At 43.2% G+C, this 71,882-nt stretch overlaps 4 protein-coding genes across 5 annotated transcripts in view; all 4 read left to right on the forward strand.

The window, feature by feature from the left end:
* The first annotated feature begins 7,880 nt into the window (after positions 1-7,880).
* Positions 7,881-14,028, forward strand: LOC128459840 (uncharacterized). Its single transcript, XM_053444767.1, has 10 exons — positions 7,881-8,020; positions 10,811-10,889; positions 10,989-11,046; positions 11,154-11,187; positions 11,302-11,343; positions 11,497-11,526; positions 11,613-11,784; positions 12,068-12,186; positions 12,994-13,171; positions 13,743-14,028. Exons 3-10 carry the CDS (start codon positions 11,035-11,037, stop codon positions 13,837-13,839), a joined length of 684 nt encoding a protein of 227 aa, XP_053300742.1. The 5' UTR covers positions 7,881-8,020; positions 10,811-10,889; positions 10,989-11,034; the 3' UTR covers positions 13,840-14,028.
* An 8,105-nt stretch (positions 14,029-22,133) lies between these two features.
* Positions 22,134-40,290, forward strand: LOC128460574 (mucin-5AC). 2 transcript variants are annotated; one of them, XM_053445815.1, is made up of 10 exons: positions 22,134-22,252; positions 29,823-29,905; positions 30,004-30,064; positions 30,167-30,200; positions 30,316-30,417; positions 30,571-30,600; positions 30,687-30,858; positions 39,026-39,135; positions 39,224-39,398; positions 39,956-40,290. In XM_053445815.1, the coding sequence occupies exons 3-10, from the start codon at positions 30,053-30,055 to the stop codon at positions 40,050-40,052; spliced, it is 732 nt and encodes a 243-aa protein (XP_053301790.1). In that variant the 5' UTR covers positions 22,134-22,252; positions 29,823-29,905; positions 30,004-30,052; the 3' UTR covers positions 40,053-40,290. The 2 variants fall into 2 exon arrangements, with proteins under 2 accessions (XP_053301790.1, XP_053301789.1); XM_053445814.1 differs by having other exon boundaries at positions 30,007-30,064.
* A 3,531-nt stretch (positions 40,291-43,821) lies between these two features.
* Positions 43,822-47,282, forward strand: LOC128460575 (cartilage intermediate layer protein 2). The gene is made up of 10 exons (XM_053445816.1): positions 43,822-43,977; positions 44,549-44,617; positions 44,720-44,777; positions 44,880-44,913; positions 45,029-45,115; positions 45,269-45,298; positions 45,408-45,579; positions 45,937-46,046; positions 46,135-46,309; positions 46,882-47,282. Exons 3-10 carry the CDS (start codon positions 44,766-44,768, stop codon positions 46,976-46,978), a joined length of 717 nt encoding a protein of 238 aa, XP_053301791.1. The 5' UTR covers positions 43,822-43,977; positions 44,549-44,617; positions 44,720-44,765; the 3' UTR covers positions 46,979-47,282.
* A 10,566-nt stretch (positions 47,283-57,848) lies between these two features.
* Positions 57,849-71,882, forward strand: part of LOC128460090 (glutamate receptor ionotropic, kainate 2-like) — a 63,431-nt gene continuing 49,397 nt past the window's right edge. Inside the window, exon 1 of the mRNA XM_053445126.1 lies at positions 57,849-58,157. Within this exon, the coding sequence (XP_053301101.1) occupies positions 58,031-58,157 (127 nt within the window). The 5' untranslated portion in view covers positions 57,849-58,030. The remainder of the gene's footprint in view (positions 58,158-71,882) is intronic.

The raw sequence follows: 71,882 nt of genomic DNA on the forward strand, positions 1-71,882 counted from the left end.
TTTTCTATATACATAATAGAGGCTAGTTAGACTAAAGTAAGGATGTTCCTTGTGACAGGGGAAACTGAATCAACACAGAAAGCGACAAGTCTGTTATTGGCAGCCCGATGCAAACTTCATCATTTGAAGCATGACTAACATCTTCCACGACAGCTTCCATTGACCTTTTAAAGTGGTTGTCGTGAGTTGTTGCTCTTTAAAGAACTGACTATTCCATCCTTTTCTTCTCCAGAATGGTAATAATTGTGTTCGGCGGTGAGACGCTCTAATCTCTCCACCGCGGAGACCGCGTCTCCCGGCAGACCTTCGGATCAAAGCCTGCCGGGGACTCCTCGACATGCTGTCCCTTGATCGCCTTTTCCACCACACAAACAAAATGCCCCCAAAGAGTGTGTGAACTGCCCACTCTGGGAAAGAACTGGTAGAAGAGACTTTAATGCCTTGAACGAGATAAGTAGAGTTCCTTGACACTCTCGGTCATTGATACACAGCCGCGCTCTGTGTGAGGCAGTGGTCTTCAAGGATGGGTGGTCCGTCTGGGGCTGGAATCGGACGTGTGTGTAGGGGTGTGTGAGCTCCCTTTGTGTCAGGGGAGAGGTGCCTTTGTTCTCTTAACCAGGGAGGTGGGACCGACAGATTAAGCCTTTAGAAGTGCAACCGACCACCATGAGGGCACGCCACAAGGGAGAATGTGTTTGTATGTTGCTGTGTGTGTGCGTGTGTTTGTGTGTCTGTGTGTGTGTATGTGTGTGTTTACGTGGCACTGCATGGGTGTGTACTCACAAATGCAGAGTGTGTTTTGTGGAATAGGAGCGAAAGCGGTTAAAAAAGAGAGAAGCAGGGGAACGGAGTCGACACAGGGAAGGGGACAAAAAAGTCAGAGCGGGTATTTGTACCCATTTGCATGCGAATTAGCATGAGTTAGTGAGAATCTGATGCAGGTCAGCGGGTCAATAGTTCTCATCCATCTGTCCTTCTGATGGCATGCCTCCCAGGTCAGCTTGATTCCTCTGTGAGGGAGCTAATCTCACCCCAGTGCTCAGTGAGCCTCTACAGCGTCCTCTGATCTGCTCCTTCAAACTCCCCTGCTCCCCACACACACAACAAAATGGGCCTGAGCCGAGGAGAGACGAGGGGGGGCAGACACACACTCCCACACACTCACCCTCACACTCACAGACACACACACACGAAACACGAAAAAAGAAACACACTGAGAGAAACAGATTGATAGTTGCCTTAAAATACTAGTTTTCATCCAAATCATTTGCATCCAAATCAAAAGAATAAAGTACAAAACCCGAATTTGCTGCAGACAATTCTTCAGTTTTATAACAAATACCAACAGTGAGTATCAATCGCGCGATTGCCCCCAAACAAGGACCCTAAAAAATATCGCAACAGGGAAGCGTCCCGAACTTTTTCTCTTTCCTGTTGATATCGATGTTCTTTGTGTTGCATTTCGTCTTTTGCTCACATCGAGCTTATTTTAGCATATGCTGAGAATTATTCTTAAATACTGTTTGACCCATGTCTGTGGAGACCAAAGCTTTTGGGAATAGGACAAGCGCACCATCTGTGATGTAGTCCTCCATCGCTCCTCTGTCTCAGCTCGACCTCCTCCTCCTCCTCTTCCTCCTCCTCCGCCTATTTCTCTCCAAATCTCGCTCTCTGCCTCTCTCCTTCATCAGTTTTCTTCTGTCTCAGGGTTCCTCCGTCTGTCATGGCTGTCGTCTGAACAAACAAACACGCGAGGGTCCACGGCGAGCCAGACGGCGTGATGTGGGAGTGTTTGCTTTGGTTGCTCCCGTGCGGGAGAAAGTTTTCTTAAGAGGCACACAGAGGGCCGGAGCTGAACACTGAGTCCCCAAACAAATATTTACCCTCCTGCACCCGGGCCCTATTTCTTTCTCTCTCACTCCTCGGGTGAGGGAACAAGGAGATGGACCCACCTTTGGTTCTGGGGCAAAGGGAAAGAAGTGGTCCACAGAAACAGAGATTTGATGCTCAAATTATGGGCTGTGATTGGGTTTCTAGATTATTAACCAACACTATTAATGCATCTAATAACTGTGCAGCTCAGCCAGGCTCTCCACACGATTCCTTGAACATTGAAAACAAAACAGAGCTGTGTGACTTGGGTTGCAGCCTCCTCACCCGGCGGTTCCTCAGGCAACCCTCGCCAGTCCTGCCATGCTCTTATTCTCTTAGTCATAATCTCCACTCCCTCCACGTCTTCCTGCCACGATCAAACACAAATCAACAGATATCACTGTCCCTCCAATGCAACCATTAAGCTCGGCCTCCATCTGAATCTAAAGTGCCTCTCCTGTCGCTCCACTGTCTGCAAATATGCACATGTTTGACTGCGGGGTCATGGAGGAAGACAGGAACTGGGCAGAAATGCCCACTTCCTGGAGGAGACGGCGCCGCAGGGTGGAGTGGGGTGCTTCTACCAATCATGCGTCAGCACCGGGACACTCGGATGCACGCCGTCACACATCAGAGATGAACAATAAAGCGGGGAGGTGAGGGAGAGGACGCTCGCAGGAAGTGGATGATTTCACTTCCTCAGGTGTGAGGTCTGTGATGGACAGATATGCAGGTGTTAATATCCTGCAGAAAGGAAATAGTAACACGCTTTGGTGACCTCCGCCAAACACTGGGCCGTCCTCAGGGTGGCTGTGGAATTCCTAATGCTCGGTTCTTCTACATTGTGACCACACTAAAACAAAAACCCATGGTACTTTGGAAAATATAGAATTAATATCTCACACTTTGTATAATTTCAGAATCCCCATAATAATAAACCTGTTCAGATAACTCCTTTGTTTATGTTCAGCTTCATGGAGCGTCATGAGAAATAGCAAGATCCCCAGTGGAACTCCAGCGCCCTCTTGTGTTGTGTATGACTCATCTTCATTTCCATCATTTCAGGAATTCATATTTTTAACGTGAATTCTTTTTTCTGGTGTTATTTAAATTAAATGGGGATTTTTTTCACACATTTTCAGACATTTCTCTAAACTAAAAAAACCTATGAAAGTTTTTTGTGATCAAAGAACTGATGTGATAAGAATAAACCTGTTTGGCCCCCTGAGATATATTTACATAATAATTTGATCCCCGTCTCTACATTTCATATGCATCTTAAACCTGATGCAAAACCATCATCTATTAAAATTCCAGGCATCTGTAATACTTCTCAATGTGTCTGCATCATTGACAGATTATTGATTTCAGGTTATTGATTCCAGGTCATCCTTCCACCACGTCTTTGAGCCGTGGGAGCAAAGAGCACCACATCCATCAGGTAAACTTGCAAACTCCAAACACAAAAGACTTAGACTGTGGCCTAATGCTTTGAGGTACATGTGAGACTTGTGCTCAGGAAGGTAGAGAGGGCCGTCCACTAACCAGAGGGTCAGTGGTTTGATCCCCAGGTCCTCTAGTCTGAATTACTGGATCCCTTCAGCCACAGGGGTGGGGTGGGGGGGATGGGGGACGTCCTGTAATTAATCCTGACCTGTGAGCACCAGAAGGACCGAGAGGAGAACTTTCTGCCCGGGATCAAAACAGAACCTTGAGGTAAAAGAGAACAAATCCAGTGGAATACAGTAGCTGTTGACTGTTTCTACCACTAGGTGTCAGGTTGGTTTTACTGTAGAACTGCAGCAGCGCAGGCAGGAGGTGAGAAACTGCTGCTTCGGCGTATACAGGAAGAATAAGGAGGCTGGATATTAAGTGCAGTAATACACTGGTGTGACTCATTTTACTTTGAAAACCCTAAGAATTCAACAGCTCTTTCTCTTTATGTCTCGTTAACATGTGAAAATGACTGGTACTTTTGATTTTCCTATTGTTTGAGAGCATCTATTTTTGTTAGAATAAACAACAGTTATGCACAAAATATATTTCTCTGCAAGATGGACATAACTATCCGAGTAAACATGTTTGTATTTGTATATTTAGAAGTAGAGCAGGTCTCATTCAGTAGCAGATGAATTTCCCTTTCCTCTTATCAGTGATCATTTTCCTTTAACAGACAGGTAATCAGCGCAGACAACACTTATTAAGAACTGATTAACACTGTCTGTCACACGGCGGCTTCACGTTGTTCTCACACATGAATAATGGAGGAAATGGTGTCGTAAACATATTGCACTGTCATTATCACGGGCTGTGGAAAGAGCAAGTGAGGAGACAGAAATGAGGATAAACACGATGATGCTTATACCGAGGTTTTCGTCTGTGTCTAATTAATGAACAGGTGGCGTCGTTTTTAACAAGGCGTCATTATTTTTTAATCGGAGCTCTGTCATGTCGGTGGTGCCCAACTCATTCTGCACACCCACACCAGTTCAGTCAGTCTCTCAAACTTGTAAGAAGCCCCAGGTGTAGACAGGAACAAAGCAAATTTAGTTTCATCGGATAAAAAAACCCATTGACTATAATAATCTTCACCAAAAATTTGATTACAAGTACATGACCTTCATGTTAAAGTCTATAGTTTCAACTGTAAAATGAGAGAGAGATATTTCTTCTTTGACCCCATGACCCTTAAAGGATGAGCAACTTGTATGAAGCCTCACATATAAACAGGAACGAAGCAAATGTTGTTTCATTGGATAAAAAAACATTGACTATAATAATATTTATTGCAGATAAACCATAGGATGAGAACAAAGTTGTCTACCTTCACTCTGAATCATAGACTGTTCATTGCTCTGCACACAACGGCCAGCACATGAACAATGAATAAGTTTGTTGTACAACAGCTGGAGGAAGATTCAATAATAGTAATATTTCTGCTGCGGAGTTTTGGCAAGGCCGAGCAAACAGCCCATTCCAGACAAGCAGGTTTAGAACAGACACTGCACTAGTGTGTTCAAATCAAAATGCAGGTCTATCTTTCATTATTAAAGCAAACAAAAAGACGGCCTCATTGACTACACGCTTCCCTTTGTCGGGTACAAGACATCTGGGTGTTCTGTCACAGACTCCCCCCCGTCTCCCAGGCAGTCGGCGCCCGTCAGACCGTTTTTTCGTTTTCACTTCTAAGTTGTTTGTAAGGGTCTATAGAACAATTTTGGTCTGAGGGCCAGACATGCCGGTCAAAAAATTGCCCTCTAGGGGGCGTTGTTGGCTCCGAACCTACCACCAGCCTTAATAAAATATGGTAGCTGTTATAATTCTTGATCAGATTATCTGATCTGAACATAATAAGTATGTATTGATTCAGGATCAGGAGTAGCAACTGATATCTTTATCCAATGACCGATATAACCCATATGTATACGAGTGAGACAGGATTGGTCCACTGCTACCTGCTTCTGTATGTGAGTTTATGCGTAGACATTCTTGGTCCAGACCAGGCTTCTGTGTTGTAGGAAACTGAAAAAGTGAAATCCCAGTTCCATGGAAGGATGAGGTAGCAGTACGTGATGTGGTATCATGATCCAGGTTATCCAGGGCTGCAACTGTGAATATGCGCTGATGCAAATTTGTATGAAAAAATATTTTTTGTGATGTTGTTCGATCTCCAATAGCCTCTGCAAAGCTAGCTTTAATGCTGAGGACCTTCTTATATGACACGCTCAGATTATATTTGTGTAAGAGTTCGACCAACTTCTTGCTTCTTGTTTGCGAATGCAGTTCGAGGGCCAGGAACACTGCTAGTGGAGGCTCATAATACAAGTTTGAGGAAAGAGAAGTCATATTTAGCATGGTCATCTGACTCACAGAGAGTATCTCCCGAGAATTTTCCTGTTCGGGTGATGATTTGGGTCCTGAAAGGAGATAACGGAAGAAATACTTCATATGTTGTGGAACTGATGATTCTTTGCAGTCAATGAACCATCACAGGTACCTTGTTCCAATCGCTCCGGCATCATATTGGTCAGATCTTGTAATGCAAAGATGTTGCGACCTCCAGCAATTTCTTCCTGTATGAATTGGAGCAACTCATTTTCGGCTGTGACTTCAAAGTCTTCACTAGCTGTATCTCGTTTACAAATTGCATTGTAACGACGTTTGAACCCTGTGTAGCAATTGCGATGATACTTGGCCTCAATAATGACAAGATCTCCCTCTGAAAGGAGTGCCACAATTCGATCTTCCCCCAGTGCGACTGCCATGTCGTGTGTCTGATGGGATAGCTCTACCTTCTGGAAAGAATGGTCTGCTCTATTTGTTTCATCACCACAGAAGATACATATTTTACGATTTAAAGGTGCACCAGTTTGGCAGGATCTTCTTGTGGCAGGAGTCAATCCTTCAGAATATTTTTTTTTTGCATTGTCAAGTGTTGTTGGCTGGTAAAGCTTACAACACCATTCTGATGGATTCTTCATCTGGAAGTTCTAAATTTGGGTGGGGAGCAGCACCAATTGTTCGAAACTGACGTGCAAGGCTGATAAGATCTGTGTATGCTCCCTCTCTACGACTGACAATTGGATTAGCAACAGGGCAAACAAGTTTTTCCGTTATTTGGTTTTGGCAAAGAATGCATAGCATCTCATAATACCTGTTACATTTAGTCTTTCACCCTTTTAGGGTTGGTTCAGCAGTAGAAGTAATAGAAGGAATACTTACTTTCATTGTTCAGTGCAACTTATGCAGTTACTTCAAACAGTACAATGAGAACTTAAACCGTAAAGAGCCAAGTGGTTTAGTGAATTTTGATTACTGGGGGCATTACTGATTGAATTACTATATTCTTCAGGCATTTATTCACTCATCCTACATGGACTGAATGGACTTTCCGAATGAGGAAGAAAGACGAATGAACTTTAATCTATCCAAGCAGTAGAATAGAGAAAATAGTGAAATGAGGAATAGAAGATAAATAACTAAAGGGCATGAATTGAAAGATTGTAAAATATTCTTACTTCAAATTACTGTATATGAAATGGAATAAATAATAAACACCTTCCCTTATTCAAAATACTCAGGACATTCTCCAAAGTTACTATAGCTATTAAAATTATTTATAAAAAAAAAAGGTATGAATATTTGAGCAAAAGTTCATTCCCAACATAGTACTGACTTGCAATAGCAATAACAAATAATATATCATAGCAAATGTAAGAAAATTAAGACCTTTTAAAAAATATATATTTCCGATTTTGGCCATTTTAGAAAATGGGCCCAAAACCAATTTTTTTTAAATCTGGTTTCTTGGCCCTCAGACCAAAATTGTTCTATAGACCATTATGTTCAGTTTAGAAAACAAAACAAAACTTTTGCATTAATTTGAAATGACTGAGTGCCTAGGCACCCCACTCGGGGGCATGTCTGAGCCACTGGTCTTTTTCAAGGACACATCAACAGTAGAGACTTGAGCTGGATGAAGGACAACTTTTTGTCACCGAGGAGAATATGAGACGGGAAATTAATGACTTTGTGAAGTTCAAGTTTTAATGAAATTGCAGCCACACCAAAAATTAGGATACAAGTACATGACCTTCATGTAAAAGTACAAAACATGTCTATAATTTCAAATGTAAAAATGAGAGAGAGATATTTCTTCTCATGTTGAGTTCATACAGAAACTGATTGGAAACTTCAGTGATTGTTTTGATGACTTCAGCCTGGGAGAACAGGTCCTCCTTGGATCCACATAAGTCGCGAATCCGCATTCTCAACACTTAACATCATAAAGGCCAAATACCGTTCAAGAATGACTTTCTTTTAAATTTAAATTTCCTGTTTGAGAACGAAACTGGTTCATTCAGTTCAACCCGAACGGTCTCAGATTGTAATCGCAGTCTCCATCTGTAACTCTCAGTTAATCACACAGTGTATAGAGGCTGGAATGTTCCGTTACAGAAACCAGTTTGGTCACAAGGACCAGAACGAGAATGTGCTGACTGAGCAGAGGATAAAAGAAGCGAACAGGGACACTGTGAGACAGAGACCTGAGTCGTCCACACAAATGGAAGACAGAGCCAATCGGTCGGAAGCGTGCGGTGAAACGTCTCCTCCAACACAAAGCTGCTGCACTTCAGTTCCTACCACGGTAAGACAAACCTGGAAACTTCCCCTCCTGTCAGTTAATAGGAGTAATAATGACTTTTAAGAATACTTTTAATATGTACAATTTTTTTTTAAGATTTTTGGAATATAAATAAATAATCATTGTTAATAATAACCAGGATTGCTCAACCCTTGAAAGTACCAACTATAAAATACAATTTCTAAAATGTTTAGGACTGCAAAGCAGCACTGAGTGGCCAAGTGTTGCTTGCGTTTTGCCTTTTGCCCAAAAAATGTAAATAATGAGCTGTTCAGAAGTTTGGTGGTGATAGGACAATGCACAGTGGAGTTATGACAACATCGTCTCCTTTGGCGAAGGATGAATTTATTTAATGCATTTTAAACGTCAATGCTCATCATGGGATTAATCTCCAAATACTGTTTGGTATACTGTGTAGGTTGATTTACTTTGCTTTGTATATGTTTGTATTAGTGCTGTCAGTTAAACGCGTTATTAACGGCGTTAACGCAAACCCATTTTAACGCCGTAAATTTTTTGTCAGAGCTGCCAACTCTCACGCTTTCGCCGTGTGACACACGCTTTTGGTTGGTGGTTGACTAAGTCACAATCATTTTTTAAAACATCATCGTATCAGGCCGTCATGAAGTACCAGGAGCGGGCGAGTGTGTGTGTCTCTGTGTGTGTGTGTGTGTGTGTCCTCCCAGATTGTGTGTGTGTGTGTGTCCTCCCAGATAGCGCACCGGTCCGGCGGCTCCGCCCCCCGCCCCCGCTCACTCGCTCAGAGAGACACAGTGAGACCAGAGCTCGTTCACGTTAAGGAGCTGCTCAGTGACTGACTGCTTCTTAACTATGGAAACAGTGAAAACACAGAGTTCCTCTGGTCTCAGCTGCTCAGAGATCAGCGCAGCAGCGTCTTGATCAGAGCAGAAGCTGCAATTGGTTTTTACCTAGATTCAGTATCTGTGTTCGCCTCCAGTCTGACCTGCTCTCGCTTTTTGTTTTAATATTTCGGCAACTAAAATATATATGTTTAAGCTATTAGGCTGTAGCTATATGTTTTAATTTATTTCAAAATAGGGTACCTCTTATTTCATACATTTTCCACAAATATGGGGAGGACTCAAAGTTCTGTGTTTAATTTATTTCAAAGTAGGCCGACACTTGCCTGTGCATTTTGTTTGTTTGTTATTTTGTTGCTTGTCTGTTTGAGTAGCTGGCTGAAAGCAAAGAAGTAGTAGGCTTACCTTTTATTGGTAACCTAACTGTTACGGTTCATTGTTTCTGAAATAAGAGGCCTGACTGCTATGTTCACAGCAAACTTGAAAAAAAGAAAATATTAAGCCATGGTTTAACTGCACTATAGGCCGAGTCCTTGTTTACCTGAAATGTGCACTTTATAATTTTAGTTTGTAGCGCCCTGTTCGGCAATGTTGTTTTTCCATAAAATAAAACATTTGCATAAAGCAAGCCAATCCACTTTTCCATGTTGATAAGAGCATTAAAACGAAAAACAAATTTGGGAGAAAAAAATAAATGAAGGGACGTTTAGAATAGATAAAAATTGCGATTAATCGCGATTAATTTTGAGTTAACTATGACATAAATGCGATTAATCGCGATTAAATATTTTAATCGTTTGACAGCACTAATTTGTATATCAAAAACTAACAGTACAATAAGAATTCTAAATTGTACAGTACTTGAGTCAATTTACTTAATCCCTCTCCACCACTGCATTCTAACATGCTATGCCTCTCTGAATATACATTTTTCGAATGCGGCTTAAATCCTCAGCTGCATATCTTTTTCTTTCTGTATCATCATTTGACATTTAACATCAGGTCAGCAAATTAAACAAATTGCCCGTACGTGCTGTTTTTTCTCCTTGGCAGAAGCATCCGAAGCCTCTTTACGCTTTAACTCTTCTGGTGTAAAGCAAAGCCCTGGTGATGCATCTGTAATTGATGTTATGGGATTATTAGAGACTTCAGTCCCCTTGTGTCGAGCACCGAGTCTCCATGTTAAACTCCATGATTTTGATGCTTTGACTTTGGAGCCATCATGTCGTCCATCTATATATATACAGTCTACGGATCAACCTCTAAAATTTGACCCTGACAATATATCAAAAAAGATTAGTGCACTTTTAGATAACACCGAGCTCCCTGTGAAGGATCGTCCCCTCTTCTTCGTCAAGGAGCTGAAGGGACACTGCACGGAAAGGTCATCGTCAATGTCTGGGAAGATCTCTATAAAAACCTGTTTAGTTAAAATGCTCTGATGGGGCATCAGAGCATTTTGTTCTTACGAGATAAATCGTCACACAAACAGCTTCTCACAGGGTGTTGACTCGGAGTCCAGGTGCAGTGAACTGACTCCTTTCAGCCTCTCGCACTCGAAACATCCTTTATTTTTTTAATTGCACAGATATCATGACAGATCCCAAGAGGAAGCTAAATTTACATCTGGATTTTGGCATTTCATGCAGCTGTGCACGTTCAGCCGCCACCAGGCATTCTGCAAAGGTGAACGCTCGTCATGTGACATCTATTTATACGTCGATGTGTGATGTCAGAAGGGCAGCAGTTTTTTTTTTTTTTTTTTTAAGTAAATAAACATTAGATGACCACACCCCCACCTCTCCTCACGGCTCAGGTGGTTTTCTGGGTTAAATCTCGGTCGATGAACCGAATCCCTCATGAGTGTAAACGACTTACACATTCCCTGCGTCCTATTGAGCCTTTCAGCTCCTTTCAGAGAAAATGAATTGTCTTCATTGTCTTCCCTGTTGTGTTGGACACTGTATTTAAGGTGGGAGATATTTTCAGTCCAGACACGGTCCTTGTTCTTCTGAGAAGTTCTGTGGGTGAGAACAACAGAAACAACTACGGTAAGTGGCATTAATAAAAAAAAAAAGTAAAATAATTAATTTTGATAATGCACAAATTTGTCATTTTATTCTCTTCTTTATTTTTATAACTACCAACAGCTCCGCTAGGAATCGCCGGTCTCAAGCTCCACTATCGTCTGCAATCATGATCAAATTGGTAATGTATAACTCTGTATTATGTCTATTAAGTTTCCTATATGCACAGTTTGTGCATATAGAAAATATAAGTGCAACCTTTCTAAATCCATGGTTTCCCTCATATAGTTGTGTGTGGCGATTGTTGCAGGATTGGTTTTGGGTAAGTTTATCTCTTCACCTGCAAAGACCGCGATCATTTGTACAATATATTGATGGCATTACAATGTATGGGCAGAATCACAAATACACAACATTGTTCTGATATCTTGACCAGAGAGCAACCAGCGGAGCCTGGAGGCCAACCAACTGGAGCCCAGTAAGCACAGTCTTTGTCTCACGTCTGATCAGGTGTTGTTGAATGCAGTAAACCGAATTTATAAGCATATAAAGTACAAACTAAACGATTCTGTGGTTCACTTTGCACGGAACAGTCTGACACACACATTTCTTTGTTTTTACCTCAATCCAGAATTTCCCTGCGACTATGCAACCCACATCCGTGAGAACCTTCAGAATCTCTTTTTGGACATTTCAGAATAACTTGTACAAATGACTCAACTTCTAAAATGAAATACCTTGTTCCAGAATGCTGGACGGACTGGTTTGACAGAGATGACCCCTCTGGAACTGGAGACTGGGAAGTGTTCTCCTTACTTCGTATTGAGAACCCAGGAAAGATCTGCCTCAAACCAATCCAAATCGAGGCCAAAACTCTGACTGGTCTCAGTGCGGCTGCAGCCGGGGATGTGATTTTCAAGTAAGTATTATGCAATTAGCCTTTTAGATACGCTAGTTACCGTTTGTGTTTTGTCTTGATGAGCCTATTGAGCTGGAAACATGTATTGATAAGTTAATGACTTCTGATATTGACTCTGAGCTATGTGCCAATATTACAGATAGAGATATGGAACAATGTGGAACTTTTATTAAATTCATTTGTTGTATTACACTGCAACTTAAAAAAAAAAACGTTTTTAAAAAGTTGATTTCTATCCAGTTTATTGTCCTCAGTAATTATCTCTCTTTGTTTGTTTTGTCAGAAGCGACACAGCCTCAGGATTCGTCTGCAGGAACAAGGACCAGAAGATCACGAAGATGTGCAACGATTATCACATTCGCTTCAGCTGCCATTCCCCGTTCTGCACATCTGGCGCTCCAGGCAAGCTTCACTCCTGGCGTCTCTTTCCTCCAAACATCTTAATATACATTATCACTCATGAAGAAATATAAACATTTACAATATAGACCTATTGAACATTAGCTTATAACTGGTCTTTATAAGGCACAATAACAATACATGAATTACAGAGTCTGTGTGTGTCGGAGCTGAACTACACACTGTAAAGTAAACAATATACTATCGCGACGCCTGCAAGACGACGTGCAGGTAAAATAAACACCTATACAGGCGAACGTAGCCCTGCCATCCTAGTGCGCGAGTGTCTCCCCTCACTGCCCAGCGGAGTTTCTAAGTTTTACCAGTCTAAGTAGATAATCAAAACAACATCAATATGTCTCAATGACACCCGTGGTGATCAAGCGAAGCTTTAGGAGCTAACGTAGGTGACTCTCACCCACTACTAACCTGTAGAATACAGGATGAATGCAGCAGCAGTAAAGACACAGAGCATTCACTTCCTCATCCAGACTGCATCTGACAGTACAGGGTGCAACTGCTCCCGTGCCAAACGTTCCACCTCAGTGCTGCTGTCATTAACTGATTTCTCTACTGAAACTACTTAAATTACTGTTAAAGTAATTAAATACAATATTTTTGGCCATACCACATATAGAAGGGGCGCAGTTTTTGGTGCCCCCCTCTGAGTGGCGCCCTAGGCTACCGCCTATTTCGCCTGTAGGAAAGACCGGCCCTGGGCGGAGGTACTGTGTGAGCACGCTCCACACGTGCAGAGTTAAGTTGTTTCCCGCCGTGCAGTCGTAACCTCTCTTGTTTTGTCGCTTCCAGGCGTGTGCTGGACCAACTGGTACGACCGGGACCTTCCCTCTGGGACAGGGGACTGGGAGCGTTTGAGTGACCTGAAGACAGAAAACCCAGGAGAGATCTGTGACAGCCCGACGTACATCGAGGCTGTCACCACTGACACCCTGACCCCGGCCATCAGCACAGGGGAGAACTTCTACCAGTAAGTTTCTGTGATAAGAGAAGAGAGATAATAATCTCTATGTGGTAATTAATGACCATCAAACAAAGTTTCATAATCATCAGGATAAACCGCCACAGAGCTGCTGCTGAAACAGTGAAGGGAAACTTTGTAAACACATTTACATTAGATGACATTTTAATGAGCCCCAGGAGAAAACCACCTACTTCCACTTCCTGTGTGGTCTGAGGGGCAAGAAACATGGCCACACAGATTGAATGCTGTGTATTATTTATTTATTTTTGAGTTTTTTTATTTATTTTTTTACATTTAGGGTTAAATGATAATGAAATCAAAACTAGAAGGGCACTCTGAGTGTCTGTACCGTTATACATTATCACCTTATTGCATTTACATGTATTGGGATCAAATATAATAATAAAATCAGTTCAGTAGTTTTGACGTTGCCCAACCGACAGACTGACAAACCAATAAAATCATATCATTCTTGGCAGAGGTAACAAGTTTTGTTTTAAATCCTGTTAAAGCGAAAAAGAAAAAAATGATTTCTTGATATTTGACTGATTCATCATGACCTTGGTTTCTTTTTCAGCTACAACCCATCTGAGGGATTAGTTTGCCGAATGGTGGACCAGATAGATGGCGAATGCCTCAACTATAAAGTGCGGTTTGGATGCCCGTGCGGGTGATCCATGGCAGCACTGATGTGCCGCGGCGAGAGAGGACCCCTTTCCAATTTTGATCTGCTATGTCTTTTCTCGTTTGATTATATGATTTGCTTCTCCTGATTGAGAAGCACACAGAAATCTGCCTTTGTCACGGTAAACTTGTGGTAATTTTATCATTTAAATTGATTATTTTCCCGTTGTGGATCCAAATTTTTATCTTCAGTAGAAAATACCTATTAGGTGCTTTTTCTTTTTCTTTTCCTGATCTCGTGTGATGACGACTGTTGAAGACAAATCACTATCAATACAATAAAATGATCCCAAAAAAATATGAAATGTCTTTTCTCATTAAGTTCCACGCTGCTCAGCTTGTTTGCGGTGCGCTAATGGGCTCACAGGCTTACGTGGAGCTGTGGTTCGGTGTGAGCAGTGCAGCCATAGTATATGTCAACAGATGGCACGAGGCACAGACGGTGGGAGGTGCCGGGTCGCTGGGGGAATGAGGAAAAGTCAGTGAATCTAAATCTGAAAACCTCCATGTGGACACTGACAAGCACATGTACAGCAGTAGCAGTAATCATCTGTATTATCAGCGTATGTTCCATGTCCTCGTCTGGGGTGAGAGGTTGTCAACTAACTAGAAGGTCGGGGGTTCGATCCCCATTCCCATTCCTTAGGGGGATGGATGCTGAGATGCTGTAACGCGAACACACAGTGTGTGAGTGAGGCATGAGAAAGAAAGATGCTTAGATGAACTGTAGGAATGTGAAAAAACTTGCAAACTCCAAACACAAAAGACTTAGACTGTGGCCTAATGCTTTGAGCTACATGTGAGGCTTGTGCTCAGGAAGGTAGAGAGGGCCGTCCACTAACCAGAGGGTCAATGGTTTGATCCCCAGGTCCTCTAGTCTGAATTACTGGATCCCTTCAGCCACAGGGGTGGGGTGGGGGGGGGGGGGGGGGTGGGGGCTGTCCTGTAATTAATCCTGACCTGTGAGCACCAGGAGGACGGAGAGGAGAACTTCCTGCCCGGGATCAAAACAGAACCTTGATGTAAAAGAGAACAAATCCAGTGGAATACAGTAGCTGTTGACTGTTTCTACCACTAGGTGTCAGGTTGGTTTTACTGTAGAACTGCAGCAGCACAGGCAGGAGGTGAGAAACTGCTGCTTCGTCTTATACAGGAAGAATAAGGAGGCTGGATATTAAGTGCAGTAATACACTGGTGTGAGTCATTTTACTTTGAAAACCCTAAGAATTCAACAGCTCTTTCTCTTTATGTCTCGTTAACATGTGAAAATGACTGGTACTTTTGATTTTCTTCTTCTTTGAGAGCATCTATTTTTGTTAGAATAAACAACAATTAATCACAAAATATATTTCTCTGCAAGATGGACATAACTATCTGAGTAAACATGTTTGTATTTGTATATTTAGAAGTAGAGCAGGTCTCATTCAGTAGCAGACGAATTTCCCTTTCCTCTTATCAGTGATCATTTTCCTTTAACAGACAGGTAATCAGCCCAGACAACACTTATTAAGAACTGATTAACACTGCTGTCTGTCACACGGCGGCTTCACGTTGTTCTCACACATGAATAATGGAGGAGATTGTGTCGTAAACATATTGCACTGTCATTATCACGGGCGTGGAAAGAGCAAGTGAGGAGACAGAAATGAGGATAAACACGATGATGCTCATACCGAGGTTTTCGTCTGCGTCTAATTAATGAACAGGTGGCGTCGTTTTTATCATGGCGTCATTATTTTTTAATCGGAGCTCTGTCACGTCGGTGGTGCCCAACCCATTCTGCACACCCATACCAGTTCAGTCAGTCTCTCAAACTTGTATGAAGCCCCAGGTGTAAACAGGACCAAAGCAAATTTAGTTTAATTTGATAAAGAAACATTGACTATAATAATCTTCATTGCAGATAAACCAGGTAGGATGAGCACAAATGTCTGAGCCACTGGTCTTTTTCAAGGACACATCAACAGCAGAGACTTGAGCTGGATGAAGGACGACTTTTTGTCACCGAGGAGAATATGAGACGGGAAATAGTCCAAAACATTAATGACTTTGTGAAGTTCAAGTTTTAATGAAATTTCAGCCACACCAAAAATTAGGATACAAGTACCTGACCTTCATGTAAAAGAACATAATCAGCAAAACATGTCTATAGTTTCAAATGTAAAATGAGAGAGAGATATTTCTTCTCATGTTGAGTTCATCCAAAAACTGATTGGAAACTTCAGTGATCGTTTTGATGGCTTCAGCCTGGGAGAACAGGTCCTCCTTGAATCTACACAAGCTGCGAATCGGCATTCTCAACATTTAACATCATAAAGGCCAAATACCGTTCAAGAATGACATTAATTTACATTTACATTCCTGTTTGCGAATGACACCGATTCATTCAGTTCAACCTAAAGCACTTTACGTTTGTCTTTGATTATGTTAAAGGAATGAAGGCCTATATGCAAATTCCAAGACAGAATGTTTATTGCACTTTGTGTCATGTTTAAACCCATGACCCTTAAAGGATGAGCAGTATAGATGAAGGATGTTTTCTGGACTGGTTGGTACGGTGGTGCAGTGGTTACTGTGGGCTCAGAACAAGACGGTTCTGGGTTCAAACATGGTGGCTGACGAAGGAGCATTTAATTATCATAAAGTTGTTCTCTGGGTTCCGCCGACACTTTAAAGACATTCAGAATATACTGGATAGAATAGATATTAAAAGAATTAAAAACATTTACAGACCAATGGTGACTTCACGGTTTTCTCACACATAAATAATGGAGGAAATGGTGTCGTAAACATATTGCACTGTCATTATCACGGGCGTGGAAAGAGCAAGTGAGGAGACAGAAATGAGGATAAACACGATGATGCTCATACCGAGGTTTTCGTCTGCGTCTAATTAATGAACAGGTGGCGTCGTTTTTAACAAGGCGTCATTATGTTTTAATCGGAGCTCTGTCATGTCGGTGGTGCCCAACTCATTCTGCACACCCATACCAGTTCAGTCAGTCTCTCAAACTTGTATGAAGCCCCAGGTGTAAACAGGAACAAAGCAAATTTAGTTTAATTTGATAAAGAAACATTGACTATAATAATCTTCATTGCAGATAAACCAGGTAGGATGAGCACAAATGTCTGAGCCACTGGTCTTTTTCAATGGCACATCAACAGCAGAGACTTGAGCTGGATGAAGGACGACTTTTTGTCACGAGGAGAATATGAGACGGGAAATAGTCCAAAACATGAATGACTTTGTGAAGTTCAAGTTTTAATGAAATTTCAGCCACACCAAAAATTAGGATACAAGTACCTGACCTTCATGTAAAAGAACATAATCAGCAAAACATGTCTATAGTTTCAAATGTAAAATGAGAGAGAGATATTTCTTCTCATGTTGAGTTCATCCAAAAACTGATTGGAAACTTCAGTGATCGTTTTGATGGCTTCAGCCTGGGAGAACAGGTCCTCCTTGAATCTACATAAGTCGCGAATCGGCATTCTCAACATTTAACATCATAAAGGCCAAATACCGTTCAAGAATGACATTAATTTACATTTACATTCCTGTTTGCGAATGACACCGATTCATTCAGTTCAACCTAAAGCACTTTACGTTTGTCTTTGATTATGTTGAAGGAATGAAGGCCTATATGCAAATTCCAAGACAGAATGTTTATTGCACTTTGTGTCATGTTTAAACCCATGACCCTTAAAGGATGAGCAGTATAGATGAAGGATGTTATCTGGACTGGTTGGTACGGTGGTGCAGTGGTTACTGTGGGCTCAGAACAAGACGGCTCTGGGTTCAAACATGATGGCTGACGAAGGAGCATTTAATTATCATAAAGTTGTTCTCTGGGTTCCGCCGACACTTTAAAGACATTCAGAATATACTGGATAGAATAGATATTAAAATAATTAAAAAAATTTACAGACCAATGGTGGCTTCACGGTTTTCTCACACATGAATAATGGAGGAAATGGTGTCGTAAACATATTGCACTGTCATTATCACGGGCAGTGGAAAGAGCAAGTGAGGAGACAGAAATGAGGATAAACACGATGATGCTCATACCGAGGTTTTCGTCTGCGTCTAATTAATGAACAGGTGGCGTCGTTTTTAACAAGGCGTCATTATGTTTTAATCGGAGCTCTGTCATGTCGGTGGTGCCCAACTCATTCTGCACACCCATACCAGTTCAGTCAGTCTCTCAAACTTGTATGAAGCCCCAGGTGTAAACAGGAACAAAGCAAATTTAGTTTAATTTGATAAAGAAACATTGACTATAATAATCTTCATTGCAGATAAACCAGGTAGGATGAGCACAAATGTCTGAGCCACTGGTCTTTTTCAAGGACACATCAACAGCAGAGACTTGAGCTGGATGAAGGACGACTTTTTGTCACCAAGGAGAATATGAGACGGGGAAATAGTCCAAAACATTTATGACTTTGTGAAGTTCAAGTTTTAATGAAATTTCAGCCACACCAAAAATTAGGATACAAGTACCTGACCTTCATGTAAAAGAACATAATCAGCAAAACATGTCTATAGTTTCAAATGTAAAATGAGAGAGAGATATTTCTTCTCATGTTGAGTTCATCCAAAAACTGATTGGAAACTTCAGTGATCGTTTTGATGGCTTCAGCCTGGGAGAACAGGTCCTCCTTGAATCTACATAAGTCGCGAATCGGCATTCTCAACATTTAACATCATAAAGGCCAAATACCGTTCAAGAATGACATTAATTTACATTTACATTCCTGTTTGCGAATGACACCGATTCATTCAGTTCAACCTAAAGCACTTTACCTTTGTCTTTGAGTATGTTGAAGGAATGAAGGCCTATATGCAAATTCCAAGACAGAAAGTTTATTGCACTTTGTGTCATGTTTAAACCCATGACCCTTAAAGGATGAGCAGTATAGATGAAGGATGTTATCTGGACTGGTTGGTACGGTGGTGCAGTGGTTACTGTGGGCTCAGAACAAGACGGTTCTGGGTTCAAACATGATGGCTGACGAAGGAGCATTTAATTATCATAAAGTTGTTCTCTGGGTTCCGCCGACACTTTAAAGACATTCAAAATATACTGGATAGAATAGATATTAAAAGAATTAAAAAAAATTACAGACCAATGGTGGCTTCACGGTTTTCTCACACATGAATAATGGAGGAAATGGTGTCGTAAACATATTGCACTGTCATTATCACGGGCGTGGAAAGAGCAAGTGAGGAGACAGAAATGAGGATAAACACGATGATGCTCATACCGAGGTTTTCGTCGGCGTCTAATTAATGAACAGGTGGCGTCGTTTTTAACAAGGCGTCATTATTTTTTAATCGGAGCTCTGTCATGTCGGTGGTGCCCAACTCGTTTTGCAGCCCTACCCAAGTTCACTAAATCTCTCAAACTTGTAAGAAGCCCCAGGTGTAGACAGGAACAAAGCAAATTTAGTTTCATCGGATAAAAAAACCATTGACTATAATAATCTTCACCAAAAATTTGATTACAAGTACATGACCTTCATGTTAAAGTCTATAGTTTCAACTGTAAAATGAGAGAGAGATATTTCTTCTTTGACCCCATGACCCTTAAAGGATGAGCAACTTGTGTGAAGCCCCACATATAAACAGGAACGAAGCAAATGTTGTTTCATTGGATAAAAAAACATTGACTATAATAATATTCATTGCAGATAAACCAGGTAGGATGAGAACAAAGTTGTCTACCTTCACTCTGAATCATAGACTGTTCATTGCTCTGCACACAACGGCCAGTACATGAACAATGAATAAGTTTGTTGTACAACAGCTGGAAGAAAGACTCAATAATAGTAATACTTCTGCTACGGAGTTTTGGCAAGGCCGAGCAAACATACCATTCCAGATAGGCAGGTTTAGAACAGACACTGCACCAGTGTGTTCAAATCAAAATGCAGGTCTATCTTTCATTATTAAAGCAAACAAAAAGACGGCCTCATTGACTACACGCTTCCCTTTGTCGGGTACAAGACATCTGGGTGTTCTGTCACACACTTCCCCCCCCCGTCTCCCAGGCAGTCGGCGCCCGTCAGACCGTTTTTTAGGCAAAGAGGCCGCCGAGGAAAGGCTGTCAGCGGAAATGGATGCTTCCAGAGCTCATTAAAGGCCTGTCTGCGGCGTGCCAGGCTCGGGGAGACGGAGCCGGAGATAGAGAGCAGCATCCGAAAAGAAATTCCATCTATCATGTTCCACCATGACATTAATATCTGTCACACGAGTCTGACAATGCAATAGCGCACACCCGGAGTGAGACATCCTCCTGTCATGGTGCTGGAGCTTGTGCCACGAGGGGAGCGTTCATGTGCATGTGTCCCTGTGTACTTACACGTTTGTTTGAGGGGAAGAGGGAGGATTCATACATGTATTACTTCTCCTCTCTTGTTCACATTATTAAACATTGACTGTGATATCGCTGCAAGTGAATGCGTTTTGTTGTTTTTTCCCTCCTCCCACCAGAATAGTTTCAGTTGTATTCTGCACCACGGCAGAGCTTCCAACGCACAAACCACTCCGGGCTGTTGAACCAAATCTGGAATTTGGAGCACTACTCCGGGATGTTTACAATGAAATGATTCATAATGCGCAATATCAGGGAGGAGCAGCCGTGTTGAAGTGAAAAGCACTGTACTCTGCACATTATGGATTTAAATGTAAGTCCTTGCTGTAGGACGTGCCAGCGCCCCCTGTCCGGTCCCTTCACTGAGCCTCATGTGATGAAGCAGAAATGTCCCCAAAATTGTTTTGTAAGTTCTTTCTCCCTTGCAGGCCTTTGATTCCCAGAGGAGAGATTCACTTCTGCATGACTTTCCTACTCTGTCTCTGCCCGGCGGGGATTCTGTCCTCCTCAGTGGTTCTCAAAGCGGGGGGGCGGACCCCCCTCAGGCCGCAGCCTCTGCAGGGCAGAGCACTTAGATGACCACGGGGGAAACTGTGGAGTGAAAGTAAGTTGAATGAATGTGATTTATCGTTGGGGGGAAAAAGCACAAACAAACGATGGTGCTGATGCTACTGTGTTGACCTTTACTTCACTAGAACTCAACTTGGGTCCTTTTCCATTAGTTGCTTCCTCTATCTTTGTTAATGAATGTTTAAAACTGTGAGCGGAGGGGACATTAACCTTTTTCGGCTTCTTAAGGGGGGGGGGGGGGGGGGGAGACATGTCTGAGCCACTGGTCTTTTTCAAGGACACAATCAACAGCAGCGACTTGAGCTGGATGAAGGACGACTTTTTGTCACCAAGGAGAATATGAGACGGGGAAATAGTCCAAAACATTTATGACTTTGTGAAGTTCAAGTTTTAATGAAATTTCAGCCACACAAAAAATTAGGATACAAGTACATGACCTTCATGTAAAATAACATAATCAGCTAAACATGTCTATAGTTTCAACTGTAAAATGAGAGAGAGATATTTCTTTTCATGTTGAGTTCATACAAAAACTGATTGGAAACTTCAGTGATCGTTTTGATTGCTTCAGCCTGGGAGAACAGGTCCTCCTTGGCTCCACACGAGCTGCGAATCCGCATTCTCAACATTTAACATCATAAAGGCCAAATACCGTTCAAGAATGACTTTCTTTTAAATTAACATTCCTGTTTGCAAATGACACCGATTCATTCAGTTCAACCTAAAGCAGATTACGTTTGTCTTTGAGTATGTTGAAGGAATGAAGGCCTATATGCAAATTCCAAGACAGAATGTTTATTGCACTTTGTGTCATGTTTAAACCCATGACCCTTAAAGGATGAGCAGTATAGATGAAGGATGTTTTCTGGACTGGTTGGTACGGTGGTGCAGTGGTTACTGTGGGCTCAGAACAAGACGGTTCTGGGTTCGAACATGGTGGCTGACGAAGGAGCATTTAATGAAAGACATTCAGAATATACGTGGAATAGATATTAAAATGTTAACAGACCAATCTGAGCCGTTTACAAAAAAAATGTATCCACAACACTGTAAAAACGTGTAGTTTGAGTCATAATACTGTTTGAATACTGTGTTGAATCAGATTACTGATGAATAGTTGGAGCACATGCTCATTAAGTCTCTGTGCTCCTTCAGGAGGAATCTTTGAACGGCGGCCTTGATGAACTTGACACCTGCAAGGTCTCAGATTGTAATCGCAGTCTCCATCTGTAACTCTCAGTTAATTACACAGTGTTTGGAGGCTGGAATGTTCCGTCAGAGAAACCAGTTTGGTCACAAGGATCAGAACGAGAATTTCCTGACTGAGCAGAGGATAAAAGAAGTGAACAGGGACACTGTGAGACAGAGACCTGAGTCGTCCACACAGACGGAAGACAGAGCGTGCGGTGAAACGTCTCCTCCAACACAAAGCTGCTGCACTTCAGTTCCTACCACGGTAAGAAAAACCTTGAAACTTCCCCTCCTGTCAGTTAATAGGAGTAATAATGACTTTTAAGAATACTTTTAATATGTACACATTTTTTTAAAGATTTTTGGAATATATATATACAATAATAACCAGGATTGCTCAACCCTTGAAAGTACCAACTATAAAATACAATTTCAAAACATTTTAGGACTGCAAAGCAGCACTGAGCGGCCAAGTGTTGCTTGTGTTTTGCCTTTTGCCAAAAAAATTCAAATAATGAGCTGTTCAGAAGTTTGGTGGTGATAGGACAATGCACAGTGGAGTTATGACAACATTGTCTCCTTTGGCGAAGGATGAATTTATTTAATGCATTTTAAACGTCAATGTTCATCAGGGGATTAATCTCCAAATACTGTTTGGTATACTGTGTAGGTTGATTTACTTTGCTTTGTTTGTATATCAAAAACTAACAGTACAATAAGAATTCTAAATTGTACGGTACTTGAGTCAATTTACTTAATCCCTCTCCACCACTGCATTCTAACATGCTATGCCTCTCTGAATATACATTTTTCGAATGCGGCTTAGATCCTCAGCTGCATATCTTTTTCTTTCTGTATCATCATTTGACATTTAACATCAGGTCAGTAAATTAAACAAATTGCCCGTACGTGCTGTTTTTGCTCCTTGGCAGAAGCATCCGAAGCCTCTTTACGCTTTAACTCTTCTGGTGTAAAGCAAAGCCCTGGTGATGCATCTGTAATTGATGTTATGGGATTATTAGAGACTTCAGTCCCCTTGAGTCTCCATGTTAACCCCCCCCCCCCCCCCCCTCCGCCCAGGATCATAACCAGACTCAGCACTTTTCACCAGAATAATCAGCCAATAAAACTGTAAATCAAAGCTGCTGTGGACGGCTTTTCAATTGCACACTGGTTAACCCCGAAGCATGTCCAGGGTGAGCTGTGATAATCACTATCGCTTCCTCTTGTTGCAGCAGCGTGCATCGATCCAAGGATTATTTCAGTTTTTATGGAAATCGCTTTCATCCCCCTCTCCGTCAGTATCTCGTTGAAAGAAATTTTGACTCAATTCGATTAATTGTCTGCGTCAGAGACTGAACCTACAAAAGTTTGCGTGTGTTATAGAACTTTGTAAAGATCCTCAGATATATATATATATATTTCGTGGACATCTCCCTCCCCCCTTCCTCCCTGCTTGAGGCTCTCCCCCCCCCTCCCCTTCTCCCCATATCTGCTCAGATTGCTGCAGCATCACAGGGCTGACTGGCTCTGACAGGACTCTCCTTGGACCTCTCCTCCAGGCCATTTGTCAGAAGGCGAGCCCCGCGCGGCGGAGAGCAGATTGGCAGTTGGCTGTAGCGGCGTTCGACGTGAGCGAGCACGGGCCACTGTCAGGGCTCTGAATGAGGAGTCACAAGGAGGCGAGCTGAATAAACACGATCCTCCGGCGTAATGACTCAGTTCATAGCACTTCCTTGACAACGGAGGCCTGTCGGGTATAAATGAAAACCCATGCATAAATATTCTCCCTGGTTAATATTTTATCAGCTACACTCCACACGGAACATCACAATGTTGATGAACCAGCATCCGTGCGAGCGCCGACCATATGTTGTTGCACATTTCTCTCTTTTTTCGATGTCTGCGAGTTCGGACCGAGGTGCAGCTCGTTTGCCATGTGTCTCTTCTTCCGAGGTGATTAATCATAATTTCAGACGTAACGCTGAAGTGAAAGAAAGAAGAACAACACCTTAATTCTCCTGAGTGTTGTTCTGTTTTGCCGTAACACTCCTGCAGTAAAAAAAGCCTTTCATCAAACACCCATTTTGCAGCAGGATGCTTAAATCACAGCTGGCGTGGAAGCAGAGGTGAGCAGTGTTTTTAAAGTAGAATGGAGATATGTGCTTCTAATTAGACCACTGGCTATCTCAGCAGACCTCCTGTCACTGTGGGTGCCCGAACCCTCTCTTTAATTACTCACAGAGGAAAGAGGATGTCAAGAGAAAATAGCGAATAGGCGCCATGCAAGACATGCTGCATGATTTCTGCTGCGGGCAGCCGAGATTCACACTACAGCACGGGGAAGGGTTCCCAGGCATTTGATCGCAGAGAGAGGAATGTAACTTTGAAAGAATAATTACAGTACTATAATAGTAATTTTGTCGTTTTTTTAATACTAGAATCATTTCTCTAGACACTGTAGGTTGGTTGCTCAGTCTGAAATATCTTAACAACCATTAAATCTGCTCCAGACATTCATGGTTCCCAGAGGATAACTCCTAATGATTGATCCCCTGACTCTCCCTCCATGAGGCGGACTTTTGTCTTAATGAGTGTTAAGTTGATTGTTGCACACATTCAGGTTCCATTCACGATAAATTGTAGTAACTCCCCCTGATTTGTTATGTAGCGCAAAAGATTTGATTCGTTGAATTTCGTTTGTGAATATTGACTGTTCAGCGTTTAACGATGGACATCGTATCCCAGATAAGATACAGGTGTTGCCATTTTGCGATGTTGACGTTAGTTTGAGCCAGAGCCGAGATCGTGTTTGAACCTCAATTACGAGCTCTTGAGCAAACATCGGTGTGATAAGAACTAACTAAAGTGTCAGAAGTCATGTTTGAAAAAAATGGATTTAACATGCAGGTTCTCCCCCAGCCACCAGGGGGAGAACAAGATGATTTGGCTCCAGTTTGTAATTAGTATAACTTGGAGTCGTAGCTTTACAATATGTCTCATCCTCTATAGAAAATGCTACCATGCTAATGTGCTAAATTATGATGATAAACTTAGTAATGTACCAAAGAAAACCCCATAAAGGCTCATTCTCTGCAGCTACCTTCAACAATGGCTTCATATTTAATGGTGTAATCACATTTTTGAAAGCACATGCACTTTTCTTAAGCATCTTTTGGGTTTTTATTTTACGAAGGATTACCATATCTGGCAGTAATATAACAGTGATCAAACATTATTGCCGTGGTGCACAGCTCTGTGTGGATGTGGTGCTGCAGCAGATTCTACAGCCTCTGCTGGGTAACTATAGTGTGGAGATTTTCCAGGCTGAGATGTGATGGGAGAAAGCTTGTACTCTGACACACCTGTGACACATCACAATTACCCACAAGCCCCAGGATTGTAAGTGCATGTGTGTGTGTGTGTGTGCGTGCTTGCACGTGTGAGACAGGTACATGCAATCCTGCTCACCGGGGGGAAAAACCAGATAGAAAGAAATGGGGAGAGACAGATGAACCAACACAAAGTTGATGTTTTCACAGTGGAAAAAAAAGAAAAACACACAAAAAAACAAATAAGACAACACTGCATTCTCCGGCTTGTTGGTGGGTCGCACACCTCCGCAGTTACCATGGTAACAGTCATCCCCGTGGAGAAGAGTTCCGGCTCGATCCCTGAAGCTGGTGTTTGATTGAATGGTTGTCAGGATGCAAGACAAATGATGACGTGTCAGAGCACCGCTGACAGACGCGCCACACACCGAGGCACAGTTAAGAGCAATGAAAGGTTTACGTATATATGTGTGTGGACAGCGTGTGTTAAATAGCGGGTCACCAGGGTGTGTTGGGGGGGGGGCCTAGTTGGTTTCTTATATATATTTTTGCCGCCCTGAGAAAAATATCAATGAGTCTGCTCACTCCTCATCCTGGAAATACATGCATGCATATTTTATGGCACGAATTCTCTCGGAGTAAATGCACGCATCAATAAAACAACCCTGCGCTGTGTGTGTGTGTGTGTGTGTGTGTGTGTGTGTGTGTGCAGGGGTTGGATGTTTACCGCGGCTCCAATTTTGCATGTGCAGCAAACGCAATAATACCTTTTAACAGTAATGTGCCGAGGTTCTGTGAAAACACCATTCTCCAAATTGGAAAGGGATTTCTGTCGTCTCTGGTAACACTTTGAATCATGCCGCCGCTTCTTAGGCAACCTCTTGCCTGCACACGCTAATAAGCGAGGCCAATAAATAAGGATTTTCGCGCGACCCCGCGACGTGCCAGACACGAGGAGCTGCATTTAAAAGGCGTATTATCAAATCTGTGTCACGTAAGTGCCTCGCTTTTGTTGCCTTTGTGCGATGTGAAGTTCATTTCCAGTGATAATTAAACCCTTAGCACATTTTCATCTTCTTACCTCTACTTTGCATAATTATCCTCGGGGCCACTTTCTACCGCTAAGGAATTTTTTAGCAGCTGGATAGTGAAGACATAGGCCTCTCTCGAAGGATGTGATGTCTGTACAGAGGAAAGAGACTTTTCAGCTCAGGGCACGTCGGAGCAGTTGGACTCTCATTGTGCCACCGAATTAAATCTGTTGATAATAACAACATTAAAACCCTCATGCAAACGAAACACTGCGAACACAAAGAATAGCTTATTTATTTATTTTTAAAAAAAGGCAATCAACCGCTATTAGGTCACGATGATTGTGGCGAATATCAACAAACACATTCACTTAACAATTACACACAATCCTGCTTCTGGAAAAACAAAACCATTCCAAAATCCACAGATATTACAACCCCCCTCCCCCCCACCCGAGCTCATATATGCATTTTGTACGGCTGGTAGGAGAGTGCAGCAACAGTGGGCTGCCAATTGCATAAGTGGTTTCGCTAATGCTATGGTTAAGTTTATGACCCCCGAAACAGCCTGTTTCATTAGAGGTGAGTGTGGAGCTGCGGGAGGTCAAAGATGCGTTTTATAATATACGGCACTTACCACAGCCGAGTCCGTGCACCTGTAACTTTTCATCTGTGAGCTATTACAAATGGCCTTGTGCCTTCCGGCCACTTTAAGCACTGGGGGGGGGGGGCCCAGATATTCAGAAATATATATAAGTGTAATGGCGCAATGCTTTTAGTTTGTTCTAAAGGCGTCTTTCCTGAATTTTAGACCTGAAACATTTTGTCATAATTTCTCTTTTCTGGGTTTAGAGTTTTAGATTCGAGGTTAAGATATGGATGTGTAATCCTTTACAGCAGATACAATGCATAAAGCAGAATGCTTCTTTTCTTTGGGGTTGTAGCCTATTGAGCTACATTAGCTTCATAACTTATTATTTGATGTTGTATACTGTATTTCAATTTCTTTAAGGGTCTTTTCACTGGAGTAAAACATTTGTTGCACAATTTACTGCAAATTTGATTAAATCAGCTAACATGACCAAAGATGAAACACCCTCAGCTCTATGGAGCGTGGCGGCAACTTTCAGCTTGTTGTTTTGGTCCAGTCATCATTTTAAAAAGTAGCCTATACTCATTTTGTGTGTTCAGCCACTACAGGCTGACATTTTAAGCAGAGCAGAATACTAATTGTGCGCTTCCTCCTCAGCACAAAGACAAAGTTAAGCAACTTGTTTGACCCAGATTTTCACTACAGGAGTTGGTAGAGAACAAAAGCAGAGCTGAAGCAAAACTGTAAATTGTATGTACTGTATTTTGTCTGACTTCCTTGGTATGTATATGAATCATCCCCATTATCACATGGTTAGACAAGACTTAGTCATTTGTCTCATTGATCAAAATGGTTTAAATGATATGAAATGAACATAGGATCTGGTTAAACTTGACCGAATACCCCTCCCCCCTCCCCCCCCCCCACTACGCCAATGACAATGAGGCTTATGAGCTCACATTCAAGATCATTTTCCTCATGTGACAGTTAACACATTGTAACATGACATGTGCACGCATGTATGTAGAGAGGAAGGAAAATAACAAAGCAACGCAAGCTGAAACCATAATGAGTCCGCCCCCCCCCCCCTCAATAACTAAAGAGAAGTAGAAGAAACACGCACACAATGTCAACTTAATCAACAGAGAAGCTTTAACACAGTGTTTTTTTTATACAGACGACCTTCAGGTATATATCAATTACTTCATCAGGATCAAGACTGTTTATTGTCAGGGCCCCAGTAGAAATCTCTGTTGACTACTAGAGTCCACAGTCATTCATCACCTGACCTCCACTCACTTACTGATCACTGCATAATGTCCCCGTCACACCTCCTCCTGCATTAATTGTCGCCCATGCATCCTTGTTGCATAAGTATCAGGTCACCGGTTGTGTTATAGAATGAATGCAGTCAAGAGAAAGTGTGTGGTTTCCATCGGGGGAGTGACTGCGGGGTGGGGGTGTGTGTGTGGGGGGGGGCGGCGTCGGTGAAGGGGAGATGATAAATGAGTCCCACACCATGCTGTCATTTGTACGTTGGCATCCAGTCCAAAGCACAATTTAGTGTAACATATGACGCCGGCTCCTCCAGATGACAAAGTTTAATGCTGATGTATGAACAGACAGAGAGCGTCGCCAGCTGCTATTGAACAGAAGGAGGTGGCCACTCTTCTCAAAGGGCAATTAATTAGCGCGCACACAAGCGCCACCGAGGACGGACCCTGCTCTTCTGGCTGTAACAACAACAACAACAACAACAACAGAGTGCTTTGTTTCAGTTGTTTCTCACTGTCCATCAACTGTCCAGGGAATTCAATCCATAACCCTAACGCCCCTTTTTTTTTACAGCATCAAACAACTAATAAAAACTATATTTACTATATTTGCATGTGTTATAAACATTAGTTTTGTATGAACTTAAGTGAAAGTCCATGTCCCACTTACGAACATGGAGGAGACGGGGTTTCACCAATCACCAGGTTGTGATTTTGATGCTTTGACTTTGGAGCCATCATGTCGTCCAAGTATATATATACAGTCTATGGATCAACCTCTAAAATTTGACCCTGACAATATATTAAAATGGATTAGTGCACGTTGAGATAACACCGAGCTCCCTGTGAAGGATCGTCCCCTCCTCTTCGTCAAGGAGCTGAAGGGACCGATTTAAAATTCACCGGAGACACTGCACGGAAAGGTCATCGTCAATGTCTGGGAAGATCTCTATAAAAACCTGTTTAGTTCATTTTCTCTCTACGCACCCAAACGGGGCATCGGAGCATTTAGTTCGTACGAGATAAATCGTCACATAACCACAAACAGCTTCTCACCCGGTATTGACCCGGAGTCCAGGTGCAGTGAACTGACTCCTTTCAGCCTCTCGCACTCGAAACATCCTTTATTTTTTTAATTGCACAGATATCATGACAGATCCCAAGAGGAAGCTAAATTTACATCTGGATTTTGGCATTTCACTGCAGCTGTGCACTTTCAGCCGCCACCAGGCATTCTGCAAAGGTGAACGCTCGTCATGTGACATCTATTTATTTTATCGACGTGTGATGTCAGGAAGGGCAGCAGTTGTTTTCTGTTGTTTTTTTAAAGTAAATAAACATTAGATTACCACACCCCCACCTCTACTCACAGCTTAGGTTGTTTTCTGGGTTAAATCTTGGTCAATGACATAAATACCTCATGAGTTTAAACAACCTACACATTCCCTGCGTCCTCTTGAGCCTTTCAGCTCCTTTCCGAGAAACTGAAACCTTATCTTCAACTATTATTTACAACTCGTGGAACACAATCCGCCTGTGAACTTCACTTTTTGCTTGTTTTCCGTAACTCATTGTCTTCCCTGTTGTGTTGGACACTGTATTTAAGGTGGGAGATATTTTCACGAAGTCCAGACACGGTCCTTGTTCTTCTGAGAGGTTCTGTGGGTGAGAACAACAAAAACAACTACGGTAAGTGGCATTAATTAAAAAAAAAAGTAAAATAATTAATTTTGATAAGGCACAAATTTGTCATTTTATTCTCTTTTCTTTATTTTTATAAATACCAGCAGCTCCGCTAGGAATCGCAGGTCTCAAGCTCCACTATCGTCTGCAATCATGATCAAATTGGTAATGCATAACTCTGTAATATGTCTATTAAGTTTTCTATATGCACAGTTCGTCCTATTCTGTAAGTGCAACCTTTCTAAATCCATGGTTTCCCTCATATAGTTGTGTGTGGCGATTGTTGCTGGATTGGTTTTCGGTAAGTTTATCTCTTCACCTGCAAAGACCCCGATCATTTGTAAAGTATAGTGATGGCATTACAATGTACGGGCACAATCACAAATACACAACATTGTTCTGATTATCTTGACCAGAGAGCAACCAGCAGAGACTGGAGGCCAAGAAACTAGAGCCAGAGAAACTGGAGCTCAACCAACTGGAGCCAGAGAAACTGGAGCTCAACCAACTTCCTACAAGTAAGCACCGTCTTTGTCTCACGTCTGATCAGGTGTTGTTGAATGCAGTAAACAGAATTTATAAACATATAAAGTACAAACTAAACGATTCTGTGGTTCACTTTGCACGGAACAGTCTGACACACACATTTCTTTGTTTTTACCTCCATCCAGAATTTCCCTGCGACTATCCAACCCACATCCGTGAGAACCTTCAGAATCTCTTTTTGGACATTTCAGAATAACTTATACAAATGACTCAACTTCTAAAATGAAATACCTTGTTCCAGAATGCTGGACGGACTGGTTTGACAGAGATGACCCCTCTGGAACTGGAGACTGGGAATTGCTCTACAATCTTCGTATTGAGAACCCAGGAAAGATCTGCCCCAAACCAATCCAAATCGAGGCCAAAACTCTGACTGGTCTCAGTGCGGCTGCAGCCGGGGATGTGATTTTTAAGTAAGTATTATGCAATAAGCCTTTTAGATACACTATTTACCTTTTGTTTTTTTTGTTGAACTGGAAACATGTATTGATTTGCCTTTATTAGGGCCCGAGCACCGAATGGTGAGAGGCCCTATTGAATCTGTAAGGATTTTTATTATTATTATTATTATTATTATTATTTCCCTTTGGGGGGCTTTTTCAGGGTCTAGACATGATCAAAAAGTTATGAAACTTTGCAGGAAATTCAAGGTCTGCGGATATTTTAGTATTCTGGAGTAATTGGAATTGGGCGTGGCAAAATGGCTCTACAGCGCCCCCTGGAACCAGCCCCTAGGTTTCCACATAACGGATTTTCATCAAAATCTGGATATAGGTGTATCGTGACCAGTCATGAAAAAAAGTCTCATGGAGCATTATGAAAAACACAACAGGAAGTCCGCCATTTTGCTTTTAGTGGCCATTTTGGCAATATCCCACATTTTTACTTTTACGTACTTGTCCCAGGGCTTTCATCAGATCAACTTCAAATTCAGATGAGTGTCATCACAACAAGATGGAGATAAAAAATGATTGAGGGATTTTTTTTTTATCACACCGTGTGACCGTGGCATGGCGTTAAAAATTGGTTACACGCCATCAAAACACGGGCATCTGTATCTCGGACATACATGTTCCAATCAAGTCCAAACTAGACATGTAAGACAATAGTCCCCGCCTGATGACATCTATGCATAAATGATGACTTAAAACCGCAGCGCCCCCTGGTGGCAACAGGAAATGTCTTGTTTTTTGCTTGTCTTACACTTGGATGAATTTCTCCTCATCCACTGACCTCAACCATGTCAAACTGTATCAAATGGGTCCCAAGACATTGACAATGAAGACATAAGATTACCGTGACTTTTCGTCAAACGCCATATGAATGGCGTTGCATTAAAGTTCATCAACTCGCCGTGAAACACGAAATTGCTGTAACTTCAGTGTTCATGATTCTATCTCTCTCAAACTACATGTGTGTAACAACAGCCCCCCCCTGAAGATATTCATATGGTTTTAAGAAATGGGCGTGGCAAAAAAAACTGACCAGCGCCCCCTATAGGGCAACCCCGGCACTACGATGGCCGACATTTATACAAATCTATCGGGACATGTGTCGTTTCATAACAAACAAAAAAATATCTTGGATAGGTATGCTTGACCAAACAGGGAGGCCGCCATTTTGGATTAAGTGGCCATTTTTTTTCCATATTCCACATTTTTACTTGATGCACTTGTCCCAGGGCTTTCATCAGATTAACTTCAAATTAAGATCAGTGCCATCACAACAAGATGGAGATAAAAAGTGATTAAGAGATTGACCTTTCGTCACACCGTGTGACCGTGGCGTGGCGTCTTGAGTTTGATTAAACGCCATCAAAACACGAGGTTCTGTATCTCGGACATACATTGTCCAATCGAGTCCAAACTAGACATGTAAGACAAGGGTGCCATCCTGATGACATCTACACAGAAATTATGACTTGAAATTACAGCGCCCCCTGGTGGCTACAGGAAGTGACATGTTTTATACTTTGATGAACTGCTCCTGGCTGCTTTAGGATATACAGCTCAAATGAGCTCAGTCAAGTCATTGAATCAAGGTCAGAATTGTGACGTTTCCTCAAACCATGTAAACATTGATGTTTGGCGAAGGATCATCCTTCGCCAAAGGACACGATGTTTTCATAAGTCCACTGTGCATTGTCCTATCACTACCAAACTTCTGTCACATGATAAGAGTACAAGCCTGAACAGCTCTATGTGTCAATATTTCCTCAGTGTCATAGCGCCACCTACTGATTCGCCAGGAAACAGGAAGTACTTTGTTAATCCACTCTGAATTATCCAACCGGCTCCAAACTACTGACCTATGATCACAATACTAATCTGAACAGCTCCACATATAAATATTAGTTCAGGGTCATAGCGCCACCTACTGATCAGTGTGAATATTAAGTTGTGTTAACATTGTCCGATTGACACAAAATTGCTCACGCTACATCAGAGCGCCTACATGAACAGATAAATAGATGTCTGTGCGTAATAATAGTGATGGCGCCACCTACTGGCAATCCTACTGCCGCAGAGCGCAAAACGCATTTATTGTGGAGAAGTGCATGCTCGATCGATGATGTGCGCTTGGTCATCGATCGCTCTCTCCACCGACCGCAACAGGCTTCAACGTGCGGGTGCTCGGGCCCGCAAGTGCTACAACGTAGCCCTAGTTATTAGGGCCCGAGCACCGAAATCGGTGGGAGGCCCTATTGAAATTGAAATGATTATTATTATTATTATTATTATTATTTTTCTTAGCTTAAATGAATTGGCTTTTTGAGGGCTTTAATGTGCTCAAAAAGTTGTAGGAGTTTGCAGTAAATTCGAAGGCGGCGAAAATTTACGTATTCTGGAGTATTTTGAAAAGGGCGTGGCAAAATGGCTCAAGAGCGCCACCTACGGAAAAGCCCCTCATTTAGCATTCACCGATCTTCAAAAAAAACAAAGACTATTTTGTATCATGACTAGATGCACAAAAAAGTCCATCAGTGCATTATGAATAACGCAACAGGAAGCCCGCCAGTTTGACTTTAGTGGCCATTTTGGTCATATTCCATATTTTTTCTTTGATGTACTTGTCGTACAGCTTTCATCAGATCAACTTCAAATTTAGACGATCGTCATCACAACAAATTGGAGATCTAAAGTTATTGAAGGATTACGTTTTAGCAAAACCGTCTGACCGTGGTGTGGCGTTAAAGTTTGATGAAACGCCATCAAAACACAAGCTTCCATATTTCAGACATAGTTTGTCCAATTGAGTCCAAACTAGACACATACGACAAGAGTCGCGACCAGAAGACATCACTGCAGAAATTGTGACTTACAATCACAGCGCCCCCTGGTGGCAACAGGAAATGTCTTGTTTTTAAGACGTGTTATGTTTTTATGTACTACTCGGAGAGCTTTCATCAGATCAACTTAAAAATTAGATGAGACTCTACAAAACAAGATGAAGATCTAAAGTTATCAAAATTTAAACTTTTCATCAATCCGTGTGACCGTGGTGAGGCTTAAAATCTTGATGTGCAAAATGAAAAGACCTGTTTTCATTTCAACCATGTATGTGTTTCATGGTCTTATACTGACCTCTAGTGGCTTTATATTGCCGGCACAACCTACTTGTACCGCAATATTAAGTCACTAGAGGGCAGTGTAGGATCATGGTTTGACCAAGGCACAAATTGTGTCACCTAAGGCAGGGGTAGGCAACCTTTACTATTTCCTCCACTCTTCCCCCAATTTAAAGCTGTCTGTTGCCGCACAACATATTTGATAACACAGGTTATAAAGTTATATATATATATATATATATAGTCATGCAATATATATAAAAACTATAGTTTGTTGCATTTATTAAATAATAGAACGACAATAAAGACAACTGTTGACATTTAACTGCTATTTTTACCTGTTACAAAATAGGAAAACACCAAACTCTGACCATGGCGTGGAGTCAAAGTCTGATCACACGCCATCAAAACACGAGTGTCTGTATCTTGGACATATTTGGTCCAATCAACTCCAAACTAGACATGTAAGACAAGGGTCGCGACCTGATGACATCTACAAAGACATCATGACTTAAAATCCTAGCGCCACTGGCTACAGGAAGTGAAGCGTTTATTGTTGCTGCAGAGCTTACAACGCACGCAAGGCAGAGACATGCGCTTGGTCATCGATCGTTCTCTCTCCCCCGACCGCAACAGACTTGAAATTGCCTGTGCTCGACCACTCTTCCCCCAATTTAAAGCTGTCTGGTGCCACACAACATATTTGATAACACAGGTTATAAAGTTATATATATATATATATATATAGTCATACAATATATATAAAAACTATAGTTTGTTGCATTTATTAAATAATAGAACGACAATAAAGACAACTGTTGACATTTAACTGCTATTTTTACCTGTTACAAAATAGGAAAACACCAAACTCTGACCATGGCGTGGAGTCAAAGTCTGATCACACGCCATCAAAACACGAGTGTCTGTATCTTGGACATATTTGGTCCAATCAACTCCAAACTAGACATGTAAGACAAGGGTCGCGACCTGATGACATCTACAAAGACATCATGACTTAAAATCCTAGCGCCACTGGCTACAGGAAGTGAAGCGTTTATTGTTGCTGCAGAGCTTACAACGCACGCAAGGCAGAGACATGCGCTTGGTCATCGATCGTTCTCTCTCCCCCGACCGCAACAGACTTGAAATTGCCTGTGCTCGACCACTCTTCCCCCAATTTAAAGCTGTCTGGTGCCACACAACATATTTGATAACACAGGTTATAAAGTTATATATATATATATATATATAGTCATACAATATATATAAAAACTATAGTTTGTTGCATTTATTAAATAATAGAACGACAATAAAGACAACTGTTGACATTTAACTGCTATTTTTACCTGTTACAAAATAGGAAAACACCAAACTCTAACCATGGCGTGGAGTCAAAGTCTGATCACACGCCATCAAAACACGAGTGTCTGTATCTTGGACATATTTGGTCCAATCAACTCCAAACTAGACATGTAAGACAAGGGTCGCGACCTGATGACATCTACAAAGACATCATGACTTAAAATCCTAGCGCCACCTGCTGGCTACAGGAAGTGAAGCGTTTATTGTTGCTGCAGAGCTTAAAACGCACGCAAGGCAGAGACATGCGCTTGGTCATCGATCGTTCTCTCTTCCCCGACCGCAACAGACTTGAAATTGCCTGTGCTTGACCACTCTTCCCCCAATTTAAAGCTGTCTGGTGCCGCACAACATTATTGATAACACAGGTTATAAAGTTATATATATATATATATAAAAACTATAGTTTGTTGCATTTATTAAATAATAGAACGACAATAAAGACAACTGTTGACATTTAACTGCTATTTTTACCTGTTACAAAATAGGAAAACACCAAACTCTGACCATGGCGTGGAGTCAAAGTCTGATCACACGCCATCAAAACACGAGTGTCTGTATCTTGGACATATTTGGTCCAATCAACTCCAAACTAGACATGTAAGACAAGGGTCGCGACCTGATGACATCTACACAGACATCATGACTTAAAATCCTAGCGCCACTGGCTACAGGAAGTGAAGCGTTCATTGTTGCTGCAGAGCTTAAAACGCACGCAAGGCAGAGACATGCGCTTGGTCATCGATCGTTCTCTCTCCCCCGACCGCAACAGACTTGAAATTGCCTGTGCTCGACCACTCTTCCCCCAATTTAAAGCTGTCTGGTGCCGCACAACATATTTGATAACACAGGTTATAAAGTTATATATATATATATAGACATACAATATATATAAAAACTATAGTTTGTTGCATTTATTAAATAATAGAACGACAATAAAGACAACTGTTGACATTTAACTGCTATTTTTACCTGTTACAAAATAGGAAAACACTAAACTCTTACCATGGCGTGGAGTCAAAGTCTGATCACACGCCATCAAAACACGAGCGTCTGTATCTTGGACATATTTGGTCCAATCAACTCCAAACTAGACATGTAAGACAAGAGTCGCGACCTGATGACATCTACAAAGACACCATGACTTAAAATCCTAGCGCCACCTGCTGGCTACAGGAAGTGAAGCGTTTATTCTTGCTGCAGAGCTTAAAACGCAAGCAAGGCAGAGACGTGCGCTTGGTCATCGATCGCTCTCTCTTCCCCGACCGCAACAGACTTGAAATTGCCTGTGCTCGGGCCCGTTAGTGCTACAACGTAGCCCTAGTTATTATTATTTCCCTTTGGGGGGCTTTTTCAGGGTCTAGACATGCTCAAAAAGTTATGAAACTTTGCAGGAAATTCAAGGTCTGCGGATATTTTAGTATTCTGGAGTAATTGGAATTGGGCGTGGCAAAATGGCTCTACAGCGCCCCCTGGAACCAGCCCCTAGGTTTCCACATAACGGATTTTCATCAAAATCTGGATATAGGTGTATCGTGACCAGTCATGAAAAAAAGTCTCATGGAGCATTATGAAAAACGCAACAGGAAGTCCGCCATTTTGCTTTTAGTGGCCATTTTGGCAATATCCCACATTTTTACTTTTACGTACTTGTCCCAGGGCTTTCATCAGATCAACTTCAAATTCAGATGAGTGTCATCACAACAAGATGGAGATAAAAAATTATTGAGGGATTTTTTTTTTATCACACCGTGTGACCGTGGCATGGCGTTAAAAATTGGTTACACGCCATCAAAACACGGGCATCTGTATCTCGGACATACATGTTCCAATCAAGTCCAAACTAGACATGTAAGACAATAGTCCCCGCCTGATGACATCTATGCATAAATGATGACTTAAAACCGCAGCGCCCCCTGGTGGCAACAGGAAATGTCTTGTTTTTTGCTTGTCTTACACTTGGATGAATTTCTCCTCATCCACTGACCTCAACCATGTCAAACTGTATCAAATGGGTCCCAAGACATTGACAATGAAGACATAAGATTACCGTGACTTTTCGTCAAACGCCATATGAATGGCGTGGCATTAAAGTTCATCAACTCGCCGTGAAACACGAAATTGCTGTAACTTCAGTGTTCATGATTCTATCTCTCTCAAACTACATGTGTGTAACAACAGCCCCCCCCTGAAGATATTCATATGGTTTTAAGAAATGGGCGTGGCAAAAAAACTGACCAGCGCCCCCTATAGGGCAACCCCGGCACTACGATGGCCGACATTTATACAAATCTATCGGGACATGTGTCGTTTCATAACAAACAAAAAAATATCTTGGATAGGTATGCTTGACCAAACAGGGAGGCCGCCATTTTGGATTAAGTGGCCATTTTTTTTCCATATTCCACATTTTTACTTGATGCACTTGTCCCAGGGCTTTCATCAGATTAACTTCAAATTAAGATCAGTGCCATCACAACAAGATGGAGATAAAAAGTGATTAAGAGATTGACCTTTCGTCACACCGTGTGACCGTGGCGTGGCGTCTTGAGTTTGATTAAACGCCATCAAAACACGAGGTTCTGTATCTCGGACATACATTGTCCAATCGAGTCCAAACTAGACATGTAAGACAAGGGTGCCATCCTGATGACATCTACACAGAAATTATGACTTGAAATTACAGCGCCCCCTGGTGGCTACAGGAAGTGACATGTTTTATACTTTGATGAACTGCTCCTGGCTGCTTTAAGATATACAGCTCAAATCAGATCAGTCAAGTCATTAGATCATGGTCAGAATTGTGACGTTTCCTCAAACCGTGTAAACATTGATGTGCGGCGAAGGATTTTCCTTCGCCAAAGGAAACGATGTTATCATAACTCCACTGTGCATTGTCCTATCACTACAAAACTTCTGTCACATGGTCAGAGTCCAAGCCTGAACAGCTCTATGTGTCAATATTTCCTCAGTGTCATAGCGCCACCTACTGATTCGCCAGGAAACAGGAAGTACTTTGTTAATCCACTCTGCATTATCCAACCGGCTCCAAACTACTGACCTATGATCACAATACTATTCTGAACAGCTCCACATATAAATATTAGTTCAGGGTCATAGCGCCACCTACTGATCAGTGTGAAAATTAAGTTGTGTTAACATTGTCCAATTGACACAAAATTGCTCACGCTACATCAGAGCGCCTACATGAACAGATATATATGTCTGTGCGTAATAATAGTGATGGCGCCACCTACTGGCAAACCTACTGCCGCAGAGCGCAAAACGCATTTAACGTGGAGAAGTGCATGCTCGATCGATGATGTGCGCTTGGTCATCGATCGCTCTCTCCACCGACCGCAACAGGCTTCAACGTGCGGGTGCTCGGGCCCGCAAGTGCTACAACGTAGCCCTAGTTATAGTATTGTTCTTATATTAAGTAATAATCATCAGATAAGTCAATGACTTCTGATATTGAATCTGAGCTATGTGCCAATATTACAGATAGACATATGAAAGAATGGAACAATGTGGAACTTTTATTAAATTCATTTGTTGTATTAAACTGCAACTTTAAAAAAACGTTTTTAAAAAGTTCATTTCTATCCAGTTTATTGTCTTCAGTAATTATCTCTCTTTGTTTGTTTTGTCAGAAGCGACACAACCACAGGATTCATCTGCAAGAACCAGGACCAGAAGTCCAAGAAGATGTGCAACGATTATCGCGTTCGCTTCAGCTGCCATCCCCCGTTCTGTGGCGGAGGTACTGTGTGAGCACGCTCCACACGTGCAGAGTTAAGTTGTTTCCCGCCGTGCAGTCCTAACCTCTCTTGTTTCCTCGCTTCCTGCAGTGTGCTGGACCAACTGGTACGACCGGGACCGTCCCTCTGGGACAGGGGACTGGGAGACTTTGAGTGACCTGAAAAAAACATACCCAGGAGAGATCTGTGACAGCCCGATGTACATTGAGGCTGTCACCACTGACACCATGACCCCAGCTATCAGCACAGGGGAGAACTTCCTCCAGTAAGTTTCTGTGATAAGAGACGAGAGATAATAATCTCTATGTGGTAATTAATGACCATCAAACAAAGTGTCCTAATCCTTGGGATAAACCGCCACAGAGCTGCTGCTGAAACAGTGAAGGGAAACTTTGTAAATGCACATTTACATTAGGTGACATTTTAATGAGCCCCAGGAGAAAACCACCTACTCCCACTTCCTGTGTGGTCTGAGGGGCAAGAAACATGGCCACACAAATTGAATGCTGTTTATTTATTTATTTTTGAGTTTTTTTATAATTTTTTTTACATTTAGGGTTAAATGATAATGAAATCAAAACTAGAATGAGTGTTTGTACCTTTATACATTATCACCTTATTGCATTTACATGTATTGGGATCAAATATTATAAGAAAATAAGTTCAGTAGTTTTGGCGTTTTCCAGCCGACAGACTGACAAACAATACATATCATTCTTGGCAGAGGTAAAAAGTTGTGTTATAAATCCTTTTACAGCGAGAAAGAAAAAACTGATTTCTGGATATTTGACTGATTCTTCATGACCTTGGTTCCTTTTTCAGCTACAACCCAACTGTGGGATTCGTTTGTCGAATGGTGGACCAGATAGATGGCGAATGTCTCAACTATAAAGTGCGGTTTGGATGCCCGTGCAAGTGATTCCACGGCAACACTGAGGTGCCGCGGCGAGAGAGGACCCCTTTCCAATTTTGATCTGCTATATCTTTTCTCGTTTGATTATATGATTTGCTTCTCCTGATTGAGAACCACACAGAAATCTGCTTTTTTCACGGTCAATTTGTGGTAATTTTATCATTTAAATCAATTATTTTCCTGCTGTGAAAACAAATTTTTATCTTCAGTAGAAAATACGTATTAGGTGCTTTTTCTCTTTCTTTTCGTGATCTCGTGTGATGACGACTGTTGAGGACAAATCACTATCAATACAATAAAATGATCAAAAAAAATATGAAATGTCTTTTCTCATTAAGTTCCGCGCTGCTCAGCTTGTTTGCGGTGCGCTAATGGGCTCACAGGCTTACGTGGAGCTGTGGTTCGGTGTGAGCAGTGCAGCCGTAGTATATGTCAACAGATGGCACGAGGCACAGACGGTGGGAGGTGCCGGGTCGCTGGGGGAATGAGGAAAAGTCAGTGAATCTAAATCTGAAAACCTCCATGTGGACACTGACAAGCACATGTACATCAGTAGCAGTAATCATATGTATTATCAGTGCATGTTCCATCAATCAATCAAATTGTTATTTGTTTAGCCCATATTCACAAATCACCATTTGTCTCATTGGCTTTAACATGGTGTGACATCCTCTGTCCTTAACCCTCAGCAAGAGTAAGGAAAAACTACTAAAAACCCTTTTAACAGGGTAACAATACGTAGAAACCTCAGAGAGAGCCACATGTGAGGGATCCCTCTCCCAGGACAGATAGACGTGCAATAGATGTCAAGTGTAGGAAAACATCATCAAGATAAAGGTTTTAGCAGTATTTGATGAGTGTAAACATTTTGAAGGATAACTGAAGGTCAGCAGCAGTTGGTTTCTGTTGTTTTTTGTATAAAAAAAATGAACTAAACATTAGATTACCACACCCCCACCTCCCCTCACACCTCAGGTGGTTTTCTGGGATAAATCTCGGTCAATGACACAAATGCCTCTGACCTGTTTAGGCCGATTTGACCCACATGTTCCCTGCGTCCCATCGAGACTTTCAGCTCTTCTCAGAGAAAATTAAACCTTATCTTCAACTATTATTTTCAACTCGTGACACACAATCCGTCTGTGAACTTCACTGTTTGCCTGGTGTCCGTAACTCATTATCTTCCAGGGTGTGTTGGACACTGTATTTGAGATGGGAAATATTGTCATGAAGTCCAGGTGTGATAGAATCTATTTTTCTTCCAGTGCGTTGCCAAACTTTTTGCAGTCCCGTACTCCTTCAGACATTCAATCTCCAGCTACGTACCCCCAGTGGTGTATAAAGTACTTGAAAGCCATACTTGGGTAAAAGTACAGATATCTTACCTGAAAGTGACTCCAGTAAAAGTCAACTGTCAGAAAATGACTTGAGTAAAAGTCTTAAAGTAGCTTGTATTAATTGTACTTAAGTAACAAAAGTATCTGGTGTTGAAATGTACTTAAGTATCAAAAGTAAAAGTACAAATACCAAAGTTAAAAATGTAAAGTGCTTATTATAGTAGTCCTATACAGACACAAAACAACCCAAAATGGTTCTCTTCAGGATTTATTTCAACTGACTGAACAATTATAACAACAATATACATATAATGTATAATTTTACAAATTTGGAACCCCAGATGCTGAGGTTCAAATAGTATTGGACTAGTGCATCTGAACTTCTAGGGACAACAAATAATCAACACCACAGAATAAACAAGTGCCTCTTGGGTCTACCACTAATAGACCACAGTATAACCGCTAAAACATTCTGTAAATATCACTAAACATGGACCTTTCATCAGTAGCAGGAATGATACACAATGCCCCTTATGATGACTCAGCAAAGTGAAACAAGTTCTAGGCACACAAAACAAGATAGTTTCTCTTTTGTAAACAGCCTGCACAGTGCTAGTACAGAGAAGAAAAAATTTGATGCTTTGCAAATTGGGGCGGACTGTTGGCAGATACCAATTGAGAGAAAGACAGGGGGGTCCGACCGGTCTTGGAACATGGGCTCTAACATGGCAATGAAAGTGAAAGTGAAAGTGAACAATCTTTGTTAAAAGAAAGGATTTCCATTTTGATAATCTAATCTGCACTTGATTGGTATAGTCTGATTAAGAGATGACATCTGCTGATCGATTAGTAGAACCTGCAGAGGCCGGATGGGGAGCTCTTGGCACGATTCTCTGATAGTGATGGGAAGTTCGGATCTTTTTACCGTGTCGGTTCTTTGAATCTCGTTCAGTAGAATGAAACGAATCTCTTTTTGAGTCATTCGTTCGTTTCAACGGGGGGTTGCAAACGATCCAAAGACTCGTACCCGGCAGATGAACGAATCGTTCAACTCCCGACCGTGTTTCGTTCATCTGCCCAGAGTCTTCGGCCGACGTGTCGGCCACTAAGAGCGAGCTCACCGCGGTCACCGGACGGGAAAATCGCTCCTCGGAAAAGCAAGCCGAGCTCTGGGGCGGTGGGGCTCCAGAGCCCCTCGGTCACCTACATGCACATCTGCGAGACGGAGGTGTTCAGCATGGGGGTGTTCCTGCTGAGGCTCCATGCCGCTGCACGTCCACCCGGACATGAAAGGGAATCTACGGAGCTGCTGATCCGCACGCTGCCAGCACATCCAGCTGGCCCGCCGCATCCGCGGACACAGAGCTTAAACTGCTGCTGATCCACTGACTATAACAACGCCGCATTCCTACACTTATAAAATGTAATTCAATGTGGAATAATCCAAGTATTCAGAATACGTTACTCAGATTAGTTAATGTAACGGAATACGTTACAGATTACATTTTTGGGCATGTATTCTGCATTCTGTAACAGAATACGTTTTGAAAGTATCCTTCCCAACACTGGAAATGTTACTGACTTGAGAGTAGTAAGACACCTATATTTAAAAAAATGTTTTTCTCAAGATGGTAAATTTGCACACATTTTTTAAAAAGTGCATGCCTTGTGTTTATACTTACAATGACTTTGATAAAATTACTTAAATGCACACAGATTTGTTATTCTTGTTTCTGTAATGAGCAGTTAAATACAAATGTGGGAAAGAATATTGTACACTATCTAATAATGTGTTGGTCATATTTAAATCATTCATTACGTTTTTTTGGGGGGGGAAAGAGAGGATATAAATAAAAGAATCGCATATTAAATCTTAATCGCAATATTGGGGGGGGGGGGGGGGGGGGGGGGGGGGGAATCGCAATTAGATTATTTCCCCAAATCGTTCAGCCCTATTCAAAAGTCATAATGACTGGTTTTGTGATTTTCACTTTACATTTACACTTTACAGTATAGTGCAGTGTAATTATTTCCCATGATAATTAAATGCCAGTGTGACAATAAATTACTATTCAAAACCATACAAACTTTCATGTTTTACTGTATATAATAGAGGAGGTTTTCTTAAAAAAAATATGATCTGCCACACACGAGCTGTCAGTCATGGCTGCTTTTTAACAGCGGTCACGCAATAGGGAATGAGGTAACTGTTTACTCTTCTGAGCCTATGGAGGACACGTGGAAAATGATCCAAAGACTCGTACCCGGCAGATGAACGAATCGTTCACCTCCCGACCGTGTCTTCAGATCAGTGACTCGTTCTTCTGCCAACAGAGTCTTCGGATCAGTGATTCGTTCTTCTGCCGGATACGAGTTTTTGGATCCTTTTTCACGTGACCTGCATCAGCCTATGCAACAGTCCCGATGCGCGGCCACGAGAAAATAAACGAATCTCTCTTTGCTCCCGAGTCCTTGTAAGGATTCGTTCAAAACGAACGAATCGTTCACGACCGACACTTGGCACGATTCTCTGAGAAGCTGACGCAGTAGAAATACCCCGTCCGAGTCGCTTTGTGGACATCTCCCTTGTCCGGGTACGAAATGAATGTTTATGCTCTGTGAACATGTAACTAAGTTGTTTTGTTACAATATATCCATTATTTTGATCGTTGCATTCGTGATTGTGTGCTGTTTGTGCAACTAGTTGTATCTCACTGTTATATAGCTGCCTAAACTCCGCTCTTCCAGTGGCAGGCCTGGAGCAGCACGACGTCAGCATGAGTGCAACATATGTTGTGTGCATTGTGACCGTGTTTAGCTTAGCAATACACACAAACAGAGAGTATGATGTTGCTAATGTGTATGTGTGTGTGGTTAATCTTCACTATGTCTATGTGTGTAAATAATAAGGATTAAGATACTTTTGTTTATTGCCAATCATTTAAGTTGATGTTCAAGGATTAATAGGCCATTTCTATATATTGTTACCTATTCATTTACCTGTATAAGATAAGTAAATGGGAAGAAAAACAATAACATTGTTTAGTATTTTATATTTAAAGAACTGTTGTTACTATTGATTCTGTAAATTATAAACAATTCTCTATGAAGCTGACGCAGTAGAAAACACGTGTGAGTCGCTTTATTGATTTCTCCCCTTTCCAGGGCGCAACACCGACACGGTCCTTGTTCTTCTGAGAGGTTCTGTGGGTGAGAACAACAGAAACAACTACAGTAAGTGGCATTAATTAATCTTACAAAAATGTAAAATTTATTTTGATACTGCACAAATTTGTCATTTTATTCTCTTTTCTTTATTTTTATAACTACCAACAGCTCTGTTAGGAATCGCAGGTCTCAAGCTCCGATATCGTCTGCAATCATGATCAAACTGGTAATGTATAACTCTGTATTATGTCTATTAAGTTTTCTATATACACAGTTCGTCCTATTCTGTAAGTGCAATCTTTCTAAATCCATATTTCCCCTCATATAGTTGTGTGTGGCGATTGTTGCTGGATTGGTTTTGGGTAAGTTTATCTCTTCACCTGCAAAGACCGCGATCATTTGTACAATATATTGATGGCATTACAATGTACGGGCACAATCACAAATACACAACATTGTTCTGATTATCTTGACCAGAGAGCAACCAGCAGAGACTGGAGCCCAGTAGACCGGATCCCATTAGACCGCAGCCCAAGAGACTGGAACGCTCTTTAGTGAAGCGAGGTAGTAACGTCTTTGTCTCACGTCTGATCAGGTGTTGTTGAATGCAGTAAACAGAATTTATAAGCATATAAAGTACAAACTAAATGATTCTGTGGTTCCCTTTGCACGGAACAGTCTGACACACACATTTCTTTGTTTTTTACCTCCATCCAGATTTACCCGTGGTCTATCCAACCCACATCCGTGAGAACCTTCAGAATCTCTTTTTGGACATTTCACCATAACTTAGCAATTAAAGGAAACTTACAAACGACTTATCTCAACTTATCTAAAATGAAATATCTTGTTCCAGGATGCTGGACAGGCTGGTTTGACAGAGATGACCCGACTGATACTGGAGACTGGGAAAACCTCAACAATCTTCGTAATGAGAACCCAGGAAAGATCTGCCCCAATCCAACCGACATCGAGGCCAAAACTCTGACTGGTCTCAGTGTGGCTGCAGCCGGGGATGTGATTTTTGAGTAAGCATTATGCAATTAGCCTTTTAGATACACTATTTACCTTTTGTTTTTTGCCTTGATAAACATATTGAACTTTTTTTATTTGATTTTGCTGTTCAGGTTTTTTGTGGTTAGTTTTATCTACTCAGTTAAGGGATAGTTGCAGTGAGCCATAACAAAACTTAGTTGCTGGACCAAACAATGATTTCAAAGAATTGATTTCAGTTTTGATTATTTCATATAAAAGGACAAGAACGTAAAATGTTCAGATGTGGGTCACTTCAGGCCAGTTCAAGGTGAATCAAGTCCAGACACTGGCACTGTTGCATCCATTCGGTCGTTTTTTAAGTAATTATCTCTCTTTGTTTATTTTGTCAGAAGCGACAAAACTACAGGATTCATCTGCAAGAACGAGGACCAGGGGCCCAATAAGATGTGCAACGATTATCGCGTTCGCTTCAGCTGCCATCCCCCGTTCTGTGGCGGAGGTACTGTGTGAGCACGCTCCACACGTGCAGAGTTAAGTTGTTTCCCGCCGTGCAGTCGTAACGTCTCTTGTTTCCTCACTTCCTGCAGTGTGCTGGACCAACTGGTACGACCGGGACCTTCCCTCTGGGACAGGGGACTGGGAGACTTTGAGTAACCTGAAGAATGAAAACCCAGGACAGATCTGTGACAGCCCGATGTACATTGAGGCTGTCACCACTGACACCATGACCCCAGCCACCAGCACAGGGGAGAACTTCTCACAGTAAGTTTCTGTGATAAGAGACGAGAGATAATAATCTCTATGTGGTAATTAATGACCATCAAACAAAGTTTCATAATCATCGGGATAAACCGCCACAGAGCTGCTGCTGAAACAGTGAAGGGAAACTTTGTAAATGCACATTTACATTAGATGACATTTTAATGAGCCCCAGGAGAAAACCACCTACTCCCACTTCCTGTGTGGTCTGAGGGGCAAGAAACATGGCCACACAAATTAAATGCTGTGTTTATTTATTTAGTTTTTAGTTTTCTTATTTATTTTTGTACAATTAGGGTTAAATGATAATGAAATCAAAACTAGAAGGGCCCTCTGAGTGTCTGTACCTTTATACATTATCACCTTATTGCATTTACATGTATTGGGATCAAATATAATAATAAAATCAGTTCAGTAGTTTTGACGTTGCCCAACCGACAGACTGACAAAACAATAAAATCACATCATTCTTGGCAGAGGTAAAAAGTTGTGTTTTAAATCCTTTTAAAGCGAGAAAGAAAAAACTGATTTCTTGATATTTAACTGATTCTTCATGACCTTGGTTTCTTTTTCAGCTACAACCCAACTGTGGGATTCGTTTGCCAAAACAAGGACCAGACAGATGGCGAATGTCTCAACTATAAAGTGCGGTTTGGATGCCGGTGCCCATGATCCTTAGGCAACAATGAGGTGCCGCAGCAAGAGAGGACCCCTTTCCAATTTTGATCTGCTATGTCTTTTCTCGTTTGATTATATAATTTGCTTCTCCTGATTGAGAACCACACAGAAATCTGCCTTTTTCACGGTAAACTTGTGGTAATTTTATCATTTAAATCAATAATTTTCCTGCTGTGAAACCAAATTTTTATCTTTAGTAGAAAATACCTATTAGGTGCTTTTTCTCTTTCTTTTCCTGATCTCGTGTGATGACGACTGTTGAAGACAAATCACTAGCAATACAATAAAATGATCAAAAAAAAGATGAAATCTCTTTTCTCATTAAGTTCCACGCTGCTCAGCTTGTTTGCGGTGCGCTAATGGGCTCACAGGCTTACGTGGGGCTGTGGTTCGGTGTGAGCAGTGCAGCCGTAGTATATGTCAACAGATGGCACGAGGCACAGACGGTGGGAGGTGCCGGGTCGCTGGGGGAATGAGGAAAAGTCAGTGAATCTAAATCTGAAAACCTCCATGTGGACACTGACAAGCACATGTACAGCAGTAGCAGTAATCATCTGTATTATCAGTGCATGTTCCATGTCCTCTTCTGGGGTGAGAGGTCGTCAACTAACTAGAAGGTCGGGGGTTCGATCCCCATTCCCATTCCTTAGGGGGATGGATGCTGAGATGCTGTAACGCGAACACACAGTGTGTGAGTGAGGCATGAGAGAGAAAGATGCTTAGATGAACTGTAGGAATGTGAAAACACACGCAGACAGAAAAAGGACACGTGCATATTATTTCATCAATTTGACGACACACAAGCTGCAAAAAGTCACAACACGTGCAAATACAGAAACAAGCTGCAAATTGAGAAAACACCGGAGATGTTTCCAGCAAATTTGTGCCGTAAAGTTTTTGGAGTGGTCGTCAGGACTAGAAAACTTCAGCCACGTTTCCCTCAAAGTCAAACGCTCCTGCAGAAACACGAGCTCCTGCAAACAGAAGCAGACACACACGCCTGGTGAGGGAAACATGAAGATACAAGGTGATCGTCCACCATCGCAGTTCCTCAGGAGAAGAACACTTGTGATAGGAGCTGAAAGAAACTCATGATGCGCAGAAAATAAAATGAGGGGGTGACCACTTTCTCAGCTGTGGATTAAGGAGTTTTGCTCACACTTGCACTGCATCGATATTCCTACAGGCTATAATTTGCTGCTGTGTAGCTTTGAACGTGCATGTCTGTCCTCTGGTGAGACGACAGTGAGGTGGTAAACGTTCCCTCGTCCATATTTTGTTATGATTAAAACCAAAAAAGGGGAATTCTGACATCGGTGGCGAAAGCAAAATGAACTCTGCACTAGAACAGAAGTGTCGGAGCTCCGGAGCGATATGGGCGTTCCATTCTCTCCCATTAATCTCCCAATATTCCATGGCTGTGAAGGCCTATTTATAGAGCAGGGGATGATTAAGTGGTGAAGCACTGTGCCACAAAGGGAACCGAGCTCATTTTCTTTCCTCGTCCTCTCTCTTCTTTCCTCGTGCTCTACCTACATCCTCTTTTTCATTCCCTCCCTTGGTGTCTCTCGCCATCTCCTCCCTCTATCTCTCCGTACTTTACTTTTTCACATACATTATATCATAACTTCATACTCAACCTTCTCTTGCAGAGTTGTCAGTGGAATTAAAGCCTCGGGGGGGGGGGGGGGGGATGAGGATAAGTCCCTAAATGCCTCTTTTCCCCTATCAAGAGTTTGACTCAAGGGTTTATGGACGTGCTAATTGTTCTGGGAGACGGCCTCAGTAAGGGAGGATGAGGAAGGATGAGGCATAGCCGAGGAAAACACGTGCAAAGATGCAACTTGCACTTGGTTTTGCAGAGCGTCCTTGAGTAGAAGTAGAGCACGGCACAGCGGAGAAGGTTAAGCTAATTTTCACGTCTACAGACGTTGATTAATGGAGGAGGAGGATGAGGAGAGGATGAGGATGAAGAGGAGAGAAGTGACCGCGCTCATGCTCAAGAACCGGCCTCATTTCATCACCTGCTGACATACAGAGAGCATAAATGAGATCAAACTCCTTTTTAGGTTTCCTCGCTGATTCTCTCTCTGCTGCTCCACATCCACGGTCCCCCCCCCCCCCCCAAGTTTGACGCTGTGAGGCTTTGGTAGCAACGTTTTCCTGCAGAGTGGATCTTCTACAGGGCTTTCTACAGATGCTGAGCTCCTCTGTAGCAAGTGTTTGCCCCTTGGAAACTCCACTGAGGATTTATATGAGAAGCAGAAACAACAGAAAGTACTAGAGAGTAGTAGTAGTAGTAGAGACTTTATACATGTTGGTCGGAGAGGCAGAGAAGTGTTATTTGTCGAGTGGCTTGTTCAGATTCCATATTGAGACTTAATGTAGTAGTTTAACTCTTATATGATGAACTCTGAGCAAAAGAGACAAACTCCGTATTTCTGTCCGTAACTTTAAGAACTATACTCTGTAAACAGACATTTACCATCAAATTACAGCTAAGTACTACAGTATTTTTTATATATAATTCAAAAGTTATCAATCATTCAAGACCATCAATAACTTTAATAACACTGTAAAATGTCTATAATGATGATCCTGTTATATAAAACTTTTATTTAATGGTTGATTTTATTTGGTAAAGGTCTGGCAGCTGCCAAACATGTGCTCACAATTACATTAAACCCTAGTTATTAAAAAACGAGATTTAAAAACAAGCTCCTACAAAAAAATGCATTCTTTCAGCATTACGTGTTTTTTTTTTTTTACATACAATTTAAACTGTAAGACCATTTCACAATTGAAATGTAGTCATTCTGTAAAATGTTTTTTTTAAACTTTTTCCAGTGTAATTTTTGGGGAATTGAACACATCTCACGTGTCCTTAAATCCCCCACAGCTCCGTGCACCCATGGAACCGGGGGTTTGCATTTAAAGACACATTCGTCACACTTCCTGCATTTCTCTTTATCGTGTCCAGTATATTTCGGTCCCACTGAGGTTCTTGGCAGTCCATGAAAACACCGGAGCTGCAGAAGATCAGAGTCCATGAACCTCCAGTTATTTTAAATAAATCCCTAAATTTGACTCTGCTCGTGTGTCAAACGCCGGTTTTAATCTTAAAGACACATTTATCACACTCATCGTGGTTGTGATGAATGCTGAGTTACATGTAAATGAGTCGCTCAGCCTCCTACACGACACCGTCTGGGCATCAAACACCAACTTTAAATCCCCCGTACCAAAGCAATACGAGCCTGAAAAGCTATTAGAGCATGACCCCTCGGAGATAAAGGAGACAAAGGCGTTATGGCTGCACCTCCGCGGAAGGTGAGAACAAAACCGGGCTATTTTCACTTTGAAAAGCCACATTAGTCGTGCCAGCTTCTGCCTGCCAGCAACTCCTGCGTGATAGCTGTCTGGGACATTTTATTTTTCCGGTCACAGTAGCTGAACCCTCGAGTGAAAACATAGAATGCTGAGAGGGTGTTATCCCTGTTTGGAGTTTCTGATCCTGGACGTCTGAGGCGGTTGATCCCCGGATCTTTGTGGAAACACAGTGGATTGCGTTGCTGAGATGGAGGCCCTGGAAGTGTCAGGGCTGTGTGGCTGCTCTAACCCCTCGGTGAGGAGAGAGAAACAGCAGGAGTGGAACTGCATGTAAAGCAGGTTTTCTAAAGGAAAAGTTGAGGCCTTCCAAACCAAATGATGTCTGTCTTTGTTAACTCGAGAACTTCAAGTCCTGACTTTTCTTGCTGTCACTTCCTAAGTGACGTGATACAGCATTTAACCTTATGGGAGATTTCTCTGTCTTTTTCTTTGTTTGGTATGAAGAGAAATAGGCTCAGGGATAAAACAATATTTGAGGACAGGAATTTTTATTTTTTGCAATCTTGAACTTTAATAATAAAGTCAAAGTAAATCCGGATTTTCTATTGTTCGTTTGCATATCGAGAATGAACTTGAAGCATTTCCAGCGCAAACTTTTAAGAACACATCAAACTAGCAATGTAGGAATATGAATGCTTCTACAAGAAGGGAGAGTGAAGATGAAATTGGTGAAATTGGAAATAAAAACAGTTCAAACACAAACACAATGTGGTGATCAGTGTTCGGCCTCTGTGCCAAGAAGTGCGTCTGTTCAGGAGAAGAAACCACAGAAGTTTGGAACGATGAACTGGCAGTCGTGCAACACTTCACATTTAGTTTCAACATTTTGACTTTAACTTCAACTTTACTCTCAACGGTTCCACTTTATTCTGTACATTTTGACTTTAATTACAAAGTACAAAAAAAACTCTCCCTCTGATTTGGTTTGACTTTTATTCTCAAAATGCTGAAGGATTATATCTTCTTCTCCTCCTTTTCTCTTATGCTTGACCCTAACACTCCTCTGTCCTTCTGTCAGCGGTTTGAAAAATGGTAAGAATTAGATCAAGCACTAATGAGCTGCGATCCATTAACACCGCCCTGCATTCACAAATCACCCGTGTGTCTCCGCTTCCACGTCTTCCTCCGACAGGCCGTCCCTTCGCTCCAAAGACGGAGACGTCTTCTGCTGAGAGACAAGTTTGATGGACTTTTTTTTTCCTCCTGAAACAGTTTGTGAAGCCGTGTGAGTTCAGCTTTCATTCTGCAGTCTCTCTCCCTGCAGGCGAGTTCCTGACACAGACTATTCCGATGGGGAAAGTTACTTTTAGCAAGCAGTGCCAAGATCTGTGTTTGAGGGCCAGATAATGTAGGCAGGCTGATGCTTCTGTCCACATTCTGTACTCTCATGAACACACACAAACACACACACACAGACACACACATGCACACACAGGGGGGTTGTTTCTTCATCATTCACGCTGAGTACCGCCCTGTAACGACGTCCTTATCCTGCAAACCAGACTCCGCTGGGTGCTCTTTAATAACAACTCCAGCCGTCCACCGTCCAATCAGCCTCGCTCGTTTGTACACGTGCCCGTGCGTGTGTGTTTGTGTGAGTTAGTGAATATAAATGATTTGATCTGAAACCACGGAGCACAAACAATCATTTATTCTTCTGACAAGAACAAAGACTATATATTGCTCATTCAAAATGAATAAAAAGGGATGAAAATACAATAATTTATTTATACTTACTTGTGTTTTGTTGCATTTAAGGGCTTATTATTAGAACCTCCGCATCTCACTGTGTATTTCTCTCATAAATAATACCGTTGATGCTGACAATCATAAATAATATCCAAAGCAATAAAATAAAGATGTTTAATTAATGACTGCTCGCAGCAGGGAGTATGTGGATGAACAGAAGCAACTCATATACACAGAGAAGTTGGAGGTCCCTCTCTGTATTTAACACTGAGAATATATCAGGGATATTTGCTGTAGAATTCAAAACATGACGCATGTTATTATAACGATCCTCATTTGTACACATTGGACGCGCAGCTTTTATTTTGAACTTTTTGTACGAATGCTTATGGCCCCTCCAGGACGAGGAAGCATTATGCTTTACTGCCCTGTTCACTCTTGTCTGAAATTGTGATGCTATCTTTAACTAAATCTAATTAAAAATAATGGATCCACAGAGTGAAAGAGATTTAATTTAAGATACATCTTGTGAGTTAAGTCTGAGCAGGAGCCAATTTAAAGGTTGCCCAGGTGTTGGACTTCTTTTGCCTGATCAGACCTTTTCTCGTGCTACGTGGGGCCGAGGAGGAACGAGCTGGATTGACGTCGCTGGAGGTTTGAGGTGTTCATCCATTCCAGCTGAGCTCCAGAGACAGAATAAGCTAAGACTATCATAGGTGTACAGTTGTTCTTCAATGTTTACTATTTAAACCACTTCTGGTTGGACTGTTTGAAGCGGATGACCGGGTATCCAGAGTTGAGGAGGTGGGTCACTCATTGATCACGGCATTTTCAACTTTGACAGCTTCCAGCTCTGCATGTGACCTGATCGTCCGTCCATTACTGCAATGATATTAATGATGATTTGTTAAGGTACCTTTTGAAAAGCTACAGGGGTTCAGCCAAAGTGCTTAACAATCGTAACAAAGGAAAAACAAAACACGAACAGAACAAACAGAATAAAAAAATGCATCGGTAGAATCAGAGTCAATGTTATACAGATCAAAGGTGTACGAGAAACTCGGCTGACAAAAATGCAGTAAAAAACACAAAAGATTAAAATAACAAAGAGACAGCATCATAAGACAAACCGAGGCTGAATCCATAGCCAGGTTTTTAAAAAGGTAGGACTTTAACTTAGAGTTTAAATCATTGATGATGCAGCAGTACCTCATGTGGAGCCAGAGACTGCTCCTTCGTTTGGAAGCTGCAACAGAGAAACTAATTTTAGTGTTTAAAACGAGTTTGGCGGACTGATATGAAATCTGAGGACGACCCGAGTGACCCAGGGGCCGAATATGGACCCAGGAGATCAGTGATAGATATTAGGGTTAGGGTTAGGGTTAGCCCCTAACTCTAACCCTAACCCTAACCCTAACCCTAACCCTACAACAGATCTGGTAGAAGTTACCACGCTCAACCATCAAGGCACCGACTTACGCACCTAGTCATTTTTCAGAAAGTATCGCCGCGGCAGAGCGAAGTTAGATGTCACATCTCAAAGTCAGGGTGCAGCAGCAGAAGTAAGCCTGCCTGACTGCAGTTGCTGGAGGTGGGGGTAGGGGTTAGAGGGGGGGGGGGGGGGGGGGGGGGGGCATCCGTCAGCACTAACAGGAAGTGACAGTGTGCAGAGAGGTCCTAATTACTGTCACACTTGACTAATTGTCATCTCTGAAGAATGCAGTCCCACTTAGGTCTGAGGGATCTCTTTGACAGCGTATAGGCCGCTGCTGACCTCAGCACGCTTCTGTTTAAAGGGATTCGCTGAAGCACGACCTCGAGCGAGGAAGGTAAATACGCTGAACGCCTTAAAAAAAGTGCAAACGATGGCAGGCTGGAGCGAGGCGAGCGTCTGGCACCGCGAGCTCGCAGGGATAATGGCTGTGATACAGCGGCAGGGTGAAGGGACCAGGTCCGGGCGGGACGATTTGCATGTGTGAGCGCTGAAGGACAAAGTGTGTGTGAGTGATTTTTGTTGAGGCCCCTCTTCTTCTTCTTCTTCTTCTTCTTCTTCTTCTTCTTCTTCTTCTTCTTCTTCTTCTTCTTCTTCTTGCCAAAGTGTTAAGACATCCTCAGCTACAGTCAGCCCCACATAATAGGCAGATGAAGTGAGAGCATTGTGGTCTTTCCGGACCCGACCGTGTCAGATGAACTGGAGTCCGCTGGGAATAATGCGCTGCAGATGAGGCTTTAGTACAGGGCGAGTGAAGTGAATGGATGTCTTCTTTTTCAGGGTCTTACCATTCAAAGTGCATCAGCTTCTCGTTTCCATGGTTTCCTTCCCTGTGCCAATGCTATCTTTCCACCAGTCCGCCTGTGCAAGAGAGCGAGGGAGGGAGGGAGGGAGGGAGGGAGGGAGGGAGGGAGGCAGAGAGAGAGAAAGAGAGAGAGAGGATGACAGAAGGCTTTTAGCGGTGGTTATCTCTCCTTTGCATAAAGTCCCCCTTTGCATTACCCAGTGCATGAATGGCATCTGAATAAACACAGCAGCCAGCTCGTGTTGAAGCCTCCCCGGGTTACAAGTGAGTGGGTGTGTGTGAACTCATCTAATTCTGGGTCTTCTTCAAAAAAAACAACAACAATGAAAAACATGGTTTGATCATGGATTTAAAAAAACAGAGTACATCCCTCCAAATGACAACAGGGGCATTGTGCCATTAGTCACAACAAGCTAATGGAGCAGGAGTCATCACCCACTCTTTTCTAACTGGTTTACATGGAAGTGAAAAGTTTGTTATTTCATGACTTTTGAATGGTGAAGGCATCCATCCGTTATCTACACTGCTTATGCTTTCAGGGTCGAAGGGGGGGGGGGGGGGGGGTGGATAGGTCGCTCATCAGGGTATTTACACACAGAACAATTTAACTTGATGTATTTGCTCAAACTTTCGTTGCTCGTCACAGACTAAAGAAGGGAAAGAATATTCAGTCACCTGACACAGTCAAAGAATATAATTTAGACTTATATCAGTGAGTCATGTGAGGGTCGGTGGTGTCTTACAGGTCCAGAGTGTAGGATTTAGAAACATCCAGTGGTGAAGTGTCATGTTGCAGCTGAATCCTCCTCAGCTCACCCTCACTTCCAAACAGGAAATAGAACCTATAGCCTTCTGTTGTCATAAAAACTCAAAAGGTGTTCAGTTTGTCCAGTTTGGGCTACTGTCAAAAACATGGTGGCCTCCATAGAGATGAAAATATAAAGTATTTCAATATAATGGGGAAAGAAAACAACATTTTGTACAATTTAGATGAAACACACTAGTGAAAACATCACTAGGAGTGTTTTAATATTCATTGTCTGCCAGTAGATTCCTTTCCCACTGGACCTTTAATTCCGGATGACATGTTTGAGTCTAACCAAACCTGATGGCTTCTCACACTTAGTGCAATGCCACAGTGTGGGGCCAGAGGGCGCTGTGACTTCAAGAGGGGGGTGGGGGAGCGAGGTCGGTGGCTCAATAAGCATTCCTTTCATGCCGTGTGAGGCTCTGCTGATACGGAAACCCTGGGATTCCCTCCATCATTATGCTAATGGGTCAGATGGTCGCATGACGAGTGCCGCTCTCCCTGGTGTTTCTCACACGCGCTTGCACAGTTGCTGGTGTGCCGACCCACGCACGGTGACACACAACTCAAAGTCAACGTTCACACCACCCGGCTTGATCCCGTGGAACTGCAAGTCGTGTCTTCCTTTAACCGCGAACAAGCGCCCCCCTTCACGATATTAAAAGTATTGCCTTTTTATTCGTGGGGAGGGGGGATAGGAAAGATGACAAGGTGATACGATTGAAATTTAAATACCCTTTCCTAACTATTGCAGTACTTTTATACCACACACACGCTCACACACACACACACACAGGCCGTCCATTCACACTCGAGTCACACAGTGATAGTGTTCATCCGAGCCTTTGGGACGCTGGTGGCTCCGCTCAAAGGGCTCCTTTCACAGCCCTGTTGGGATTAAACAGCCCGGCACCTATAGCTCCAGCTGACGCACCACGGGCCAATGAAGAGCTCCTCACTGGAGCGGACTCTGATAAGGTGCATGTAGTGTTAAATCGATGGCACGTGGGCCCACACAAGAGCTGCAGATATCCATCTCCTCGGTGCCACGCGCCGTACAGAGGATACACCCTCGTTTGAACCGGCTAATCAGATATGAACGCGACAATCTGGACAGATATGCTGTGGCACGTCCTCCCCCTGTGAAATGTAACCAGCGGTGGAGCCTTGGTGTGCACATGACACCCACACGCACACCTTCACATCATCGGGGGACGGCTATCACTCGAGAATAGTCTGTTGCTGAAGGCTTTCAATCTAAAGTGGAGTTATTTGCATAGGTTAAATAACCGTGCCGTTCAGCAGCGTCGTGTCGATATGGCCTCACGGATTTGCTGTTCTGCCAATTTTAATTCCTTTTCATCCCACTCCTCCCACATTCCTGGAATGATGGTGTAAATTGTTGAAAGGTTGGGGGTTGAAATCTCAGAGAGTTTCAGGAAGAGAAGTTATCAATGGCAAAAGAAAACAGAAAGTGGACCTGCTAGCCTACTTGTGTGTACGGGAGAACAATGATATCCTGCAGGCGTGAGATTACATCACTTGTGTGGTTGCCAAATGGCCGTGGGTGCAGAGTTGTGTTCTTATGTGTCCAGTACAGGAAATGCCAGTACAAACGGCCAATGAGCGTAAATATTCTATTGGTTTAAATCTTGGTGCAAAAGTTTGAACTCTGAGGCTGAGGATCCAGCTGAAATCTGATTGGTCCCTGAACTGTCAGTAGTCTTAATAGAAAACTACTCACTTATGAGCAATACGAAATTTATATAAAAATGATTTAAGAATGTTTATATTCTAAGCTTTTTTGAAAATATGCAATTTGCTTAAACAGGGAACAATTTTCCAAATATATTCAATAATATGTGTCTTTTCTCAAAGTTATAGAGCTGAGGAATGACTTAAGTGTGCACCTTATGGAATCAGGACTTGTGTACGAATGTAGGACATAAAATTGAGCCCTTTGTGTAAATTGGTGCCTTTTATTGCCCCTGATGTAGAAAAATCCTAGATCCGCCACTGGTCTCTGTCCATGGTCCTGAAAAGAGAATATTGTTTGAAGTTTCCCTTTATCACATGAGATGATCACGTTTGACGAGATTGGTCGTAATCGATCAATGAACAAATAACTTCATATCCATTACAATCCATTGGTTTCGTGAATGGTGTTAACATGTGTGTTATGGAAGAAACTGATGCAAAGAACAGCCTTAAAATATGATATGAAATAAAGTTTTTTCTCACCTTCCCCATTTTTTCTCCCCCTTCTCTACCTGTCTCTCAATCCATCCATCCATCCCTCTCTTCACTCCCCACCTCATCCCCTCTTCCTATCCACCCCCCCCCCCCCCCCCCCCCTCTCCGTCTCTGGTGCGCGTTCACAACACTAACCTTGGCTCGACGTCAGAGCCTGTGCAGCAGTGCAGTATAATGGGAGCGCAAGCAACCCAGAGCGCCTCATAGGGGGCTGCATATCGCTGCTGTATCCTCTGCTCGGCGCTCTCCGGCTCCTCACCAAGCCTCTCCAGCTCATCTCCCACAGCCCATGCTTTGGGGCTCTCTCTCTCAGCCCCCTCCCCACTGGATCCCTACCCTTCGACATGGATGTCCCGCCGTCCCTCGACCCGGAGGATTGTTGTTTCTTGGCGCAGTGAAGGAGGAGAAGGAGACGGTGGAAGGGGATCATGCCGGGACTGCTAATGGATTTAGGGAGAGCGCAAGTGACCATGCCGTGATCTTGCGCATCCAGGGCCGCCGTCACCCTGCCTTGCCCAGCGACCGGAGAAGAATTACGGGGGAATCGAACCCGCGCACCGGGGGGGTTTAAACCGCTGTGCATCCTTTTTTTTTTCTTCCCACAACAACATGAAGATTACCTCCCATCATCTGATGATAACCAGTCTCGTTTTCAGGTCCAACCTCAGGCTGATCCCGCTTCTGCTGCTGCTGCTTCTTGGATACACTCGCGGGATGCCACACGTTTTGAGATTCGGTAAGATTTTGGTTTATGACCCGATATCAGCTGTAGCGATGTGTGATCACGCGGTGCCTGCATGTATGGAAATCCACGGTGTAACGACACCGATGCTCTGTTCTCGTCCCGTTCTTATCCCTCGTCTTGCAATTGACGGCAGAGTTCGCGAAACCGGCACGCAACAAATCATATTTCTGGATCTTTATAATCTCATAATGTCTCGTGGCACTGTCCACGTGTGGCTTTCTGCAACACGCATGACATAGTGAAGGGGGAATGGGGTTTTCCACAAGCCTTCAAACCGGTGTTACAGTAACTTTGGAAAGAAATCAACTGTGGCTATGACCGGAAGGTGCCTCTCTCCACGAACGCAACAGCTCGGGGGACACGCAGCGGATGAAACTCGACCCAAACATCCAGGATCCTCACGGACTCGTGTATCGTCCGCTGCCTTATTTAAACCGCTGACACCCCCAACACGTCCCCTGCAGTAAATGTTTACACGCAAACATTACGGATCGATAACTCTGATCTGTCACATGGGCCAATCGATAGACCAGGCAGCACCACTTTTTGTTATCCTTAAACCCAATGAACCGCTATAAGTGGTTTATTTAGATTTAGGGTCTACTTGTGTATTGGCTTTGATTTAAAGGACAGTTCCAGTGGTGACTGGCTGAGTCACAAATGTCCCCACATAACTGTTAAGTGCAGATAATCATCACTCTCACTGATCGGATGAAAGTTGATTGGCCACTTCTCTTCAAGAACTACAGAGCACCTATCGGGGGAGGAAATGTATAATGACCCTTATGTTGATTATTAGAGTATAGTTCTTCAGCAGCTGCTGCTCCAGTGGCTGTGTTGCTGATTCTTAGCAGTAACACCGCAATTAATACCATTTATTTCTGTTCCTATAAAAAAATCCCACTGAATCGCGGCCTCTGGTGGTTTCAACAGTTGCTTAATTCGATCCGTCTCAGGATGGCTGCATTTTGTCGCATGTGCATGGGAACATCTCGGAGTGACAGGGGAGCCCCTCCTGACAGCGGATGTCATCAAGTGTTGACAACACATCCTCACAATCCCCCCCCCCCCCCCCCCCCCCCCCCGAGGGCCCTGTTTAAGAGTCAGGCTGCGTCCGCGAGAGCCGCCGCTATGGCAACGGGATGTGCTTTTCCTCCCGCTGCATCCTCGGCCCCGACGAGCGGTTTCCCGTCTCACACGTTGTCTGACAGATGCCGGGCGTCAGTAAAGTAATCCTGGGGGGGGAGACGGCGAAAAATGGTATGCGTAATAGTATTTGACACCAAAGTTTCCAAGCCAGCAAATAGGCTAATGACTGAAATCCTAAGAGAGAAATGGGAACAGTAGTTGATAAAATATGTGAGGTATATATACCTCGCCTATTCTGACAGGGAGAGATGTGAAGTGGACAGGAACACGGAATATATATATTATTATATCATGATGAAGTGTTGACAACACATCCGTCTAATCCTAATATATATTTATATGTGTGTGTGTGTGTGTGCCTGTGTTTGTGTATGTGTGTATGTGTGTATGTGTGTATGTGTGTATGTGTGTGTGTGTGTTCTTTGTACCTTACAGAGTCAGGACCTTTTTCCTGGTTTTTCAATGGACGGTTTGAGGGTTAATACTTGCTCATTGGTTTAGGGATAGAAATATGTTTAGGGTTAGGGTTAGGCATTTAGTTTGGATGGTCACCGTCAGTGCGAGGGTCTATAGGTAATGAATTATGCTGATAATTCGCCTCATAGATAGATGTACAAGAGTGCGTGTGTGTGTGTCTGTGTTAGTGAGAGAATGTGGATAGACATAATGTGAGATAGGAGGGGATTCAGGTCACTGACATCTTTTCGCTCTGAGGCAAAGCTCAGGTTTGATTATTTCATATTTTTTTCAGTCTGCGCGAATATTTGACGTATACGCAGCGATTCTCTCACAGGGAACATGAGGAGCGGATACTTGAGTGACAAGGAACAAGGAATATGTGTAATCGTTTGTATCTTGTGTGTTGATGTGGGTGCTGCGCGACGTAAGCAATATGTTGCCTGACATGTGGAATCTGCAGGGGATCTCTATAGACGGGACCACGCAAGATAGGAGGTGATTCAGTTGACGGAAATGTTTTTGCTCTGAGGCAAAGCTCATTCAGCTTTGATTATTCGTATTTGATTATTATTGTGTCTGTGAATGACACTCATGAACACAGAGGCTGAAAAACCCTCTGATCTCTGTCCCAGTTTCTGATCCGCCTGTTCAGGACCACGGACAGGGACCAACTCCCGATGTTGTTTAAAAAAGCTCCAGTCTTTTTGTTGTGTGCCTTCCCTTTGACAGTCAAACATCCTCTTCACATCTCTCCGCTGTAAGATTGCTCCATTTCTTCGTTGTCTTTTGAAAGGAGGATAAACTTATCTTTTTCTCGGTTTGCTTGTAAAGGGGCTGAGCGGAGAAGAGACAGATGAAGATACAGTTTTGTGTGCGGGCGATTTTTATCAAGAAAAGTAAGATGTATGTCAGTGCGTGTGCTTCGGGGGAGATGGAGGGGGGGGGGGGGGGGGTGCTGAGCAGCGTTGAGAAACATCGGGGGCCCGCCGGTCCGTTTCCCTTGCTTTCCCCCCCGTCCTGCAGCATGTGCCTTATCAGCGGATAAATCCCAGCTGCTCCTGCAAGAGGCCGGCCATATGAGGAGGTCAGCTCCCCGTGGGGGCTGTCTGCTCCCCCCCCGCCCAAGTTCCATTCTGGGCAGACTGGCAGTTCACATGGTACTACCGCTGTTCTCCTGTCAGAACGAGACCTTTACACACACACACACACACCAGAGCATAGTCGGCCCCTTTGTATTCACAGCACCGGTCTCACGGCGCAGAGCGACAAGTGTCAGAGAGTGAGGGGGGGGGGGGGGGGGGAATCAACACAACAAGAAGTATACGGGCCACCAGCTGCAGGCAAATAGGCTGAGCTAATTCCCAGACAGAATTGGATTATTGTGTTCAGGCTTCCTCATTTATAAATCATACAGGTAATTCGTTTAGTTAGATGCTGAAATGGACCCGGTGCAGCCCTTACAAGGTGTAATAAAATCTGCCTCAGCGAGACTGCTCTTTTTCTAACTAGCTCCCACCTACATTTCTGAGAACTGAATGAGACTTTGTGGCTGAGGATCTCAGAGAACAGGAACAAAGTGGGGGAGGTTTGTTTGGAGTTGCAGTTTTGGTTTTTCTCTTAGGCTGAAGGAAAACGCTGCAAAATGTCCACTTTACTCAAGAAATGAAATCTAACAGCTTCAATCCCCGGCACCGACTCTGCAAGCTGAACCATGTTTGGCGTCCATAATTGTATTATTTTACGAAGCCATTACTGTGAAAGTTCAACCTTCTCGATTGCTTGTTAGGATCCAGTGAGGTGGAAATTCAGGGCTGCGTTCAGGATGAATTATCGTGTGACAACAAATTAACGGAGCTCATTTGAGCTCAATTCCATGGGAATCGGGGCCATATTTACATGATCTGTTTGAGCCTTCAGCCACAACAAATGCTCAGGAAGCAGTGACTCATCATATCTGCCATTTCATTAGAGTTGATTGAGTTTTATTTACAGACGTGTCTTATTCATTAAATGTCAATTACACGGCGACAAAATCAAAAGGCAGCAAATGTCAACAGTGGAAATGAGATGGTTAGCTGGTGTGGTATTTTTGAATGTCCACAGTTGGTCTGCGGCGTGTTGTGGCTGAGTGGAAACGCTATCACCACCATCTACACACAACATTGGCAGATGCAGTGTCCCCCCCCCCCCCCCCCAGGCTGTCGACTGCTGCTGAAAGCATTGTGGACTCAGAGATGTTTGTTTATTTCCCCCTCATGTTTATGTTTTCCCAGCTCAGCCATGCCAGGGAATATTTATGACCCAAACACAACATTGTCTTTTGATTTTGGAAAAGAAATGAAGTCCTTATTTTCTTTTTTTGTTTGAGTCCTTTGGCAAAGGACACAATCCCCGCTGGTGCAAGCTAAGTTTATCTGCGTACCTCCACAACGCCGGGCCTCTGTTGTGTTCCGTAATATTTAAGACTCTTTTTATCCCCGCGTAAACTACTGCGGCGGAATAACAAGCTATAAGAACAGGCAGGAGTATAGAGGGAGCACATTCAAGGGGAGTTTGTAGTTAATTGACTTTATTTTGCGTGTCCTTTCCTTCAGCCTGAATTATCAGCGTGCCGGAGTTTAGTTTGGGTTCGTGGGAATTATGGATATCACCCCGTGCCCTGGCCCTCTGCCAGCGTGTGCACGGCAAACACACTTAAATAGGCACAAAGCCGCTTAAAATATTCATGTGTCACTTGGCCCTCGCCGTAGCTTATATGAAACTATCTCTCCTCTGCTGGCAAATGATTTCCATGGTTTAAAAATACCCGCTGTGGGTTTGAAGAACAAAGAGGAGATCTGTCGTGCATTAGCATGCGGCACCACACATGGGCTGGAAGCAGGGACATATCGAGATGGATTTCTAAAAACATGTTTACGGTCCTGAGACTCTTTTGAAGGTCTTGCTGTCATGCCTCAGTTACAAAAGGCTCAATGGTGATTAATTCAGGTTGCAGATTTTCCTGGCATTTTGAAAATGGAAAATATCTGTGAGGTATGAAATTAGTTTTCTTGCAGCGGTTAGAATCAAGTCTCTTTTTTTATTTCAGATTTACCCTGCTACATTGGAAAAAGATTATTTACATTCAAGGTGGCTTCAGATGATTGACTTTGTGTGCAGGGGAGCCGGTTCCAACACAACGAGCCTCGTCTGCTGCTTTGTGGACAGTTTGATTCCTGCACTGGCTTTCATTATTCACAGCCTCTCACTTCTTTTTATTGTCACTCCGGGAGTTCCCTGGATATCAGAGGGGTCATGGGTTATATGTGCGATTGTTTTTTGAAAATGTCCCCTGAGGAGAACCCTACAGCGCCAGTCTGGCTGACGGTCAGAGCCGAAACTCCTCACTAGGAATCATTTCCCTCTTTTGCATCTTTTAACCAGAGCCGTCCTCCTCACAAGCCTACCAAAGGGAGGGGGGGGGGGGGGGGGGGGCGATTTGAAGTCACAGAGAGGTGTAAGAAAAACAACGAGTGTTTGTCGGAGGGAGGGAGGGAGTAAAGAGCGAGCGAGAAGAAAAACAGTGAGTGTTGAGACCTGCAGATACGGAGTAAAGATAGATTAGTTTGCCTCAGAGCAGTCCACTCTCAGCCCACTCTCACTTGTGCTCTTTTATTACTGTTTTTGTGATGGCTTCTCTGGAAAGAGGCCGGAAGGACAGTCGAGTGCGCTGTGGAAAATGCAGTGGGAGGCCAGGAGTCATGCACCGCAGCTCGGAATAAATGTCAGCAATGAACAGGTTGAAAATTTGCCCGAGACTAGAGATTCTCACAAAGCACCTTTTTTTTAAAAGGAAATCAAACTGCGTAAAAAAAAACGGAAGAAGTCCAAATATGTTTTTTCATTAGCCTCCAATGAAATGATCCATTATGTCTCATTACGTGTTTGGCTGTCTCCACTTCCACTGGAGCGTAAGATGTTGGGAATCAATCAAAATCAATATGTTTGCATAGCCATAGAGGAGACGACAGAAACTGGCAGCGCGGCGATGAACCAGTGCCAAGTCCCAGTTGCCCCTTCCAGTGTGCGTCTATCACAGGATCTGTGGCAACGCAAACATGGACGCTGAGGGAAAAAAAAACACAAATATGTACTCCAAGGTGGAAGCGTGGGAGTTGATTATATTAATGTGTTGCTTTGAATTGATGAAGACTTTAAACTTCTGTCTGAACTCGCTCCTTCACTCTCAGTTTGTTCCTGACGCTCTGAGCTTCAAGCCATTTGGAGAAATTCCTCTCGCTGCCCTGTCGCAGCCTTTCTCTGCGATATGAGATCTTTAACTTTGCAGGAGCTCACCTGTGGTAATTAATTATTAAGTGATCGCTCAGAGGCAAACAAATAGTTTTTTTTTTTTTTCAGTGGCTTCTTGTGGAAGCTGCTGATGAGGCCGTTTGGGAGCTGGAGTAAATGTTTCATGTGTTTGCTCGAGGGCCCATCGATTGTCTTCTGCTGCTAAAGGGGCTCAGATGTAAATATGCTTTTGTGATTTCATACAACATGAGTTCCAGCCTGCGTCCCGATGTGTCCTGCAAACAGAGGCGGCCGAGTGCGGATGCCAGGCACACGGACCAAGTAAGCATTCTTGAAGGCACATAAACCCGTAAATGAAAGCATTGACGTCCAAACTACATGGGATTCAGAAGTCAATCGATTAGAGAAAGCCCTCCGGCTGTGGTGGGTATGATGTGAGGCGCCCATCAGGTTAGGACGCGGTGATTCGCCTTCATCCACAGCCAGCGGAATAAAGTAGCGAGAGGGAGGAGGAGGAGGGGGGGGGGGGGGCGACTGGCTGAAAGAGAGAAAGCTGAATTCTCGGCCCCCATTGACAGCAGCACAGCCCTTTGGATGTGAGAACGCGTCTCTGTCTGAATCAAGGACACACAGGGAAATGGGCTCTGGGGGAGGACGCATTGAGGCAGGCTTACTTAGAATCATGTTCTTTGAATCAGCATGACACTCTATTATCCACGATCCACCCGGGCTATGCAAAACATCCCCCTGTGATGGGGAATTTCATTTTTCTGTCCTTCCTCTCCTGTTCTCTTGAAGGGGTTCTGTGGCGTTCTTTAATCATCCGTCCAATCTTTTGGTGCTCGGAGGTATTCGTGAGAGGAAAGTGAAAGAGGAGACACTCAGGAAGGAAACCAACTGATTTAGTGAGTTTAGTGTTAAAACAACGCAGAAGATGAGACCTTAAAAAGATCCGACTTCATTTTAGGAAAACGTTTTGACAGAGATGAACGGCTGAAGCGTGTGTGGTCCACTGTTGGTCACTCACAGTCAAAACTGGAATAACAGACCTCTGCCAAGGCCCAGCAGTCCTCTTCAATTCACTCAAGCTGCCACCAAAGGTCACACAATCATTTTCATCAAGACCCATGAATTTTTTCTTTGATTGAACCTAAAATTGAAAAGGTTCTTCCTCGGCTCCGGCTGCACCGCCCCCCCTCCACTGAATTGAATGGAAATTGGTTGAGTAGTGTTTGGGTTATCTTGCCAACACACAAGCAGACAAAACAACAACCTCCTCGTGGGGAGGTAATAACACACGTCCCCCTTCTTTGGTTGACTCAACAATTGGCCCCTGACACACACACACACACATTCACACACACACACACACACACGCACACACACACACACACACATACACACACACGGTGGACTGGAGCAGACACGGATTGATTTCCCATCTCGCACACTCTGTTTTAAGTTTTCTGAGGAGGCCTAATGAAGCCGGGCGCCTGCGTTTCCCTCGCCCGCTGAACGGTGAGATAGGCCCACGCCCGGCCACCGCTCCCTGAACATGACAAAGGACTTTGAGTCCCCGGCTCGACGGGGGGGGAATGAATGTGACAAATGGTGGAATAAGCGGCAGACTGCAGATCAGGAGGATTAAGAGCCGGACTTTTAATTTCCCCGACTGTTTGGCCTCCTCTGTCTTTTTTTTTTTTCCTCTCACATTTATCCTCAATAGATATATTTCCCTGTGTGTTGTAAAGAAAATGAGCGCTCGTGTCGGTGGAGCTTCATTATTCAGTGATTTTTTTCTATCATTGTGCTTCTGGCTGTTTTCCTCTTTCATTTCTTACGTCCTCCCCCCCCCCCCCCCCCCCCCACCCTGTGTGTGCGTGTGGCAGGAATAATAGGCACACCTTTTGCAGCACAGTGTAACGTATTGACTTGTACCTGTAGCTGTGATTATCTACTAGCTTGTGTACGGCGGTGGCTAATGGGAGGCTGATGAACCCAAAGCAGGGGCTGACATTTTCCTGCCCCGCGGCGGCGGGAGCTGGGATGGGGGTGGGGTGGGGGGGGGGGGGGGGGTGCAGGTGTCTGTTCAGGTCTAATGGGCCATCCATTCAGACGTTTAATTGAGTGTCTTTTATCTGCCTCCTGTGACCTCTTTTATTCTCCTTTTCTCCCTCTTTTCGTTTCCCCTCGCTCATCTCTTCTTTTTCTTGTTGTCACGCCACGCCCCTCCGCCGCCGCTGCCTCCCCTTACCCCCCTTACCCCGCCCCTCCCTCCCTCCCTCCCTCTCCAAACTCTTCCCATTTTTTTTTTGCACAAGCTTCTGCCATCTGCGAAATACCCACAGCTTCCTCCATCCTCAGCCGCGGTGCCCGTCACCTGTTGTTATCCCCTCGAACACGTCCAGCCTGAAATCGATGCAGAATCCAGAACATGGAGTTTTCTGCCCGTTCTCTTTTCCCCTCCTCTCCCCCCTGCTTCCTTGCCTTTGTCCTTCTCTGTCCTCTGCGTCGTCCTTGTCTCCCTTTGGCTCTCGGCTTGTCTCCGGTGCCTTCCCCTCTACTTTGTTCTCTCTCACTATCATCAAGCTCTTCTTCCTCTCGTCCGCTGCTCTCAGTGTCCTTGCACACAGAGGAACGATTCCTCGTTTGAGATGCACGTTCTTTCATCCGTCTGACTTACCTGACAGTGTCTCCCACGTATAGGGGACGTGGTCGGGGTCTGCACGGTATCTAAAGCCTGTCCTCATATTGCCTCCTCCAGTCTCCATATTCTTTAATGGCAGAAATGGCTTTGATACCCCAGATGCTGCAGTATGATAACTCTTGTTTTAACCACCAACCCGTGACTCTCCTAATGATTACAGATTAACATTAAAACATTATTGTCGCATCTACTCGATATATTTAGCTTTTACGACATCATTTCTTTAGCAGTTTCAAGTTCAACCAGCCTCTGTGTCACTTCCTGTCTCCATAAATGCTACTTGTCTTCTGTGAAAGTGTCTCTTACCAAACATCCTGTCAAATGTCCCCTTTTTATTCCTCCTCTCTGTCGTCGCTGGAAGAAAAAAAGAAGAAGCTGAAAGCCCAGCTGTGAGCATTAAAGAGCCGCCTCCTGAATTAATTCTTGACCTTTGCTTCTGACAGCAGATAACATCTGCCCTTCTACAAGAAAGAAAGTCTAATTTTACAGCCATTTTGTCCCAAATTACAACGGGGAGAGTGTAATACAGGGTCATTTTGATGAGCGCCAGAACAGTGAGAATTAGAATGAGAGCAGAGAGGCGAGTAAAGGGGATGATAGAGTCTCACGTAATTTGCTGTGACCTAATTGCAGCATTATAAATTGAACTTCTTTTTTAAGCTCAGTACGCCGAGGTCGGCTGCAGTGAAGTATATGTTAGATGGATGTAAGAGAGGGGATTTTTATTCACTTTCTCTTCAGATGGTGAAATGTAAATATTCAGCGACGGCACAGAAGGGAGATGAGAGTCTTTGCAAACCGATTTCTGGCGAGGATGACGAGAGACAGTTGGAGATCCTACTGCTTAACTGTCAGAGAGATTGTCTTAAGACTTGAAGATTACTGTTCCTCGGGTTCTCATCTATATTTATTTTGGTGAGCGTTACAGCCGGAGGGCTTGAGTGTCCGGGGACGCCGGAGACACGCCAGCCCGTCCTGCCTCTCACGTCTCGGCTGCCGTAAATTGCAAAAAATGCTGGTGAAACGGCTTTTATCACGACGAGGACATTGATTATAAAAGCGAGATGCACATGCACGGGCATAGCTACAATGTGCTCAAGGCTGGACTCCTGCCTCTCGGAGCCTGCGGTGGATAATTAGCATCTCTCACACGTGCTTAGGCTTGATTAAAACTCAGTTTGCAGGGAGCAGCGCTGTGAGGTCGCCATCTGTCACCTGCCGAGGCCACCGTGGGATGTTCTCCAGTCAGAGGCGGCGAGGAGGATGATGTGTGTGTGTGTGTACGTGGCGTCTCGATAAAGGAAAAGGAAATATGGGGAGATGGAAAGAGAAATGGCAGCGACGGGTGAAGACATAAAGCATCAGGAGGCGCTCTGTTCAGTAAGCAGTCCCTCTCTCTCCCCGTGGCCTGTATATCACAGCTAAATCACCTGTTTCTGTGTCGGTGGAAAAAAGCTCCTGAGATTTGTCTTATTTACTTGAACTTTATATCTTGGGGGCGGGGGGGGCAGCAGTTTTGGGAATACTCATAGACTTGGAAGTCAGATATTCTAAGGATTGATTGTGCGAGATCTAAGGATCATAAAAACCTACAGCGTGCAGAAGGGAGCTGCAGTGCTAAAAGGTTTCTGCTCCTGTTTTGTTCCAATTTTACAGAAACTTTCAGTTCTTATAAATCAAATTCACATCGTTAAATCCTCTATTTCATGTCGTGGCCTGAAATAGGGTTAGGGGACGTTAAGGGAGGATGTGAAGAAGGCGTTAAAAAAACAAATCAAGCTGGAAAATCACCATTATTCTCCGGTTTGGTAACTGACAGGTAAAGTGGAGAAAAGGATTTTCAAAGTGACCCTCAGAGATGCAACATAAAGACAATTAGAAAGTCTTTGGTTTGCAAAGAGTGAAAGAGATTTATTGAAGCGTGACTGCTCCTCAGCAGCGCCTGAGGAAGAGCTCACCTCTCTGCATCTTACAGCACAGACACTGTAATGGCTCGTTTCTCCTGCTCTGTGTGCTGCTGCTGATTTGTGCACATCAGTAAAAATCTACACTTTAATCGTTTCCACATGCAAAGAGCTTCTTCAGTGCTGGGGCTGCTTAGCTGGAGAGTAGTTGGCAGGAACATGATGTGTTGTGTGAGTTATTGTGTAGCGTGAATAATAAGTTTGAACCTATCAAATGAGAAGATTTGCTTCTTAGCTATGTGTACTGTGATTAAAAAACGGATTTGACTTTCTGGGGTTTCATCTTTCACCTCTGTCTGACAAAACACAAACACACTATTTTAAGACATCACTCTGGGCTTTAAAAATAAAAATCTATCTTGGGATGTTTTTGTGGACGACAAACAATTAATCAGTCAACTGAAAATAATATCAACCGTATTATCTGACTGAATGATCACAGGTTGCAGACTTAAAGAGCATAATGGGCTTTCTTTTGCAAAATATTGATGGATCAATTTCAGGGAATGAAAGACTGAGTCCATCTTCACACTGTGTGTCACTGCTAAACCTGCCTGTCACTGCCTCTGAGCATTGATCCTTCACCAACACATCATCATATAAAAACATATTTATGGCTTCATGTTTGTGAGAGTATAAGCTAAGGGAACAGACCATAGTGTGAGTGCATCTGCATTTAATGACACCACATCACCATCATAACAATCGACTTCTGGAAGGAGCCTGTCTATTCTCAAGAGCCGGCACATATTTCTGTGTAATGTGCATACATGTGTGTGTGTGTGTGTGTGTGTGAGTGTGTCTTTCCATTTGTGCGCCGGCGAGCACTTAGCGCTTTGTACGTCTTATTTTCACAGTGGTTGGTATTTCTTTCCTGTCGCATTCACGACTCGAGAGCAGTGGAGAGGCTGGAAACTGCGAGCGGGGCTGGAGCCGTGTGAGACTCCAGCGACTCGAGGCCCGTGGAAGTGTGCTCACAGTTTGGCACAATTAGAACCGAAAGGGGTCCCTGCTTGACAAATTAGCACACAAGATGTCAGCCGGTAGTTTAGCACATCCACAATGAGCCCTCGCAAATTAGCACATATTTTGAGGAGGGAGCTGGCACATTATTATGAATCGAGAGAGTCTGGCAAATTAGCACATCTGTTGCCAGTGCACAGAATGAATACATGTTATAGGATCACTGGTTTCCTACTTGGAGCCGGGTCAGGCACGAGGTTTTGTGTGTTTGTGTCTGTCTGTGTGTGTGTGTGTTTGTGTGCGCTCATTATAAGAGATGGATGAGATTGATCTTTTGGCCACGCTAGAGCTAATTATTACCCTGAGTGCAGCTGAACAGAGGTGTCTTTGAATGCCGCCGGCGTGGGCTTTAGATTCTCACATCAGTCACATTATCCCTCGGACTCAGTTGTTTTCTTACCTGACAGGTTTGTTTAGGCTCAATCCGCCGGAGTGCGTGATTCTGTGTGTTCCACACGTGTCCGTGGTGGAGTGTGTGAGTCAGCCCGGGGCTTAGCGTCCAGCGGTGGCAGGTGACAGTCCAGACCAGTGTCAAGAGGCTTTAGGGTGACGGGAGTGATTCTATTCTGGAGAAAATACCAGTAACACGCAGAACAAGTCGAACAACAACAGTTCAACTCTCGTTCACCTGAGCTGCTTTCTTCTCTGGGTTCAGTTTCCATAACTATGAACAGGGCGCTTGATTGAATTATTGATTCATTGCAGAGTCACATGATTCATTGAGTCATCAACCATGTTTCCAGGTTATGGATCTTTTGATGTCTTGATCTTTCATGCTTTATAACACCAGCATTCACCTGACTTTACCAGTGCAAGTTTTCTAATCAATGTCTTTTACCATTATCTAGAATTTTTGGACAAAGTCATGGGTTGGATTCAACCACGAATATACCTGGTATCATTTTATAAAAAAATAACCTCTGATAACCAATTGTGGTAAGAATGATGATGGAAAAGGACGTCACTCCTAAGGGATGAAGAACAGATGAAGTTCTACCCTATATCTGTACAAACAGCTTTCCAGTGACTCTCATCAGCCGTCACTGACGATGGCTTGTTGGTGTGATACCACAGCCCCGGTGAGCGCAGGGCTCAGTTGTTGTATCCCGTGCCCTGGTCAGATTTCTTAGGATCTTCAGGGAGAGAGAGAGAGAATTGGCCCTCGTGCAGTGCAGGAAGGTCAGTCCACCACAAGGGGAGCTTCAGATTAAAGACCAGCAGCGGCGACTCTCCACAGGCCTTCATGCATCATGTCCCACTCACTGACAAACATGTCACGGAAGCGCGCCCACTGGGAATTTCTGAGATATTTACGGAGCCTTCTCCATCACTTCTGCCAGCTGCCTGTTGGCTCCGAGCGGTGGTCCTCGCTGCCGCAAGACGGAGGGGAGACAGAAGCAGGCCGGGGGGGGGGGGGGGGGGGACAAGTTTGCTAGCTGGTTACCATGGCAGCCCCCCCGAATGGCCCACCGCCGCCCTGCAGCTATGCTACTGGTCATTAGTCACAGAGACAGGCCGTCCACGCTGACTGTCTCAACGCCCTTCCTCCACCAATCAGCTGCTCCGATTCCAAAACTGCCAGTGTCATATAATAGATGCATCAGTCGCCATGGCAACATGCGGGCCTCTCGTCTTCCTTTGTAGCCGAGCGAGAGAGAGAGAGAGTAATGAGAGCTAAGAGTAGCTTCATTCAAAGATAATCCTCCCTGCTGTTATTTACAGTAAACTGATGTCACTAATGTCTAGAATATGTATGTACTTCTACTTATACACGGTACTATATGATGTATGTGCGACCTTCAGGGGCGAGTGGCTTCTGTTTACTGGGACTAATTTCAAATTAACTCCATTTCTGTCAGAAACATTAGAAGAGAATAAAATTTACATAGAGGAGACACCCTCCCTCACACAACACTTTCATTTCAACTTTATGCCCTCTCTCTCTCTCACTCTCTCTCTCTCTCTCTCTCTCTCTCTCTCTCAAACACACACACACACACACACACTGAGAGACACTCTGTCTGTTTTCTAGTCAGGGTGATTATCCAGCTCATAACTCACTTAGAGCTTTCATTTGCACCATAATTCACACCAGTCCCACCGATGGCAGCTCCATAATTCACA

Source organism: Pleuronectes platessa, chromosome 17 (assembly GCF_947347685.1).
Source record: "Pleuronectes platessa chromosome 17, fPlePla1.1, whole genome shotgun sequence".
NCBI classification, from domain to species: Eukaryota; Metazoa; Chordata; class Actinopteri; order Pleuronectiformes; family Pleuronectidae; genus Pleuronectes; species Pleuronectes platessa.

What these genes read in the sequence shown, in the direction of transcription:
- LOC128459840 (XM_053444767.1), top strand. An exon ending in CGACTATGCAACCCACATCC is followed by an intron (nt 11,527 to 11,612) that starts GTGAGAACCTTC and finishes ACCTTGTTCCAG; the next exon opens with AATGCTGGACGGACTGGTTT. An exon ending in GCCGGGGATGTGATTTTCAA is followed by an intron (nt 11,785 to 12,067) that starts GTAAGTATTATG and finishes TTGTTTTGTCAG; the next exon opens with AAGCGACACAGCCTCAGGAT.
- LOC128460574 (XM_053445815.1), top strand. An exon ending in GCTCAACCAACTTCCTACAA is followed by an intron (nt 30,418 to 30,570) that starts GTAAGCACCGTC and finishes ACCTCCATCCAG; the next exon opens with AATTTCCCTGCGACTATCCA. An exon ending in TCCCCCGTTCTGTGGCGGAG is followed by an intron (nt 39,136 to 39,223) that starts GTACTGTGTGAG and finishes CGCTTCCTGCAG; the next exon opens with TGTGCTGGACCAACTGGTAC.
- LOC128460575 (XM_053445816.1), top strand. An exon ending in GCCGGGGATGTGATTTTTGA is followed by an intron (nt 45,580 to 45,936) that starts GTAAGCATTATG and finishes TTATTTTGTCAG; the next exon opens with AAGCGACAAAACTACAGGAT. An exon ending in ACAGGGGAGAACTTCTCACA is followed by an intron (nt 46,310 to 46,881) that starts GTAAGTTTCTGT and finishes TTTCTTTTTCAG; the next exon opens with CTACAACCCAACTGTGGGAT.